At 37.7% G+C, this 71,302-nt stretch overlaps 2 protein-coding genes and 1 long non-coding RNA gene across 4 annotated transcripts in view; 2 read left to right on the top strand and 1 right to left on the bottom strand.

Annotated features, from left to right (window-relative positions):
- Window positions 1–2,896, bottom strand: part of LOC128246006 (uncharacterized) — a 5,073-nt gene extending 2,177 nt beyond the window's left edge. The window contains exons 1-3 of the mRNA XM_052964216.1: window positions 2,839–2,896; window positions 1,925–2,050; window positions 1,128–1,215 (exon numbers count right to left, since the gene is read on the bottom strand). Coding sequence (XP_052820176.1) covers window positions 1,128–1,215; window positions 1,925–2,050; window positions 2,839–2,896 — 272 coding nt within the window. The remainder of the gene's footprint in view (window positions 1–1,127; window positions 1,216–1,924; window positions 2,051–2,838) is intronic.
- Window positions 2,897–11,754: 8,858 nt separating this feature from the next.
- On the top strand, window positions 11,755–39,652 carry LOC128203028 (uncharacterized). Of its 2 annotated transcripts, none has more exons than XM_052904269.1 (5): window positions 11,755–11,950; window positions 27,027–27,612; window positions 28,201–28,359; window positions 32,834–32,891; window positions 36,338–39,652. In XM_052904269.1, exons 2-5 carry the CDS (start codon window positions 27,055–27,057, stop codon window positions 38,611–38,613), a joined length of 3,051 nt encoding a protein of 1,016 aa, XP_052760229.1. In that variant the 5' UTR covers window positions 11,755–11,950; window positions 27,027–27,054; the 3' UTR covers window positions 38,614–39,652. The 2 variants fall into 2 exon arrangements, with proteins under 2 accessions (XP_052760229.1, XP_052760230.1); XM_052904270.1 differs by lacking the exon at window positions 11,755–11,950 and adding an exon at window positions 20,822–20,911.
- Window positions 39,653–71,243: 31,591 nt separating this feature from the next.
- Window positions 71,244–71,302, top strand: part of LOC128245614 (uncharacterized) — a 1,951-nt gene continuing 1,892 nt past the window's right edge. The window contains exon 1 of the long non-coding RNA XR_008263193.1: window positions 71,244–71,302. This exon is cut by the window's right edge and continues 199 nt beyond it. This is a non-coding gene — a long non-coding RNA (uncharacterized LOC128245614).

The following is a 71,302-nucleotide window of genomic DNA, read 5'->3' as shown; positions in this document are numbered from 1 at the left end:
GTAGATGCTTTTTCTCCCACCTCAGTTAAACAAAATTGTGTAAAAATGTAATTTTTGCTGGAACCCTTTTGTGCGTAGTGAAAATAAATGCGTATGGATATTTGATAATTCGTGGTTGTCATGGATATGCTCGCAGTGATTCAGGTTATGTTACTAGTCAAATCGGTCTTTAAATAGTTCGGAGGAAAGTGAAGCATTATTTCTTAAAATATGCGTGAAAACTTTTTATGGTGACATTTGAAGCGAGAAATAGTAAATTAGCATTCTAAATATCGCCACAAGACAAGGTTTCTATGATGCTACAGACGACTGTCTTCAACAAGGGAGGTAATTATAATGTGGCGACAATTAAAAAGGAGTTCCATACGGGCATTTTATCTTCGCCCGTGGGCAAGATAAGAATTTCTAGCATGGTTAAATTATTGGATCTACTTATCTGAAGTGGGAGAACAAGATTGTCAGTCTCATGCGAATGAAAATGGCTGAATTGTCAATTGCAATAAACCATGACAGATTACTTTTCATACTGACCTCTGAATGTAATGTAAATCAACGATTTCTTAATTCAATTACCCCCAAAACTTTACACCATCTTAATTTAATATGGTGTTGAATGAACCAGTACAGGTAAAAGTCATTTATAAGTCCAGAATAAAAAGCTCCTCACTACCAAAGTATGGACAGTTATTCGGTAAAAGAAACAACATTTATTGTAGCCAAATACAATCGAACCTCGATGGCTCGAACTCGCTTGGCTCGAATTCTCCCTTGCTCGAACCAGATGTAAAGTAACGATTTATATAATTTATAATGAAGGTAAGCATTTTCGCTTTTTCCGACCCTCGAGGTATTATCGACGGTCCCTGAGAGTTCGAGCCGACGGGGTTCGACTGAGACATGTAACTATAAAAGAAGATGTATATATTTAAAAAAATGTCATTAGACAATATGAATTCTCGAATTCATTGGTTATATTTCCATCCACAAATATTTGTGGATAGAATTATGAACAATGACCCTGAACATGGTCACAACACATTTATTGTCAATAATAACATTTAATTTCCAATAAGCAAGCCGCCTTGGTGAATATAAGTGTTTACAATATATCATAAAAGACAACTTACTAGCAAACAGCATTCTTGATAAAGCATGTTGCATTTTCGCATGGTTCCAACTCGCACTGAATCACTTGGTCGTCCACCATATCACATTCTGAAATAAAACGACATGATGGCAATTAATTCAAGGGTCGTTCCTGAAGTTCTAGGATTTAGTGTACCAGAAAATAATGTTATAACATACATGCACTTGAAATCATGAGTCTGAGAACATTTTAACTTTATGAGGGGTGATCAGATCTACGTGGATTGGCAATTAAAGTTCATGAATATACTTCGAAATATTGTGAAGCTTTATGAGCAAGAAATCATTGACGTCATTGGAATGCTCCGATCGGGTCAACCGCATGTCGTTTATGGAATAAAATACAGCGAAATATGTATGTGTTGCTCTGAAATTTTCAGTAAGTATATCAGAAATGATATACGTATTGTATGTGAATGTTCTATGTGCAATAATAATTAAATAATTATAAAAGTCCACGTACTTCTGGATCTACCCTCGTTCATCCTTTGAGAAACGTTTTAACAATATTTTTTCAATTAACTGCTTCGTAGAGATTGACATTTAAGCAGTATAATAATGTGTTTTAACCAGAGTAGAGCGTATGTTATAAACAAGTTTCAAATCATGTAATGGAAATCCTAGTTTACAAAACATATTTCAATGCAATAGCCAATACAGTCTTTTAAACTAAATTCAGGAGTGCATTTTATAAAAAAAAGTGGTTAACTTGATTCAAAAATAAATAAATAACTCTCAATCAAACAGTATTCTCCTTTATAATAATAAAGATTCATACCGGGAACCAGGCACATTCCCATGCAGCATTTATCCGTTTCAAGACAATTAAAATCTGATTTGCATCCGGGAACTAGTGGAACGACACGACCCTGTGACGTCACATCCGGACATTCTCCAGGCTTATCTGCAAAGAAAAATGTATTCGTAATCAAAATTAAAATGGGCTGATACATAAATCATAAGTTAAAAGTTAATAAAGTTTAAAGATGTAATTGAATATATTTACTAGAATAACAAGACGGTAAAAGGACCCTTTTAAATACTGGAAATATATATATTCTTATAGCACGTGCATTTTTACAATAAGCATTTTCTTCATTAATTCAACCATTTTATTGGATACTAAGATTCAATTGCATACAAATACAACTTTGGCAGTTACAAAATACGATTACTTATGACAAAGACCAAATGTGTTTTGCATTCAAAGAAACTATGTAAATTATGCACAAAACAATAGTTGAGGTTGGAAATGATACATATCTTATCTTTATTTAAATTGCAGAAATTGAGAAATGACAAAATATTGCCGCTTTGCTCTTTGGCGATCGAAGAAATTGAATGCCAAAAACGGACAAACTTTTTATGGTGAAAAACACATCACTTCAAACTCGTAAATCAGGGCAAGGAATAAGTATAAGCCAATAATTGATAGTTTTCCAATCCACTAGCGGGCCCGGGGCGCATCCGGCGACCCCCACCCACATAAACTACATATGTGCAGATTGATTCAAATCTTTTTAAAGATCCGTAGCTAAAGAACACGCCTGTTCGCGTCCTACATCATCAAAATGCCGTTGCTTGCCAGAATATTGGCCACTGCGGTCCCAGATCCTACTCTGGTGATCGGAGATGAACATAGTTACAAATATACTATAACAATTAATATAAAGGGATAGTTTAAAGTCTTACCAAACAAAATTCCGACTGACAGCGCTACAAGAGCACAAAGCACAAAAACAACATTCATCATCGCGCATCCAAGTCTTAATGAGCAATCTGGCTGACCAAGTCTTTGTTTTGGGAGCATCATAAACAGGTGCGTTACACTCTTTGACCTTCGTGCCTAATCGACGATTGGTCAAGCCGTCGTTATCAAGAACAGTTTATCTTGGGGTGAAGTTTCGGGGAAAACAAAAACAAAATCTGGTTCGCTGCTGTTTGTCAGAATCGAGCATGTGCTCATTTGCCTTAGACTGGTTCCGCATGCTTTGGTCATGACTTTAATGTTAAATCATTAATAAGGTTTCTTTGTTCACTTAGCTCAACCTAGCATAACGTTGCTCGTGTTAATATCTTGCTCACAAAGTAGCATCATTTTGCTCATGTTGATATCTTACTCACAAGCTAGCATAATGTTACTCATGTCGACATCTTACTCACAAACAAACATAACTTTGCTCATGTTGATATCTTACTCACAAACTAGTATAACGTTGCTCATGTTGATATCTTACTCACAAACTAGCATAACGTTGCTCATGTTGATATCTTACTCACAAACTAGTATAACGTTGTTCATGTTGATATCTTACTCACAAACTAGTATAACGTTGCTCATGCTGACATCTTACTCACAAACTAGTATAACGTTGCTCATGTTGATATCTTACTCACAAACTAGCATAACGTTGCTCATGTTGATATCTTACTCACAAACTAGCATAACTTTGATCGTGTTGATATCTTACTCACAAACTAGCATAAGGTTGCTCATGCTGACATCTTACTCACAAACTAGTTTAACGTTGCTCATGTTGATATCTTACTCACAAACAAGCATAACGTTGCTCATGTTGATATCTTACTCACAAACTAGTATAACGTTGCTCATGTTGATATCTTACTCACAAACTAGCATAACGTTGCTCATGTTGATATCTTACTCACAAACTAGCGTAAGGTTGCTCATGTTGATATCTTACTCACAAACAAGCATAACTTTGATCGTGTTGATATCTTACTCACAAACAAGCATAACGTTGCTCATGTTGATATCTTACTCACAAACTAGCATAACGTTGCTCATGTTGATATCGTACTCATGAACAAGCATAATGTTGCTCATGTTGATATCTTACTCACGAACTAGCGTAACGTTGCTCATGTTGATATCTTACTCACACACAAACTAGCATAAGGGTGCTCATGTTGATATCTTTCTCACAAACTAGTATAACTTTAATCATGTTGATATATTACTCACAAACAAGTATAGCATTGCTCATGTTGATATCTTACTCACGAACTAGCATAACGTTGCTCATGTTGATATCTTACTCACAAACTAGCGTAACGTTGCTCATGTTGATATCGTACTCATGAACAAGCATAATGTTGCTCATGTTGATATCTTACTCACGAACTAGCGTAACGTTGCTCATGTTGATATCTTACTCACACACAAACTAGCATAAGGGTGCTCATGTTGATATCTTTCTCACAAACTAGTATAACTTTAATCATGTTGATATATTACTCACAAACAAGTATAGCATTGCTCATGTTGATATCTTACTCACGAACTAGCATAACGTTGCTCATGTTGATATCTTACTCACAAACTAGCGTAACGTTGCTCATGTTGATATCTTACTCACAAACTAGCATAACGTTGCTCATGTTGATATCTTACTCACGAACTAGCGTAACGTTGCTCATGTTGATATCTTACTCACAAACTAGCGTAACGTTGCTCATGTTGATATCGTACTCATGAACAAGCATAATGTTGCTCATGTTGATATCTTACTCACGAACTAGCGTAACGTTGCTCATGTTGATATCTTACTCACACACAAACTAGCATAAGGGTGCTCATGTTGATATCTTTCTCACAAACTAGTATAACTTTGATCATGTTGATATATTACTCACAAACAAGTATAGCGTTGCTCATGTTGATATCTTACTCACGAACTAGTGTAACGCTGCTCATGTTGACATATTTCTCACAAACTAGTATAACGTTGCTCATGTTGATATCTTACTCACAAAGAAGCGTAACGTTGCTCATGTTGATGTCTTACTCACAAACTAGTATAACGTTGCTCATGCTGACATCTTACTCACAAACTAGCATAACATTGCTCATGCTGACATCTTACTCACAAACTAGTATAACGTTGCTCATGCTGACATCTTACTCACAGACTAGCATAACATTGCTCATGCTGACATCTTACTCACAAACTAGTATAACGTTGCTCATGCTGACATCTTACTCACAGACTAGCATGACATTGCTCATGTTGACATCTTACTCACAGACTAGCATGACATTGCTCATGTTGACATCTTACTCACAAACTAGTATAACGTTGCTCATGCTGACATCTTACTCACAGACTAGCATAACATTGCTCATGCTGACATCTTACTCACAAACTAGTATAACGTTGCTCATGCTGACATCTTACTCACAGACTAGCATGACATTGCTCATGTTGACATCTTACTCACAAACTAGTATAACATTGCTCATGCTGACATCTTACTCACAAACTAGCATAACGTTGCTCATGCTGACATCTTACTCACAAACTAGTATAACGTTGCTCATGCTGACATCTTACTCACAGACTAGCATGACATTGCTCATGTTGACATCTTACTCACAAACTAGCATGACATTGCTCATGCTGACATCATTCTCACAACTAGCATAACGTTGCTCATGCTGACATCATTCTCACAAACTAGTATAACGTTGCTCATGCTGACATCATTCTCACAACTAGCATAACGTTGCTCATGCTGACATCATTCTCACAACTAGCATAACGTTGCTCATGCTGACATCATTCTCACAAACTAGTATAACGTTGCTCATGCTGACATCATTCTCACAACTAGCATAACGTTGCTTATGCTGACATCATTCTCACAAACTAGTATAACGTTGCTCATGCTGACATCATTCTAACAAACTAGTATAACGTTGCTCATGCTGACATCTTACTCACAACGTTGCTCATGATGACATCTTACTCACAAACTAGTATAACGTTGCTCATGCTGACATCTTACTCACAGACTAGCATGATATTGCTCATGCTGACATCTTACTCACAAACTAGTATAACGTTGCTCATGCTGACATCATTCTCACAACTAGCATAACGTTGCTCATGCTGACATCATTCTCACAAACTAGTATAACGTTGCTCATGCTGACATCATTCTCACAACTAGCATAACGTTGCTCATGCTGACATCATTCTCACAACTAGCATAACGTTGCTCATGCTGACATCATTCTCACAAACTAGTATAATGTTGCTCATGCTGACATCTTACTCACAAACTAGTATAACGTTGCTCATGCTGATATCTTACTCACAACGTTGCTCATGCTGACATCTTACTCACAAACTAGTATAACGTTGCTCATGCTGACATCTTACTCACAGACTAGCATAACATTGCTCATGCTGACATCTTACTCACAAACTAGTATAACGTTGCTCATGCTGACATCTTACTCACAGACTAGCATAACATTGCTCATGTTGACATCTTACTCACAAACTAGCATGACATTGCTCATGCTGACATCATTCTCACAAACTAGCATAACGTTGCTCATGCTGACATCATTCTCACAACTAGCATAACGTTGCTCATGCTGACATCATTCTCACAAACTAGTATAACGTTGCTAATGCTGACATCATTCTAACAAACTAGTATAACTTTGCTCATGTTGACATCTTACTCACAGACTAGCATAACGTTGCTCATGCTGACATCATTCTCACAAACTAGTATAACGTTGCTCATGCTGACATCTTACTCACAGACTAGCATGACATTGCTCATGTTGACATCTTACTCACAAACTAGTATAACGTTGCTCATGCTGATATCTTACTCACAAACTAGTATAACGTTGCTCATGCTGACATCTTACTCACAGACTAGCATGACATTGCTCATGCTGACATCATTCTCACAAACTAGCATGACATTGCTCATGCTGACATCTTACTCACAAACTAGCATGACATTGCTCATGCTGACATCATTCTCACAAACTAGTATAACGTTGCTCATGCTGACATCATTCTCACAACTAGCATAACGTTGCTCATGCTGACATCATTCTCACAAACTAGTATAACGTTGCTCATGCTGACATCATTCTCACAACTAGCATAACGTTGCTCATGCTGACATCATTCTCACAACTAGCATAACGTTGCTCATGCTGACATCATTCTCACAAACTAGTATAACGTTGCTCATGCTGACATCATTCTAACAAACTAGTATAACGTTGCTCATGCTGACATCTTACTCACAACGTTGCTCATGATGACATCTTACTCACAAACTAGTATAACGTTGCTCATGCTGACATCATTCTCACAACTAGCATAACGTTGCTCATGCTGACATCATTCTCACAAACTAGTATAACGTTGCTAATGCTGACATCATTCTAACAAACTAGTATAACTTTGCTCATGTTGACATCTTACTCACAGACTAGCATGACATTGCTCATGCTGACATCATTCTCACAAACTAGTATAACGTTGCTCATGCTGACATCTTACTCACAGAATAGCATGACATTGCTCATGCTGACATCATTCTCACAAACTAGTATAACTTTGCTCATGCTGACATCTTTCTCACAAACTAGTATAACGTTGCTCATGCTGACATCTTACTCACAGACTAGCATGACATTGCTCATGCTGACATCATTCTCACAAACTAGCATGACATTGCTCATGCTGACATCTTACTCACAAACTAGCATGACATTGCTCATGCTGACATCATTCTCACAAACTAGTATAACGTTGCTCATGCTGACATCATTCTCACAACTAGCATAACGTTGCTCATGCTGACATCATTCTCACAAACTAGTATAACGTTGCTCATGCTGACATCATTCTCACAACTAGCATAACGTTGCTCATGCTGACATCATTCTCACAACTAGCATAACGTTGCTCATGCTGACATCATTCTCACAAACTAGTATAACGTTGCTCATGCTGACATCATTCTAACAAACTAGTATAACGTTGCTCATGCTGACATCTTACTCACAACGTTGCTCATGATGACATCTTACTCACAAACTAGTATAACGTTGCTCATGCTGACATCTTACTCACAGACTAGCATGATATTGCTCATGCTGACATCTTACTCACAAACTAGTATAACGTTGCTCATGCTGACATCATTCTCACAAACTAGTATAACGTTGCTCATGCTGACATCATTCTCACAAACTAGTATAACGTTGCTCATGCTGACATCATTCTCACAACTAGCATAACGTTGCTCATGCTGACATCATTCTCACAACTAGCATAACGTTGCTCATGCTGACATCATTCTCACAAACTAGTATAACGTTGCTCATGCTGACATCATTCTAACAAACTAGTATAACGTTGCTCATGCTGACATCTTACTCACAACGTTGCTCATGATGACATCTTACTCACAAACTAGTATAACGTTGCTCATGCTGACATCTTACTCACAGACTAGCATGATATTGCTCATGCTGACATCTTACTCACAAACTAGTATAACGTTGCTCATGCTGACATCATTCTCACAAACTAGCTCTAGTGCACAGCTCTGGGTTAACAAATCGAATCTTAAAATCAATGTGTTCAGACTCAACTTTTACATACATATGTATTTTATTTATTTTTTTGTTTTTATTTAAAATGTAGAAATTCTATCTTACAGTTCATACAATAGTTGAACATCAAGTTGTTCAAAACTACATGCATATTTCAATTGAAAACCTGATTTTTGTATAAGTTAATGAATTAATCATTATTAAACTACATTCTTTATCAAAATAAAACCCAGAAAAAAGATTATATTAATCATGCAGTTTAGTTTCTAAATAAAGGTAAATCATTGTGTTTCAGTATATTCAGTACTTGTACTCTCATTATGTATAAAATATGGCCTGGCCTGGCCTGGCCTGGCCTGGCCTGACACAAAATGCTGAGTCAGCAGGCCAGGCCAGGCCAGGCCAGGTTTTAGAACATGCCGCCTTGAAGGCGTACAAAAGAGCCTGTTCTAAAACCTGGCCTGGCCTGCTGACTCAGCATTTTGTGTCAGGCCAGGCCAGGCCTGGCCAGGCCATATTTTATACACATTGAGAGTATAAACACTGAATAAACTGGCAAACAATGAGATTATTTAGGAATAAAGCTGCATGTTAATGTTATGAATTTTTTCTGAGTTTTATTTAGATAAAAAATTAGTTTAATTGACTGCATGGGAATACACTGTATTTAAAACACTAAGCGGATTAAAAATAAGTGCATAGATATTGGTTTACAAATTGAATCTTAAAATACATGTGTTCAAATTCAAGTTTTCCATACACATATATAATATATACCCATTTCATATGGCAAGAAAAATAACAAACCGTGAGTGATGGAAACGAAATAATAAAAAGAAGCCACTTTTGCATAGGATAAAAGATATACATCGAAAGGTTTTTTTCTTTAAATTGAAGTGATCAAATGAAGTTTGTCACTAAGTCTTTATAGTTTAATCACGGACCTGTTTTATAGGTTCGTGATATTTTCGAGCATCTAGTACCATAAGGCTTCAGAAAAGGATAAATAATTCGCAAATCTGACGCAGTTGTATATAAAATCACTGTTTTACTGTGCACACAACGTCACAAGTGAAAACACCGATGTAATACTCGAAATCAGGTAACATCTTGAATTGTTATTTTCTTGAATAATCTACAATATTAAATTAATGAGCAATAATATCATGACATGTATATATCCCAACTTTATTTCTCCCCAGCAGATGTTATACAGTGGAAATCTCCAACTGGTGATTCCTCCAACTTCTGTGATCACCAACTTCTGTGATCTCCAATTGATGGCTTTTATCAATAGAAATTGACTGTGGAATTCTCCCCAATTGGAGAGCTGTTTTTACAAGATCAAAAATTTGGATAATTCATTAGATTTTAATTATGTTTATTAATCTAGTACTACAAACATAAATAGAAATGTAATTTTCTGTTCCAAATTGTTATAATTGATTTTTTTTCCAATTGCTGATTATTTCCCCCGTTTCGGCTCATATGGAAAATTCTCCAATTGGAGTTTGCCCGCGGGGGACCTAAAATCCAATTGGTGGCCAACGGGAGAAATCAATTTTGGAATTAAAATTTTCATACTTCTTAAAACTTTTTTTTGGATTTTACTTAAAATATTTCTTATTTAATGCCCAATCTTTCTATGTGTCAATTTTGAAGTTGATATCTATAAAGATAATAAAAAAACTAAGTTTGCAAGTAAACCGGATTTGCAAACTTATACCGGATGCTGTCAATTCTGATGAAGTTAATCATTAATAGTCATCTGGGCGAAGTTAAGTTCCATCACTTATAAGTAATTTATGTGATAATATAACAATAAGTGTCAAGTGACATTTCAAGTGGATTTCAAAGTTCATAGAAACTGAGTGTAAATATATATCATGGGATCATGTTTGATGCTTTTAACTTCCCTTAATATTTTTATATTTGTGTTGCATCTTTTATAGCACACGGAGTATTTGGTGTTCAGATAATAACATAGAAGATATCTACATTCAATAATTTCTCATGACTTCGAATTATTTTGGATTTTTTGGTTCAAAATTAAATGGTTAAGTACAACTTTTCACTCCACTGAAATGTTTATGTAGAATATTCCGCCCAAAAGGATGCATAGAAAAACAGAAGAACGAAATTCCGTGTCACACATATATTTACGTATTTAAATGCGCCCGTTATTTGTTTACACCTGGAAATTTCAATAATGTTAAGACCTGAAACTTCAAGAAAGATGTATAAATTTCGGGCGGAATAATAATTCCGTCCATGCATCAGGCGGAATTCACTGAATCCGTGCCAACTTTGCCTCAATTCATCCCTCTCAATCCGCCCCTTTATTTCGTACGGGTGGGTCCATACATGCCGATCTATCATAGAACTCTTTCGTACTTGTGCTCAGTTTCTGTGTGACACAGCTACTCCTGGTACTGTTTCATCACGAGTTTATTGCACACATGATTTCATGTTGTGGCCTTATCAGAATGTCTGTCCATTCAATAATGGTATTATTGTCGCCTTGAGTTATTCTTTATGGCCGGAGGTTTTCTATAATTGCACGAACTATGCGGGATACGTCTTGTTCTGAATGCCAATGAAGGGTAAATCATGATGATGGAAACAAATGGTTGAGCTTTGTATGTTGGTCGACTGTAAAGAACTGGCTAGCATCGGGATTTTTTTATGTATATAGCATAGGTGATTCATTCCTTTAATCATTATTCGGAACAATTTATAACGTTCATATCGCAAACCGAGACGTTGGCGTTTGATCAATGTAAAGAGGTTGTCGATGTAATATATACGTTACGGGGTTAATTGGTGATATGGAATTTACGGGGCGCCGGCCACCATATTCGGGTTTGAGCTCTACAAACCTTGTAGCTTTAAGTGTTGACCAATGTCCATTAAATTGACCAAATATCACGAACAAGCATAATTTTCTTCATTTGGCCTAGCGACAATGCCGGTTTATGAATCATCCAAATTAATCAGAAAAGTAGTCCCATATAAACAATTTGTTCTCAATACTAGATTTCATGAACATGGTAGATATAGTCAATAAAGATATTTGGTGCAAGTGTAAATCAGCAAAGTATGTTGTTTTTCTATTTGAATTTATTTCCTTTATTTACGTTTAAATATCACTGTTATTTGTTACGCGGAGAGTTATTAGTATCCTGTATTCATGCGCGTTAAGTGTATTTAACGGATATCTGAATCATTTCATGAAACTCGGGTAAAACTCCCCCTTTGGGTTCAAAATTCTGTTTAAGTCACACTTTGGGATGTGACGGGGTCAAGCCATAATGCAGCCATTATAGGGCGCGGGCAGACCTTTATAAACTCAACATTTCATGAAACTCTCGATAAGGACGAACAGGAGGTCATTAGAAAGCTGTAAGTAATTATGAGTTTATTACTATTTAAACAAAAACTGTGTTATTCATTTCGTGTTTTATTTCGTGTTATTCTTAGTGATATTTTCTGATAACTATTCTACGACAATGACAAGACAAATGTACAATGTAGAAGCAAAGCATCAAAGACGCGGCTAAATTGGTTTTATTGAATTCGCATTATTATTTTTCATTTCCGGAAATATCCGAACTATGACGGAATCATCCTATTATTGATTAGTTCGGAGAATATTTTTCACAAATTTGTCAGTCGTAGTAACTCCATCCCACGGAAACGATTATTTTCATCACGACTAATACCTTGCGTTATCACTGAAAAAAATAAGTGTTGTCGGGTCAACTCCGCCTAGTTATCATTTCGGGATAGATTATCATCATGTATACTTCTTTTAGTGAATTAAGCATTGAACTTTCTTTTGATATCAGTAGAATTTAAATTTAGTCAACTTTTTTCGTGTTTGGCACTTATATTTCTTGTTGTATATTTTAAATCATGTGGCTTTGAACTTTGAACTTCCGTTTTATTTCACTTCAAATGAAATCAGTCAATTAATTTCGTAATTAATAACTTTTTTTTAGCAAATACAAAATATATTATCCTTACCAGCACAACAAGTTTATAAATCGTTATCATAGGCAGTGAATATTTCTAACTATGCGAACTTATATGACCGGCGACAAGCCAAAATAAAAACACAGTCAATAACTTTTTAAATTCTCTTTTTAATCGTTAAATTATTCATATATTTATATGACGTTTTAGTTGATGTTGAATGAGAATTGTTATTTTCATTGGGAAATCATTGTTCTTATATTGCCAAAATGTTTTCCATAGACACTTCCTCATTGAAAATTGCAAACATGACTCATTCAGTCCGCGTCTTACAAACTCTAGTTTATATATTATATAAAATAGAGTAATGTATGCATCGATACTTATGGTATGTTTTCTATCAGTGTAAATATAATTATGTTGTATAAAATGGTGCACGGGTCTGTTTTATTCAAGATCTTAGTCGTGAAGTGGAATTATTGTGTCATTTTTTATTATTTTGCAAAATTTAAGTGCGCAATGAATTTCAATCGTGATTTAAGATGAAAACACAGCCGAAAGGAATATATTATTTAATGCCATCTATGACGTGGCAATGGATTAAAGATTTTCGAATTGACAACTACAATCCATTATCGAAATAAGTTCCTGGGTTTTGCGGTTTTAGAGAATAATGTTTTCAAAGATTTTACTATATAGGCATTTAGAAAAACTTCAGACCCGTGGGTGGGACCACTTTTGACCCCAGTGACATAACTATACAGTAAAGTGTTGCTTTGTAAGTATTTGTCATTGCATGGCGAGTGTGTTGTATTTGCAAGTATCGATACCAAAAGGTCTAGAGAGTCATTGTCTGTCTCTTATCCGTTTGCTAGTGGCTCTTTATAAGAAGTGAAAAAAACATAATGTAAACCACTAATCTACTTGAAGTTCTTCCAGGACGAGATGTCCACATTTGTATTGTGAATGTTGTGTTTTATAGGAAAAATATTCGCATGTGGCCGGTATGTACGGTGGCATAGAGGTGTGGGTTCCTTTATCTCGTGAACACGTGTACTTATATTGTTCCCACGACTAAATTATATCTTACTCGTGGTTACGACATAAATAAGCATTTGCCTCAAGATTTTAAGGATCTTCCATGACCGAGAGTGTAAGACGAACCCGAGCGTAGGGTCGGAAACGAGGTTTACTGAGTTTCCGCAGAACACCCTGCGCTAGAGTTGGGATGAAACAATCTTACAGGAGCCGTTATTGAAGATGCTTTTTCTCCCGCCTCAGTTAAACGAAATAACGTAAAAATGAATGTTTTCCGCTAGAACTCGTTTGTGTGTAGTGAAAATAATGTGCGTATAGATATGTCATAATTCGTGGTTGTCATGGACATGCGTGCAGTGATTCAGATTATGTAAATAGTTAAATCGTTCTTTAAATAGAATAGAAGAGTGTGCAGCATTATGTCTTGGATGGAGCGTAAAGTTTTTATTAATGGTGCCATTCGAAGCGATAAATAATTAATTTGGATTTTAAATGTTGCCACAAGACAAGGTTTCCATGATGCTACAGACGACGTACCTCAACAAGGGAGGTTATTGTGTGATTTAAAAAAAAGGAGTTCCATATGGGTTCTTTTTTATTTTTGCCCTTGGGCAAGCTACGAATTACCAGCATTGCCATTTTTTTTATTTACTTTATTATCTGAGGTGGGAAAAATAATTCCCAGCATGGCCAAATTTGTATATCTACTTATCTGAGGTGGGAGAAAACTAAGCCTTGGGAATTAACGAGATAGTTTGTGGCCTGAGATAAAACGAATACGTACACCTAGTTGCTAGCGCAAATATATGACTCTGACTTGTTAGTGTTGTTATATATTGCTGATTGCGTTGTATTCATATATGTACGGCGAGATTGAACTAACATCAATATTTCAAACTTACATATTCTGAAAATTTAAGCCAGTCGAAAATTCTGCAGACGATTCGAATTCAAGAAATTCCGCCAAGCGATATATGGTCATATGATAAGGTTTCATGTAGGCTCCGAGAACTACATGAACTTATGGCGCACAATAAAGAATGATGTTTAATTATTAATCTTAATGCATTATTATACTTAACTCATTTGACTTTACTGATAAAAAAACAACATATGATGTAAGTTCAGAAAGAAATAGCCTTTATAAAAAATAATTAATATCTACGTGGCCACATAATTCAAGGTTAAAAAGCACTAAAACATATAGTTCAATCATTTTGAAGAGGGCAAATACGAGAAGGAAGAAGGAAGTATAAGCTGAGTGAAGTTTCAAGACCAATCATTTGACTACATTCTATTGTCTAGTTCACGTGACTATGGGAACTATATCATGACCTCACAACACGGGCTTCAGTACTGATTTCTACTCAGAAACAGATCTAGGCTCGAGTGTGATTCAATAAGGTATCAACTTACGTCACAGTCTAGCGAAATTAAATAAAGATACACCCTACCATGCAGATTTAGATGCGGTCTCGCAAATAGACATAAAAAGGGCGTTTATTCTCAATACAGTTTGAAAAAAAAACATAACACAAATTAACTGACATAACTGCAGTTGTTTTAAAGTTAGGACATCAAGATGGTTTGCACAATATATACATAATACAATGGCAAACCGGGAATTTATATCTCTTCCGCACTCATTCATTCTGAAAGTGGCTTTATCCGGCTTGTTTAAGGATGATAAGTTACATAAACAAACAACAGTCTTATTCAGCAGTTTATCTCAGTTGGCATGTATACATTAATTCGGCATTTTGCCAGGAATGTCATGGGCCGGTCGTTGCAGCATTTTTAAGTTGGCCATTTGTTTGTAAAGGCCCGCATGCACGCACGCACGCGATTACGTTTATACACACACGCGCGCGCGCTTACGTATTGGGTAAAATCAGTCTTGACCCTGTAAATAATAATAAAAAACAACAACATTTTATGGGCTGCTTATCACGTCATGGGACACACTACATAGGGGTTATTATGATAGGACGTTTTTCTGGTGACCTGTTTCACGTCAAGTTCGGTGTGTAAACACGTATCCGTCAAGACCCCAGGTCTCGACGGATACATGTTTACACACCGAAAGAGACGTTATGCCGGTCACCAGAAAAGCGTTTTAATATCTTGTATGCAAGGAAGAGAGGGGGTTACACAAAATGTCTGGAATGCATGGAAGAGAGGGGGTTACACATAGTGTTTGGTATGCAAGGCAGGGAGGGGGTTATACGAAATGTCTGGTATGCAATGGAGGGCGGGATTACACGAAATGTCTGGAATGCGGGAGGGGGGTACACAAAATGTCTGGTATGCAAAGAAGGGAGGGGGTTACACAAAATGTCTGGAATGCAAGGAAGGGAGGGGGGTACACAAAATGTCTGGTATGCAAAGAAGGGAGGGGGTACACAAAATGTCTGGTATGCAAGTAGGGAGGGGGTTACACAAAATGTCTGGTATGCAAGAAAGGGAGGGGGTACACAAAATGTCTGGAATGCGGCAGGGGGGTACACAAAATGTCTGGAATGCAAGGAAGGGAGGGGGTTACACAAAATGGCTGGAATGCAAGGAAGGGAGGGGGGTACACAAAATGTCTGGTATGCAAGGAAGGGAGGGGGTTACACGAAATGTCTGGTATGCAAGGATGGGAGGGGGTTACACAAAATGTCTGGTATGCAAGGAAGGGAGGGGGTACACAAAATGTCTGGAATGCCAGGAAGGGAGGGGGGTACACAAAATGTCTGGTATGCAAGGAAGGGAGGGGGTTACACGAAATGTCTGGTATTCAAGGAAGGGACGGGGTTACACGAAATGTCTGGTATGCAAGTAGGGAGGGTGTTACATAAAATGTCTAGTATGCAAGGAAGGGAGGGGGTAAAACAAAATGTCTGGTATGCAAGGAAGGGAGGGGGTTACACGAAATGTCTGGTATGTAAATGCAAGGAAGGGAGGGGGTTACACAAAATGTCTGGTATGCAAGGAAGGGAGGGGGGTACACAAAATGTCTGGAATGCACGGCAGGGAGGGGGTACACAAAGTGTTTGGTATGCACGGCAGGGAGGGGAGTACACATAGAGTTTGGTATGCACGGCAGGGAGGGGGTTACACAAAGTGTTTGGTATGCACGGCAGGGAGGGGGTACACATATAGTTTGGTATGCACGGCAGGGAGGGGTTACACAAAGTGTTTGGAATGCACGGCAGGGAGGGGGTACTCATATAGTTTGGTATGCACGACAGGGATGGGGGTACACGAAGTGTTTGGTATGCACGGCAGGGAGGGTGTACACATATAGTTTTGTATGCACGGCAGGGAGGGGGTTACACATAGAGTTTGGTATGCACGGCAGGGAGGGGGTTACACATATAATTTGGTATGCACGGCAGAATGGGGGCCACACATAGAGTTTGGTATGCACGGCAGGGATGGGGTTCCACGTTGTTTCGGTATGGAATGCGGAGAGGGGGTTACACGAAGTGTTTGGTATACAAGGTGAGGGGTGGGTTACACGAAGTGTTTGGTATACGAGGTGAGGGGTGGGTTACACGAAGTGTTTGGTATACGAGGTGAGGGGTGGGTTACACGAAGTGTTTGGTATACAAGGTGAGGGGTGGGTTACACGAAGTGTTTGGTATGCAAGGTGAGGGGTGGGTTACACGAAGTGTTTGGTATGCAAGGTGAGGGGTGGGTTACACGAAGTGTTTGGTATGCAAGGTGAGGGTTGGGTTACACGAAGTGTTTGGTATGCAAGGTGAGGGGTGGGTTACACGAAGTGTTTGGTATGCAAGGTGAGGGGTGGGTTACACGAAGTGTTTGGTATGCAAGGTAAGGGGTGGGTTACACGAAGTGTTTGGCATGCGAGGTGAGGGGTGGGTTACACGAAGTGTTTGGCATGCGAGGTGAGGGGTGGGTTACACGAAGTGTTTGGTATGCGAGGTGAGGGGAGGGTTACACAAAGTGTTTGGTATGCAAGGTGAGGGGAGGGTTACACGAAGTGTTTGGTATGCAAGGTGAGGGGTGGGTTACACGAAGTGTTTGGTATGCAAGGTGAGGGGTGGGTTACACGAAGTGTTTGGTATGCAAGGTGAGAGGTGGGTTACACGAAGTGTTTGGTATGCAAGGTGAGGGGTGGGTTACACGAAGTGTTTGGTATGCAAGGTGAGGGGTGGGTTACACGAAGTGTTTGGTATGCGAGGTGAGGGGTGGGTTACACGAAGTGTTTGGTATGCGAGGTGAGGGGTGGGTTACACGAAGTGTGTGGTATGCGAGGTGAGGGGTGGGTTACACAAAGTGTTTGGTATACGAGGTGAGGGGTGGGTTACACGAAGTGTTTGGTATACGAGGTGAGGGGTGGGTTATACGAAGTGTGTGGTATACGAGGTGAGGGGTGGGTTACACGAAGTGTTTGGTATACGAGGTGAGGGGTGGGTTACACGAAGTGTTTGGTATACGAGGTGAGGGGGGGGGGGGTAAACGAAGTGTTTGGTATACGAGGTGAGTGGTGGGTTACACGAAGTGTTTGGTATACGAGGTGAGGGGTGGGTTACACGAAGTGTTTGGTATACGAGGTGAGAGGAGGGTTACACGAAGTGTTTGGTGTACGAGGTGAGGGGAGGGTTACACGAAGTGTTTGGTATACGAGGTGAGGGGTGGGTTACACGAAGTGTTTGGTATACGAGGTGAGGGGAGGGTTACACGAAGTGTTTGGTATACGAGGTGAGGGGAGGGTTACACGAAGTGTTTGGTATACGAGGTGAGGGGTGGGTTAAACGAAGTGTTTGGTATACGAGGTGAGGGGTGGGTTAAACGAAGTGTTTGGTATACGAGGTGAGGGGTGGGTTACACGAAGTGTTTGGTATACGAGGTGAGGGGAGGGTTACACGAAGTGTTTGGTATACGAGGTGAGGGGTGGGTTACACGAAGTGTTTGGTATACGAGGTGAGGGGTGGGTTACACGAGGTGTTCGGTATACGAGGTGAGGGGTGGGTTACACGAAGTGTTCGGTATACGAGGTGAGGGGTGGGTTACACGAAGTGTGTGGTATACGAGGTGAGGGGTGGGTTACACGAAGTGTTTGGTATACGAGGTGAGGGGTGGGTTACACGAGGTGTTTGGTATGCAAGCTGAGGTGTGGGTTACACGAAGTGTTTGGTATACGAGGTGAGGGGTGGGTTACACGAGGTGTTTGGTATACGAGGTGAGGTGTGGGTTACACGAAGTGTGTGGTATACGAGGTGAGTGGTGGGTTACACGAGGTGTTCGGTATACGAGGTGAGGGGTGGGTTACACGAGGTGTTTGGTATACGAGGTGAGGGGTGGGTTACACGAAGTGTTTGGTATACGAGGTGAGGGGTGGGTTATACGAAGTGTGTGGTATACGAGGTGAGGTGTGGGTTACACGAAGTGTTTGGTATGCAAGGTGAGGGGTGGGTTACACGAAGTGTTTGGTATGCAAGGTGAGGGGAGGGTTACACGAAGTGTTTGGTATGCAAGGTGAGAGGTGGGTTATACCAGCCAGTACAAGAGGCATTAGTTTACATAATTACAAACTAAATGCCTTATTACTTGATAGGATTTGCAATGGATTGCCTTGTGTTTCTCGCTACATTGGCCAATCTATATTATTTCTGACAACAGGTTGTTTCCGCACTAGTTCGAGAAATTAATTTTGCAAATTTCTGTTAAGTCAAACTTGCTTTTGCCGATGCATGTTTGCGGACTTATGGGAAAGCGGCCTAAATATGTATAGTGCTGATATAATAGTTGAATACGTATATTATTGTATTCAAATGCACATGCAATTGTACATATCAAAATTGTGATTGATCTAAGAAATTGTCGACATCAAACAATATATATTTGTCATTGCTTCTCAGAGTTCCCTAGATTAAAGGTTCGAGGTTTCCAGAGCTTCGGAATTCATAATATATTTCTGTCTCGTATTTCAATGGTTATTGCCGCCTGAAATGACTTCCTTTATGTTACATGATAACTTTATCATCTAAGGGTTATCTGCCCTAGTGAGTTAAATACCTAGGCACAGCCACATGCTTATCAGTTCACGTTTAGATATCGTACAATACATGTCGCAATAAATTGTTAGAGCACATTAAGTGTCGTTCTTATATTTATATGAATTCCTCCATAACATAACACTTTACGGTCGAAAAAGTTCTGGAAAAATAATCTGGAATCATTTCAAAATGATATACGACGCTCAAAATCGATCTTGTAAGCAAACGAATACATTTTTTCAGTAATTTCTGGCATATTTTAGTTGGAATATTTGTTTAAAATAATATATAATACAAGCTAAACACAACGAGAAGAAGGCTTTAAATATAAAAGCAAATTCGGAATTGATCTGGCTGACCGATAGTTACTGGTCAAGGTCACACTACGTGGTATGGGATCTGGTCATTTTCCCCACCATTTATGTCAACTGCATGCTCGCATTGTTGCTACAGTTATAATGATTTTTTCATTAAAACTGAGATTGAGTTTCAAAGAGACAATGCATAAAAACATTTCAACAATACACTAAATGATGGCATTGTGCATGATGAGATTCTAGCACACACCGATATTGCATGGAGCATTTGCCCATATATTGTCATGTGTACACACATTTCACACGAGTACATTGCGTAAAATTCTCTAAATATATTTCGGTGTAAACATATCACATGTAGTATGAAACAGCATTATAACTTAATACAAGATCAGGGGCGTAGCGAGCGTTACGCACTTACGCATGTGTGTAACATCAATAAAAAAAAAAATGGCATCAAAGTCGAGGGCTAAGCTAAAGATTGATATCAGTGATATCAGAATAAAGGAAGATCAGCTAAAGTAAGCATTGCTTCTCCTTGCTAGATAGCTTACTGAGCCTAAATCAATCACTTGGTAACTACGAAGTCGGCGGCCTCGAACTTATAAATCCCTCCAAATACATCTCAGAGCTCAACATGTTAGTTCCATTTTCCCCAGGTGAGGCCCCCGAGCCCCCCCCCCCCCCCCCCCCACCGGCTACAGGCATATTCCCCCTCCACACCCTCCCCCTTTCGTGCGTAAATTCAGTTAAGCCTGGCTACGCCTCTTTGTACACATCGATGGCAAGTTTATGTCAGTTTTCGACAAATTTCTTTTTTTTCTCGCTATTTTAACATATGTGAGACAGCCCCTTTAAAGTATTCCTAGAATAACGGTTGTTGACATTTTTCTGACTTCCGGATATTTGACCTTGTCATTGATTGGCTAGTTTTGGAAACAACCAGGCTTGTTCACGAAACAGATATTGTTATGTTCAAAACGAAAACTTATTTTGAGCACATTTGGATCGTTACCAAGTTAAAGGTTAGTCATGCATTTATTAATCTACGTGCATATGTTTCTTTTTTGCAAAATGGTGTTTGTGTATCACTTAGTTCTGGCTTCCATAACTTTAATGTTGATATTTTTTTTTTTGATGTTTACAACACATTAAACACGTCCCAAAAGGTAATATATAACGTGTTCGCTGAAGTTCTTTAGCTATGTATCACTTTGTTTTTAAACACAGGGGCAGGTTGCGTTATTTTGACACACCAAGCCCCCGTCCGTTTTTGTTTTTTTTATCAAATATGATGTGGTAACTGTAACTTGTGAAAATTGGCAAAACAAATATTATTTTTTTTAATTTAATTATATTTATTATCTTTGTAAAGGGTGACGACTTGACCCTGAATTTCCATATATTTGCCGATATGACTCTGTTTAAGAAGCCATAACTTTATCAAATCTTAACCAAACTCTACATGTTTGGACTTTCCTTGTAGAGTCAGTGTCAATATGTAATGAAGTGTACAGTTTTAACGAAAACAAATGCAATTTCAAACCCGAATATCCTAAAACATGTTACTTGACGAACCAACTACCCGCTAATTTCACCAAAATTTTCCAGACGAAAATGCATTATCCCGCTATTGCATCATCATTTCAACACGTTAGTCTAAAATAATAGACGTGTTATACGCGATTCTTCCAATCCCTAACGTTTAAACGGGAATGTGCAAAAAACAGGGGTGTTTTAAAAATATTGAAATTGTTTAAAGTGAAGTATTTTATGGTTGAAATTGATCATAAAAAGTTATATTCATATTTTACCATGTAAGTGAAATGTTATTTTGCACTAAACAAGCATTTAATGCATTAAAACAAGTTACCTTTCCAATAAAACGAAAGTTGACTGACACAGAAAACAATTATTGTGCGAAGGGGAACAACTCAATATAATTGTAATAACTCGGCCTCCTCTGACAAAGCTTCGAGATAGACCTCGTTATACAATTGTAACAACTTTATGTTCCGAGCGATTTAAAACTGTGCCCTGAAGCCTTGCAGGTGCCCTTCATCAATATATCGTTATGTTTTGACAGAATGAAATGAAGAAAAGCCATCAAACTCATAATTATAAGTTGGATATTTATTTTTTGTGTACGGAACTAATATAAAACAAGAGATGTTTGTCAAACATTATGCCCCCTGAGCGCCAAGTTGCCAGAAATATTTGGACAATTGAATGAAATATGCATGGACTGAAATGACAGCTGATTTGTCATTGGATGCATATGAGGCAGGTCATCTACTGGTCATACCTAATCTTCATGTCAAGTTTGATGACCATAGGTCCGGGAATTGTTGAGTTATCACTCGGACAAGCTTTGGTCTTCCAACATTCCGACCGACCGACAGACAGACAGACAGACAGACAGACCGACCGACATGTGCAAAACAATATACCCCACTTTTTTCAAAAGGGGGCATAAAAAACCCCAGCCAAGCTTAACCCTTTTTTTCAACTTTGACGTAATAAAATTTAAAGTGTTTCCAAGTTCATAAATGGCTTGAACAGCTTCAACAGTTGGGCTAAGTACAATCTTGGATTAACTGCCTTACTATAATAATGGGAACACTCTCAATGGAAAAAACACTTTATTTTATGCCAGCATTAAACAATACCATAATTACAATATAAGCAACCATATCAATACTTGCAACAAAACTTCTAAACCATTCTACACGTCTTACATGAATGTTTGTGCAAATGTTTAACATTTTGGGCTAATGATCACTTTCAAACTTTTGAAAACCCCTTCTTACATGTATATTCAATACATAACATGCTTGTTAATGTTTTAAACATGAAGCATATTAAAAAATAAAATATGGACAATCAGAAAACCTTTTTTCAGCTTACAGTCACACTGACCTTGACCTTTGACCCACTGACCTCAAAATCAATAGGGTTCATCTGCTGGTGATGACCAATAAGCCTACCTAGTATGAGGTCCCTGGGTCAAAGCGTTCTCAAGTTATTGATCGGAAACCGTTTTTCATGTTAAGGTCACACTGACCTTGACCTTTGACCCACTGACCTCAAAATCAATAGGGTTCATCTGCTGGTCATGACCAATACACCTACCAAGTATGAGGTTCCTGGGTCAAAGCGTTCTCAAGTTATTGATCGGAAACCGTTTTTCATGTAAAGGTCACACTGACCTTGACCTTTGACCCACTGACCTCAAAATCAATAGGGTTCATCTGCTGGTGATGACCAATAAGCCTACCTAGTATGAGGTCCCTGGGTCAAAGCGTTCTCAAGTTATTGATCGGAAACCGTTTTTCATGTTAAGGTCACACTGACCTTGACCTTTGACCCACTGACCTCAAAATCAATAGGGTTCATCTGCTGGTCATGACCAATACACCTACCAAGTATGAGGTTCCTGGGTCAAAGCGTTCTCAAGTTATTGATCGGAAACCGTTTTTCATGTAAAGGTCACACTGACCTTGACCTTTGACCCACTGACCTCAAAATCAATAGGGTTCATCTGCTGGTGATGACCAATAAGCCTACCTAGTATGAGGTCCCTGGGTCAAAGCGTTCTCAAGTTATTGATCGGAAACCGTTTTTCATGTTAAGGTCACACTGACCTTGACCTTTGACCCACTGACCTCAAAATCAATAGGGTTCATCTGCTGGTCATGACCAATACACCTACCAAGTATGAGGTTCCTGGGTCAAAGCGTTCTCAAGTTATTGATCGGAAACCGTTTTTCATGTAAAGGTCACACTGACCTTGACCTTTGACCCACTGACCTCAAAATCAATAGGGTTCATCTGCTGGTGATGACCAATACACATACCAAGTATGAGGTCCCTCGGTCAAAGCGTTCTCAAGTTATTGATCGGAAACCATTTGGTATTCCGACCGACCGACAGACAGACCGACCGACCGACCGACCGACCGACATGTGCAAAACAATATACCCCACTTTTTTCAAAAGGGGGCATAATAACATTATCTGGTAATATTTCTTGTTTTTATGATATTTTATAGATGCTATATGCTTTAACCCGGAATCCTGATCGGAACAACTACCCACTTTTGATACTAAACAATTTGTACGTGAAGGATTTGCCATATCAAAAATGTAAAAAAAATCCGTCAACGTACAATTATTATTTTGACTATTCAACACGTGTGCCCAGGAGAAACAATATATCTATCACGATACTGTACAGGTGAAATGGTTGTCAAATATCATCCCAAAGAGCCGTGTGACACGGTGAGGGGGGTATTACACTGGCACAAAGAGGGTGGTTAACACACTGGCACGGTGAGGGGGGTATTACACTGGCACAGCGAGGGGGGTTATTACACTGGCACAATGAGGGTGGTTAACACACTGGCACAGTGAGGGGGGTTATTACACTGGCATAATGAGGGTGGTTAACACACTGGCACGGTAAGGGGGGTTATTACACTGGCACAATGAGGGTGGTTAACACACTGGATGGTGAGGGGGGTATTACACTGGCACGGTGAGAGGGGTTATTACACTGGCACAATGAGGGTGGTTAACACACTGGCACAGTGAGGGGGGTTATTACACTGGCACGGTGAGGGGGGTATTACACTGGCACGGTGAGGGGGGTTATTACACTGGCACAATGAGGGTGGTTAACACACTGGCACAGTGAGGGGGGTTATTACACTGGCACGGTGAGGTGGGTATTACACTGGCACGGTGATGGGGGTTATTACACTGGCACAATGAGGGTGGTTAACACACTGGATGGTGAGGGGGGTATTACACTGGCACGGTGAGAGGGGTTATTACACTGGCACAATGAGGGTGGTTAACACACTGGCACAGTGAGGGGGGTTATTACACTGGCACGGTGAGGGTGGTTAACACACTGGCACGGTGAGGGGGGTATTACACTGGCACGGTGATGGGGGTTATTACACTGGCACAATGAGGGTGGTTAACACACTCGCACAGTGAGGGGGGTTATTACACTGGCATGGTGAGGGGGGTTATTACACTGGCACACAGGGCTTCCGTTAAAGGAAGTTTGGAAGTATATTACTCCCTAGAAATGGGTTAAAACTTCCAAAAATGATTCCTTGGAAGTACAAAAACTTCCATAATTTTGAAGAAAACTTCCAAAGTTGAAAGCTTGGAAGTTCAAAATATCAAAACCTTTTGTCAATATTACTTTTATAGTCATAATTTCAATCAGTTTAAGTGTTTTTAAGTAATGAATTATAATAATATAACTTGTGCAAATAATTTGATTTTTAATATATTTGTTGAAAAATAGTTGAAAAAGATATTGTATTATGGAGACTTAAACTTTCATTATTAGTGTAAAACTTCCAAAAGTGATAGACAGGAAGTTTATACTTCAAGTTTCAATTTCTTAATGGAAGCCCTGGGCACAATGAGGGTGGTTATTACACTGGCACGGTGAGGGGGGTATAACACTGGCACAATGAGGGTGGTTAACACACTGGCACGGTGAGGGGGGTATTACACTGGCACGGTGATGGGGGTTATTACACTGGCACAATGAGGGTGGTTAACACACTGGCACCGTGAGGGTGGTTATTACACTGGCACGGTGAGGGGGGTTATTACACTGGCACAATGAGGGTGGTTAACACACTGGCACGGTGAGGGGTGTTATTACACTGGCACAATGAGGGTGGTTAACACACTGGCACGGTGATGGGGGTTATTACACTGGCACAATGAGGGTGGTTAACACACTGGCACAGTGAGGGGGGTTATTACACTGGCACCGTGAGGGGGGTTAACACACTGGCTCGGTGAGGGGGTTATTACACTGGCACAATGAGGGTGGTTAACACACTGGCACGTTGAGGGGGGTTATTACACTGGCATAATGAGGGTGGTTAACACACTGGCACGGTGATGGGGGTTATTAGTCTGGCACAATGAGGGTGGTTAACACACTGGCACGGTGAGGGGGGTATTACACTGGCACAATGAGGGGCTTAAACACACTGGCACGGTGAAGGTTGTTAAACCCACGGGCATGGTGAAGGTTGTTAAATACACTGGGACGGTGAGGGGGTTAAACACACTCGCACAGTGAAGGTTGGTAAAGTACTGGTGTACTTTTTCCATTGCAAAAGGCTGGGTTTACATCTTTATAACGATTAGCTAAGTCATATTTATGAGTAAGTATCTCCTAATTAGGAGATAGTATCTCCTAATTATGACTTACTAAGTCATAATTATGAGTTAATATCTCCTAATTAGGAGATAGAAGGTCGTAATTAGAAGGTGGTTTCTCATAACTAGACATCATTATAATTTAGTATCTCCGAATTAGGAGATAGTAAGTCATAATTAGGAGATAGTATATAAGCGATCGAAATAATTTTAAACAACATCTTAACAAATGCATGTTTTATCAGCAAGTAATCAATGTTTTAATACTTTCATGTTTATAATCAATCTTGATGTTTTAAAGTATATGTTGCCAAATGAGATGACAGTATTTGTCAAATCTGCGGTACATTAATTAGGTAAATCCCTTACCGATTTCACCGGATCGGGATGGGGACTACAGGTAAATCTCGGAATGTCGATCCAAACGTATTGCAAGTCCATTTATTCATTGTTGGACAAAAAATGTGGTTGTCATGGCAACATAAACATTAAAAATGTTACTTTAACTGGATCTAGACATAACTAAAAAGGATTAAAACTAGTTTCAGAAACTTTATTTGTCGAATGCGCCAAAAAAAGTGGTTGATATGGCAACAGAAATAGTAAACTTATTACACTAGAACGGTGTAACAACATAAAGGTTTAACCCAAAGCTGCTCTGAATATCACCTAGGTACATGTAGTTGCTATAGCAGCGAAAATACCACACTCTTATCGAGATCTTTGCTTATTAAAGAACTATTCAAACTTGGTTATTTATGCGGATTCAGGGCAATGGATAGATTATGCACGTCAATTTTCTTTCTATACGTCGAGCAAAAATGTGGCGATATTATATGATAGAAATTTCAGATTGTCATCAAATTGCATTAGAACCGGATGGAGAATATGTGTTGTTTTGTATTATAAGCGATACTCAGTGACTTGTTTCTTTTTCCAGGTATTGACTACGATCTCATAGCGAAACAATGGCCTCTTATCGAGATTCGTTAAGGGATAAAGAAGCACAGAACTGGGTCAAGGCCGCCCTCGCCCTCAACATAACTAAGGAGGGTCTTCATGGTCTTGTGGAGGATGTGCTGACATGCGTACATCAGGACATCTACAGCACCGTAAGAACATCTAAGGGTCTTCCACCAGGGGCAGCATGTGCACAATGTTTCACCGAGAACGTGTTGAAGTGTTCCACTCCTAAGATATGCACAAGTAAAAAAAACTGCAAATTTCATAACGGCCCTTCAAAACAGTATGTTCTTTGTCTAGTCGGGATTTGTGAAGGTGTCCGCGATGAAATAGTTCAACATCACAGGTTTTCGGGACCATCATGGAAGAATACGAATGCCAACAAATGGAGCACCATTCCCTGGGAGATAGGCAAGTGTTTCCTACCTCCTGATGGCTACAAGACCGTGTCCTCCATCAACGACAGTGACTTCAACGGAGTGATCAGCGTCATGATGAATTGCGAGGATTTCAAAACCAAGCTGTCGTTTAACGTTGCGACACAGCAAAATTTATTAACAGAGGTAAACATATTAATCACACTATGATCATATACAATTCCATTGCCTTTTTAAAGCTGCACTCTCACAGATTGGCAGTTTTGACTTTTATTATATTTTATCTCTTTTTTATTCAGTAAATCAATACATTCAATTCAGTCATATAAGATAACTCACTTAAGAACTGCAGATAAACTCTTTTTTCTTAAAGCGTTACTAACACTTTTTTCCATACAACATCTCACTGTATTATCATTATATGACTGGTTTCCAGACATTAACCCAATCATTGGCTCATTCCCAGACAAAATATAAAACTGTTGTCTAAACTGTCAGTTTGTGAGAGTGCCGCTTTAAAGAATGTCTATTATTAATGCAGATATGTTTAGTATTTATTTGAAGTTCCCCTGTATACTCATTTAAAACCATGGCAACCATTACAAATACACTATATAATTGATAATTTTGTACATTTGCGACTTATGACATAAACCAAGGAGTCTTAACGTGCATGTACACATTTCTTCATATTGAATGCATTTCAATTTGGGCCATGTTCACCACAACTACAAGCTATGTTAGACAATCCTTATTTCAAACATTACATTTAAGGTTCGGGACATTGGTCGAAGCGTACGCCACTCCCATGACCAGAGGGTCAAAGACACGGAACTAGTGGACTTCCTGTTCAAGCTCCTCACCCTGCTGGAGGATAAGACTGAACTAGCAAACAGACCCAAGGCACAACATGCCGTGGAACAGCTTAAGAAGGTACAAACTTACATGCTTTAAGACTAAACTGATGTTGAAAACCGACCTGAAGCACAACACGCTTTGGAACAGCTTAAGAAGGTACGAATTATAATGCAGTTAAAGAGTTAAATGATATGACAAAACTGAACTAGTATACCGACTCAAGGCATAGCACGCCGTGGAACAGATTAAACAGGTATGACTCCATGATAGATGACACAACTGAACTAGCATACCAACCCAAGGCACAACACTCTGTGGAACAGATTAAACAGGTATGACTTTACATGATTGATGACACAACTGAACTAGCATACCGACCCAAGGCACCACCCTCTGTGGAACAGATTAAACAGGTATGACTTTACATGAAAGATGACACAACTGAACTAGCATACCGACCCAAGGCACCACACTCCTATTAGACCTTGGAACAGATTAAACAGGTATGACTTTACATGAAAGATGACACAGCTGAACTAGCATACCGGCCCTAGGCACCACACTCCTTGGAACAGAGTAAACAGGTATGACTTTACATGAAAAATGACACAGCTGAACTAGCATACTGGCCCTAGGCACCACACTCTTTGGAACAGATTAAACAGGTATGACTTTACATGATAGATGACACAACTGAACTAGTATACTGGCCCTAGGCACCACACTCAGTGGAACAGATTAAACAGGTGTGACTTTACATGATAGATGACACAGCTGAACTAGCATACTGGCCCTAGGCACCACACTCCTTGGAACAGATTAAACAGGTATGACTTTACATGAAAGATGCACAGCTGAACTAGCATACCGGCCCAAGGCACCACACTCCTTGGAACAGATTAAACAGGTGCGACTTTACATGATAGATGACACAGCTGAACTAGCATACCTGCCCTGGGCACAACATGCCGTGGAACAGATTAAACAGGTATGACTTTTCATGATAGAGAACACAGCTGAACTAGCATACTGATGTAAGGCACAATTGTTGCAGAACAGGTGTGAGAAAGGGTATGAGGAAAAGTTTACTTTTTGTATCATATTCGTTCGACTCGTGTAGAAAAACATATTAACTTGTTGAAAGGGCACTTTTGAATTATAACGTGTGCACTATTTTTTGTGTAGTTCAGGCATGAATATATTGAAAAAAATGGAATAATTTTATTATGTACGGTGAAACCTCGCAGACGACTTTTGAACTTGACTGCCAACTTCGGGGCATGTGCCCACCCGAGTATGACTTATCATGTTAGTGGACACAATTGAACTAGCATACCCTAAGCTCAAAAAGCCGTTGAAGTGCTTAAACAGGTATGAACTTATATCTTAGAGGACATAACGAAACTAGCATACCGACCTGAGGATCAGCTGATTAAAGGTATGATTGCACGTGTACTTTTTAGCTCGACTATTCGAAGAATAGGTGGGCTATACTACTCGCCCCGGCATCGGCGTCCGGTTAAAGTTTTAGGGCAAGTTGGGATTTTCACTTATAAGTCCAATACCCTTCATTCAATTGACTTAATACTTCACACAGTTGTTCAGGGCCATCACATGATGAGGTTAGATAACTCCATATTATTCTTTACACAGATTATGGCCCCTGATTGACTATGGAACTTAGGTTAAAGTTTTAGGGCAGGTTGGGATTTTTATTAATAACTTCTATACCCTGGGTTCAAATGACTTAATACGTCACACAGTTGTTCAGGACCATCACACAAAAAGGTTACATTACTCCATATTATCCTTAATACAAGTTATGGTACCTGATGGACTTCGGTTAAAGTTTTAGGGCAGGTTAAAGTTTTAGGGCAAGTTGGGATTTTCACTTATAAATCCAATACCCTACATTCAATTGACTTAATACTTCACACAGTTGTTCAGGGCCATCACATGATGAGGTTAGAGAACTCCATATTATTCTTTACACAGATTATGGCCCCTGATTGACTATGGAACTTAGGTTAAAGTTTAAGGGCAGGTTAGGTTTTATTAATAACTTCTATAACCTTTGTTCAATTGACTTAATACTTCACACAGTTGTTCAGGACCATCCCACAATAAGGTTACATAACTCCATATTATTTTTAATACAAGTTATGACCCCTGATTGACTTCGGTTAAAGTTTAAGGGCAGGTTAAAGTTTTAGGGCAAGTTGGGATTTTCACTTAAAACTCCAATACCATTCATTCAATTGACTTAATACTTCACACAGTTGTTCCGAGCCATCACATAATGAGGTTAGATAACTCCATATTATCTTTTATACAAATTATGGCCCCTGATTGACTATGGAACTTAGGTTAAAGTTTTAGGGCAGGTTGGGATATTTATTTAATAACTTCTTGACCCTTCATTCAATTGACTTAATACTTCACACAAGTGTTCAGGACCATCACCCAATGAGGTTACATAATTCCATACCTCCATATCCTTAATACAAGTTATGGCCCCTGATTGACTTAGGTTGAAGTTTTAGGCAAGTAAAAGTTAAGGGCAAGTTGGGATTTGAATAAAAAAACTTCTATACCTTTCATTCAATGCACTTAATAAAATTCAAAATTATTTACGACCATCTTACAACAAGAAACATAACTCCATTTTAACCCTTAATACAAATTATGTCCCTTGAATATATATATATATTTTTTTTTTTAATTTCTTTTGACATTTTTACATTCTTAACCATATTTTTACCAAGGGAAAACTAGGAGAGCTATACTATATGGCCCTTGATTTTTTTGATTTTTTTTTTAATTTTATTTTAATTTCTTTTGAAAGGCATATTTATATACTTAGTATTCTTTACCACATTTTCATAATGGGAAATCAAGTTATTTGAATGACTTGCGTCATTTTTCGGGTGGTGGGAGGGCAGCATCAAAGTCACCTTATGTATTGAATAATTTTAGTTAGGTTTGACATAAATAGACCAAACATGGTAATATTACATTGTTATTGTATTCACTTCTAAGTCAAAGCGGCGAAGTCGAGCGTGATGTCTTACGACAGCTCTTGTTTGTATCAGATTCGATAAACTTGTGCAAAGATAATTGTCTGCGAATTATATCGTGTGGAATACCTTCTATGCGGTTCAGGTATGAGTTTATTGAATACAATTTAGAATATAATGGTTTGACCTCGTACCTAATCAGATCACCGGACTTTAGTATAGGTGGGGGCCCCTATTTGACCTTGCACCTAATTAGATCAACGGACTTTAGTGTAGGTGGGGTTCCCTATTTGACCTTGCACCTAATTAGATCAACGGACTAAAGTGTAGGTGGGGGCCCCTATTCGACCTTGCACCTAATTAGATCAACAGACTTAAGTGTAGGGGGGGGGCCCTATTCGACCTCGCACCTAATCAGATCACCAGTCTTAAGTATAGGTGGGGGCCCCTCTTTGACCTTGCACCTAATTAGATCAACAGACTTTAGTGTAAGTGGGGGCCCCTATTTGACCTTGCACCTAATTAGATCAACGGACTTTAGTGTAGATGGGGTTCCCTATTTGACCTTGCACTTAATTATATCAACAGACTTTACTGTAGGCGAGGGGGGGGGGTCCTATTTGACCTTCCACTTAATCAGATCACCCGACTTTAGTGTAGATAAAGTCCCTATTTGACCGTGCACTTAATAAGATCACCGGACCTTAGTGAAGGTGGGGTCCCTTTTTGACCTTCCACTTAATTAGTTCAACAGACTTTAGTGTAGGTCGGGGCCCTATTTGATCCACCTAATTAGATCAACAGACTTTAGTGTAGGTGGGGGTCCCTATTTGACCTTGCACCTAATTAGATTACCGGACCCTAGTGTAGGTGGGGGTCCCTATTTGACCTTGCACTTAATTAGATCACCTGACCCTAGTGTAGGTGGGGGTGCGTATTTAACGTTGCACCTAATTAGATCACCGGACTTTAGTGTAGGTGGGGGTCCGTATTTGACCATGCACCTAATTAGATTACCGGACTTTAGTGTAGATGGGGGTCCTTTTTTACCTTGCACCTAATTAGATCACCGGACTTAAGTATAGGTGGGAGCCTCTATTTGACCTTGCATCTAATTAGATCAACGGACTTAAGTGTAGGTGGGAGTCCCTATTTGACCTTATTAGAAGCGATGCCAAACCAAGGTTGCGTACCGATGGGTCACGACCCTTGACAGACCCATGACACAAATCGTCAACTGGTCTGAACCCTCCTTCGTCTTAAACAAACGAAGTGGTGGCCTCGAAATAATTAAGTCGTGGCAACAACATGCAAGTCGTGGGAACGAGTAATTTAGTCGTGATCACGACATAAAAAAAATAGTTTTATTTACACATGTCACCTCTATGACAACGTACATACACTTTTTAATGTAGTAAAACTGTTTTCCGTTAACATTTTGTCTCTATAATATAAGTTTATAGTTTATATTATTTTGTAAAATAGCCTTTGAATTATGGATTGCTTAATGTCTTGATCTGTTTTGTTGACAGCTGCAAACAGACGATTTCAAGCTCAGTGCTGAGAACGAAGGGGAGATATTGAAGGAAGGTAAGAGATGCTTTTGATCAAATTGACGTATATGGATATGGATGAAACTGTATGTAGGGTGGCTTATATAAAGAGCTAACTTGGGGTTGCTTATTAGAAGTAGGGTGTAGGTCACTGTTTCTAAGAAAGAAAAATGGTTTCCGCCCACTAACTTTCGTTAAGAAAGATAGGATAGTGTCGAAACTCTGCATTTCTAGCACACCGGATAGGCATTTCCGGTGACGTCAGCCATGCTGGAATATATGTGTTTCCGGTCCTGATAGAAAAATCCGACACGAGGGCACGCGCGTAAGCCGGTAACGAGGCTTTCCAAGTTATCGGACACGCAGCGTGCCCGAGGGTCGGAATTTTCGATCTGGACCGGAAACACATGCTTAAAATGATTTTTTTTGCATATCTTGAATTATCAATTTGTGGAAAAATTGACGTAGAAAACGCACTTTTGTGCATTTCACCAAAAAGCGCGTGCAAAGTTGTTTACTGACGTCATAAAGCGCAGTAATTTTAAATCACTATTGATGTCAAATAGTTCCTCTTAAAATCGCGTTTTTACTATTATTTTTTTGTCAATTTTAATCAAAAGTTTTGAATACTTATATATTTGATTGCGCTTTATTGAAATGGCATAATTTACTTTTCATAATCCATACAAGAAAAGAAATAAGAAGTGGCGCGTTGTTGCGCGTGACTCCTCTTAACATGGGGTGTGTAAGACGGGTTTTTTCAGCACTGGTCACATGACCGGAAACACACGTCCGGTATGCAAGAAAATTCCATCTGGCACCCCTGCCATGCCAGATGAGTCACGCACTGTGACGTAATACTTTCTATTTCTTTTATTATACACTTCATGTAACTATAATTATGAGATTTCAACAGAATAGTGCGATAAACATAAACTTTACTAAAGTATACCTTCAAAACAAAAAGTAACCCTTAAAGACGTGATACTCAGAAACTTCTTGACGTATGCCGTGAATAAAACTTACTGCGCGTCATGACGTGAGTAAACATCATCGCCCTTTTTGGTAAAATGTACAAGCATGCGCTTTTCCATGTATTTTTTTCACAAAATATTGTAATTCAAGGTATGCTAGAAAAATATCAATCATATGTGTCGGTTCCAGATCGAAAAATCCGACCCTCGGGCACGCTGCGCAGCCGGTAATTCGGCAAGCCTCGTGATCTGGCAACGCAGGTGCCATCGGGTCGGGGTTTTTACTATCCGGAACGGAACACATGACAGATATTATTTTCTTGCATACCGGACGTGTGTTTCCGTTCATATGACCGGTGCTGAAAAAACTCGTCTTACATCCCCCATGTAAGATGAGTCACGCGCAACAACGCGCCATTTGTTATTTTTATTATTGTATGGTTTATGAAAAGTATAGTATGCAATTTTAATAAAGCGGAATCAAAAATATAAGTATACAATACTTTTAATTAAAATTGAAAATAAATAATCGTAAAAACGCGATTTTTAAAGGAACTATTTGACGTCGATAGGGATTTAAAATTACTGCGCTTTATGACGTCAGTACACGACTTCGCACTCGCTTTTTGGTGAAATGTACATTTGGTGAAATGTACAAAAGTACGTTTTTACGGCAATTTTCCCACAAATTCATAATTTTAGGTATGCAAGAAAAAAACATCAATCATGTTTTTCCGGGCCGGATCGAAAAATCCGACCCTCGTGCACGCTGCTGTGACCGGTAACTCGGCAAGCCTCGTTACCGGCTGACGCGCGTGCCCTCGGGTCGGATTTTTCTATCCGTACCGGAAACACATGATAGATACTTAAAAGAACTCATACAACTTTTAACTTATACAACCATTACACTATTGCTGCCTTTCTTCTTACCAAGCGTCTTGTGATATTTCTGCTTCTTATCCCCTGTACCAAGCGTCTTATGATATTTCTGCTTCTTATTACCTGTACCAAGCGTCTTGTGATATTTCTGCTTCTTATCACCTGTACCAAGCTTCTTGTGATATTTCTGCTTCTTATCCCCTGTACCAAGCGTCTTATGATATTTTTGCATACCAGAAGTGTGTTTCCGGTTATGTCACCAGTGCTGGAAAACCCCGTCTTACACCCCCTATGTTAGATGAGTCACGCGCATCCACTTTTAATTTATTTTATTGTTTGGTTTATGAAAAGTATATTTAACCATTTCAGTAAAGCGCAATCAAATATATAAGTATGCAAGACTTTTGATTAAAATTGGAAATAAATAATCATAAAAGACGCGTTTTTCAGAGTAACTATTTGACATCAATATTTATTTAAAATAATTGGTTGTCCGGTTAGCGCACTCGCTTCTCACCTAAGCGACCCGGGTTCGATTCCCGGCTTGGGCGCATGTGAGTTTGGTTTGTGGTCACCAAGCCGGACAAGTGGGTTTCCTCCGGGTTCTCCGGTTTACCCCAAAACACAAGACCACACTCTCGCGTAATATCGTGCCAACGAGAGTGATTAATATAATGTTGTAATAACTTGTTTCACAATCGTTGTAAACTAAATATGTTAAAACTAAACTAAAATAATTGCGGTTTATGACGTCAGTAAACGATGTCGCACGCGCTGGTTCGTAAAATGTACATAAGTGGGTTTTTTATATCAACTTGACCACAATTTGATAATTTTAGATGTGCAAGAAAATATATCAATCATGTTTTTCCGGTCCGAATAGGAAAATCCGACCCTCGGGCACGTTGCGTGGCCGGTGACTCGGCAAGCCTCGTTACCAGTTTACGCGCGTGCCCCCGGGTCGGAATTTTCTATCCGTACCGGAAACTCGTGATATATACTTATAATGCTGCTTCTAATCGTCTTATGATAATGCTGCTACGTATATTCTGCAACAAGCGTCTTGTGATATTGCTGCTACTTATCTTCTGTACTAAGCGTCTTGTGATAATGCTACTTCTTATCTGCTGAACTGAGCGTCTTGTGACAATGCTGCTTTTTATTGTCTGTACCAAGCGTCTTGTGATAATGCTGCTTCTTATCTTCTGTAACAAGCGTCTTGTAATAATTCTGCCTCTTATCTTTATGTACCAAGCTTCTTGTAATAATGCTGTTACTTATCTTCTGGACCAAATGTCTTGGTAAAGGCTGCTACTTATCTTCTGTAACAAGCATCGTGTGATAATGCTGCTTCTTATCTTTGGTCCAGGGCCTCTTGTTAAAGGCTGCTACTTATTTATTGCAACAGACGACTTTTGATAATTCTGCTTCTAATCTTCTTTACAAGCGTCTGTTGATATTACTAATCGTCTGCATCAAGGGTCTTGTGATATTGCTTATTTTTATCTTTTGTACCGAGCGTCTTGTCACAAAACTGATTCCTGTTTTCTCACCAAGTGTTTTGTGATAATGCAAACGTATATGTTCTTATTTTTATGTTTTTAATGATATATCTTTACATTTACTTCAGGATTACGACTACGTTTGGCAAACCATTACCGAACCACTTTGGCCGACATGCCGATATCTCCCATTCTCGGAGAAAAGAACGCCAAACTCAGGAAATTCTACGTGGCACCGAAAATTGTGGAGAAAGATCATAGAAAAATCGGCGAAATTGACAAGGGAGAAAGTGGTCAAGAAGTTGCAAAGTTTTCAGATGTTTTCTTTAAAGAAGATCAGTTGCTCAGAAATGTTTTCCTTGTTGGAGAACCGGGCAATGGCAAATCTACATTCTCCGTTATGTGTGCCCTGGATTGGACTCACCAGCATTTACCAGCGGAGGAAAACGTCGGTATTAAAACAAGCTTTGCCGACCCAGAATTCTTCAAAGAGTTTGCATTTTTGTTTCATGTCACCCTACGAGATTCAGGTAAAACGTGTGATCTAGCACAAATGATCAAGGATCAACTTATACGTAAAATCTACCACGAGAAGGATGCCGATGATGGTTACCGGCTATTACAGACGGTGCTGGAAAGTGAAACATGTTTAATCATAGCTGACGGCCTCGACGAATGGACCCATCCGGAAAACGTAAACTGTACCTGCAACACTGAGGAAAAAGTCACCCCTTTCCGAAATTCGGCCAACAAGGCCACACTCCTCACGACAACGCGTCCCTGGCGAATGTCACAGTTTAGAGTGCAGGATTCAAAGATCGACAAATATCTTGAAATAGAAGGAGCTGCTGACACATGGCAACTCGTGGAAAATATCATCAACATTCTTAATGGGGGAAATGAGGATGAACGGACACCAAAGGATTTCATGGACATGGTGTGGGAGAAGGATCTTGAAGAATTATTGTCAGCACCTATCAGTACCACCCAGCTCGTGTGCCTGTGGTTCGAGGGAAAATCGTTAACCGATTCAAAGTGTGACATTTATGCTGGCGTGATAAACATGCTATCATGTAGACTTAGTTGTATGCAAAGCGGGCATAACATTCCGGAAATTGAACTGCCATCTGTATTAAAGGAACATGAATGCTTCGTGCAAAATCCCATGGTTTACCTTGCGCTGGCAAAGTTAGCATACACAACTTTGTATTCAGAGTGCAGAGATTCGTCTGTTGTTTTCAGCAACAAAACAGTCAACGCTTTGTTAAGCAGGGAACAGGTTGAATTTGCATTGAAGTCAGGCTTACTAACGGAGAAGAAATCCAACTCATTGATCAAGAGATCATCTCACTTTTCATTCTTTCATAAAACACTTCAAGAGTTTTTAGCGGCTCTTCATTTATGTTTAAATGAAAACGACTTCAGTCAGCTATCAAACAAGTACGAACAAGATAATAAGGAAAATATCTTGGGAGATGTTTGGGAGACATTTATTTTCATATGTGGAATGAAGCCCGAGCTCGGTGTACAAATGTCTTCATGGATCAATAGTTCTATACCACCATACCAATCATCAATCTACCCTAGAGAGGCTTCTCTACTTCAGCCCCTGATTCTCTCCGGACACCGTGAAGCCAGGGCGAACAACCATGGTGACATACCGCTCTATCTCGCACACTTCTGGATTCATAGTAACGCGGATGTCGTAGTGTTAAAAAAGCTGATGATGATAAACAAGGAACGTATTCAGTCACTATACATCGATGGATACAATGATCAAATTAATGGGGAAGAGCTGCAGGACGTGATCACATCCTCCTCCGACTCCCTCAAAGCAGTGACACTGTGTGACCGTGATGGGCAGTATGACCTGTCCCAGTGTCACAGGCTGGAATATCTGTATATACAGGGAGGCAATACAACACGTGTGCAGGTTGATCCAACACATATTACAACATGTAACTTACGGAGTGTATCATCGAATGTTGAAATGTACATATTTAGATTATTTAAACACGATCAAAGGTGGAGTAAACTACAACATGTTCAGTTATGGGACGTTAAGAATGTCCAGTTACTTGTGGATACACTACCAAGTCTCCCTCCGTTACAAAGCCTTGACATACATTATACAGATCTAGGTGAGCTCCACCTCCTCCCTCCAGCCTCCATCACCGATATTACACTTGCGAGTGTGACAATGACAGCGGGGGCGGTGCGGAGTCTGATAGAGACGATGAAGAACATACCACACACCATTACATGCGACATGGGGGCCTGCGAGGTGGAACCTGCCAGTGAGATGAAAGACATCCGAGAACATATGAACAGTTCGCCGTCATTCGAGGTTCTCGAGTTTGTCGATAGGTGGGGATTGCTTGATTTCAGATTCACCAAAATGTGAACAATAAGTTAAATGTTAGCATCGATTATGGGAATTCATATTTGATGAAAAACAGTGAAACTATCAATGGGGAAGTGTCATTCTATTTATAGAAATATATGTCACTTTTTCCAGGAACTAATTATTATCACCACTTTCTGTGTGTATTTAATTAATTTGATTTATGTTGTGTATTTACATGCATCCTAAAATAGATTTAACTGTACACAGCAATGTCGTTGAGGCTGGTGGTATTAAATATATCGAACGCGGATAAAAACTTTCTTTTTTAATTATAACACAAAAGTCTGTAATCAACACATGCAATAGTCGATTTAACTTGATGGACATTTTTTAAAGTAATCTCTTAATAAATCAACTCATTTTCTAGTTTAATGTGATATCATTTGATAAATGTTACGTATTTACTTCGCTTAGGGATTATTAATTGATGGGGAATATTTAACTTATTTCTTTATTCACAATGTCATTCTTGCTCGGTTGTTTTCATATTCTGTATTAGAGAAATATACCAATAACACGTTGACTTTTTTAATTTTAATGATCTATTACATAACATTATTATAATGCTATCTACAAAACTATGATATCATTTATGCACCAGTCAATTGTAACCACGGCCCCCAGGTCCGGGGATAGCCGGGAAAGTGGGCCGTTATTTTTACCTTCTAGATGGCCCCGCAGGGTCAGGTGAATGCCGTGCTTTTGTCTTCGCGCCAAAAATAGCGGGGAATATACTTAGGGTCCCTGGGGTGCGGGGGCATTTGGCGGGGATTTTACCAGCAGTTTGTGCCCTCCTGGTGGGGTTTCTACCCGGGTTTGGCTGGACCGAAAGTCATAGTCTCCGCTATTCTCCGGACTTTGGGGGAGGGGCGTGGTTACAATTGAGTGGTGCATTATTGACAAATGCTACAAAAGAAATACCTAAACAATGAACAAATTTAGTTACCTAACTGAAAGAATATACAATGGCCTATTATTTAACATGTCACACAATTGGAGTATAATTGAAGAAGATATGATTAAACGTTGAAAATATTGTTTGATTTGTATTTAATATGATGAGGATGAGAATGTGTTAGAATGATGAGTCAAAGTATGATGCTGATGATGGTGGTTGTGGTGACGATGATGATGATGATGATGATGATGATGGTGGTAGTGGTGGTGGTGGTGTTTATGGTGATGATGATGGTGATGGATGGTTGTTGTGGTGGTGGTGGAGATGGTGATGATGATAATAATGATGATGATGATGACGACGACGTCGATGATTATATGATGATAACGCTGATGATGATGATTATAATGATGATGATTTTGATGACGACGGTGGTGGTGGTGGCGATAGTGACTACAACGACGACGATGATGATGATGATGGTGATGATGATTATTATGATGATGATGATTAGCTTATAGTATATGACTGAAAAATCATCTTTTAGGCTGGATAATAAATGTTAACTTGATTGTAAAGCAAGATTATAAGTATCTTCCATGGCCGAGAGTGTAAGATAGGTTCATTCCGACCCGAGGGTAGGGTCGGGATGAAACTATCTTACACGAGCGGCTATGGTAGATGCTTTTTCTCCCACCTCAGTTAAACAAAATTAAGTAAAAATGTATTTTTTGCTAGAACTCATTTGTGCTTAGTGAAAATAATTGCGTATGGATATGTGATAGCACGTGGTTGTCATGGATATGCGCGCAATGATCCAGTTAATGATACTAGTCAAATCGGTCTTTTTAAATAGTTCTAAGGAGAATGAAGCATTATTTCTTGAATGGTGCTTGAAAACTGTTTTATGGTGACATTTGAAGCGAGAAATAATTAATTAGCGTTCTAAATATTACCATAAGACAAGATTTCCTTGATGCTACTGACGACAGTCTTCAACAAGGGAGGTAATTACAATGTTGTGACCATTAAAAAAAGGAGTTCCATACGGGCATTTTATCTTCGCCCGTGGGCAAGATAAGAATATCTAGCACGGTTAAATTATTGGATCTACTTATCAGAGGTGGGAGAAATTGAACATCTCTACTCTGGCATTGTTGCTATTTTAAACCTTGCTACGAACTTGATTATACCTAATGTGAAGATTAAGCCCCATATAAAACCTTATTGGGACGAAAATCTAAAATTAATGCATACCAAGAGGAAAACCACGCGTGCGGCTTGGATAGCCGACGGGAGACCACGTGACGTCATTTCCTGAAGTTTCAGACAAAACAAACATTTGAAGGCAACATTCCGACGAGCACATCGCTATGCTGTAGTCGAATTCATAGAAAAAGAAGAAAAGCTTTTTGATAGCGCCCCTGATTTTGATAACAATGAGTTTTGGAAGTTAGACAACAAGTACAAGCCAAACAAGAACTTTAGACCAGGCTTTGAAAATAATTTTGACGGGAATAAGGCTTCAGATCCCAAAAGTATCAACCAAGGATGGAAAACAAATTTTTCCAAGTTATATTCTGTCAATGAGGATGAAACGTTCGACCGCGAATATAAGATTTTTGTTGAAAACGAATTCAACGTTAGAGTCAATAGTCTGCGTGAAAGGCATTTCCCAACTCCAAAAATCTCGATTGACATGGTTACAGCAGCAATAAAATCCTGTAAAAGAAGGAATGCATGCGGATATGTTAACTGCTTGTTAAACGCATAATGATTAAGTTTGATTACATGTTAGAATTTTCGCACACGCCAACAGACATGAAGAAAATCATAATAAGAGTTTTATTCAAGGAAGGCAATAAAGTCAGATCTGACCCGTCAAGTTATAGAGCTATCTCCCTTTTTTCTACATCGTTAAAACTGTTTGAAAAAGAAATTTTAAAGCCTCGTCGATAGAGACGGTTCCATCCATGGTTGCTTTCAGAAGAAAATTAACTGTACAATGACTGCATTCATGCTACGAGAGTACATTTATTACGCTGCAGAAAATAACTCGAACTTATATACATGTTTTCTTGATGCCAAACAGGCATTTGACCATACTTGGATTTCTCCGCTTCTCCTGAAGTTGTATAGAACCGGAATCAATATTTCACTGTTTAACATATTGAAGTCTTTCTTTGAAAATAGTTATATACGCCGTTTACATGACGAGATATACCCTCGTGGGCAAATTTGACTCCGGGGGCAAATATACCCACTAGGGGTATTTTTGGGGCGCGTTTATATGGCATTATTGAGCCTTATTTTTCACAAACCGTATAAGTCACACGTGTGTAAACTATTCGTACATATATATATATGTCACATTTTTAAAAGTGACATATACGTTTGGTCATTTTGGGTGGTTGGTATATGAAACGCATATGTCACATCAGTTGTTGACAGTTTTGAATGTATTAAGCATACAATTATATAACGATAAATGAAGGTAGTCTACGAGATGTTATAACTAATATTTTGGATATAAATGTATTAGATTACTGTTAAGAGCAAACTGTTACCACCACAAACACAACACAACGCATGCACATCTTCATTTTTGCATCCGCATCCCAAAGAGTTTCAACGATTTTCACCTCACTCATACTGTAATGTTTTTTTTTTCTTTACGAAGCTATAATGTTCGAAATTATTTTGGTATCAATGGCGTTGCAGTATTTTTTCAAATACTTCGACCAATAATTTTCATTATGCTCGATGTCATAATTATGTAACTTAAAGGTTGATTGTTAGATATATTTGTCGAACAATGAATAGTATACATTTAGTGGTTAACCTTATAGTTTGTCCAATGAGACGGCTGTGTCTCGTAGGTGTGGCACAACATTTATTTCAGTATATCCAATGAGACGGCTGTGTCTCGTAGGTGTGGCACAACATTTATTTCAGTATGTCCAATGAGACGGCTGTGTCTCGTAGGTGTGGCACAACATTTATTTCAGTGTGTCCAATGAGACGGCTGTGTCTCGTAGGTGTGGCACAACATTTATTTCAGTATGTCCAATGAGACGGCTGTGTCTCGTAGGTGTGGCACAACATTTATTTCACTATATCCAATGAGACGGCTGTGTCTCGTAGGTGTGGCACAACATTTATTTCACTATATCCAATGAGACGGCTGTGTCTCGTAGGTGTGGCACAACATTTATTTCACTATATCAGCAGTCAGCCGTTATTGATTTTACTCGTTCACAAATTGGCACCAAAATATATGTTTGCCTGGTAGTGCGTCTGAAAACACTTATTGTATCATTTATTTACTTCATTATATCGAAACTATACTAAACAAAACAAAATACGTAAGACTAAGTGTATGCCGATGGTGGGGATCGAACCCAGGCCGGTAGTCAAGAAGACTATTTAAAAAAAAAGTGTTTCGCTCTGCCAACTGAGCTAGCTAGGCACTTACGAGTTTATCTAAAGATTTACCTATATATAGCGTAGCTGGTAGTAACAGCTGTTGGATAAATTATAGAATCATATTTTCGTCTAATCGCGTTCATAACGTTGTATTCAGTATTTAGCGCGTTCAAAGATTATATTTTAACATATGTCAACATTTGTTGAAGGGTTTCAGCTGTCAGTTTCTTAGTTTTAACCCATTTTAACGATTTCCCACACTTTATTTTGGAATATATAACAAAATATCTGAAAAAGTGCAATTTACAAATCGTGAAAGAGCCCCTTTAACAGTGGCACCAAGTCAGTGCGTAGTTACACACAATTAACACTATATAATCATGAAAATGATAAACCAATTGTTAGAGGTCATACAATGTGTTAACAAAAATAAACGGACCGCGCGTTTGGTACGCGCCTACTCCATTTCTTTTCGTAAATACTAAATACATTCTATTGACCTATAGCCATCACTTGGTGGTTGTGATGGTGGTGGTGGTGGTGTTGGCCATAGTGACGGCAGCTGCAGTGGTGTTGGTAGTAGTAGTGTTAGTGGTAGACTTTGTAGCTGTAACAGTAGTAGCAACAGCGTGATGTAGTATGATTGGCTATATATGGCCATTTCTATACAAATGCCTGACTGAATATCAAACGTAGAAAATACAAGAACGAAAACGATTGGCAACATGTAGGTACATGCGCTCCTGTTAATCAATTTTGGATGAATGGACGGACGGGCGAACGATTTAGTAGGAAACTAGCATCGTGAACCTGAGTTGTTCAGCAATTCGTTTAACCAGGTCCTAAACAGTTGTCCTTTATATTAGACAATGCAGGGGAGATACATGACACGTTTTTCTTTTGGTGTGACAAATACGTTTCGACATCATTTCTTTTATACAATTTGCAAACTTTTTTTGGCGTGAGACGAATACGTTTTATACATATAGAAAAACTTAATGCAGCCGTTTACTTCACACATGGTGTGACATCTGCCTTAATTTGTTGTGACATATACGACAGGATATGTCACTCATGTCAAGGATTTTGCCGAATATGTCACACGTGTGACATATGCGGTTTATGAAAAATAAGGCTCAACATGGCATAAGCAGAAAATGAATAACTTTAATAAAATTGCATTAGTTTGTGCTGAAAAACATATATGATACGATAATAGAGATGGAAATCATAACAATATAGTTATAATGCTTTAATGTCAGTGGTGGTTCCAGGATTTGAGCTAAGGGGGGCATGATTCAGGGCGCAACTTTTTAAATGCGCCTTTCGCTTATCCTACCTATATTACGGGTAGAGGGTCCTCCCCCGAAGTAAATTTTAATATTTAAAATTGATTGTAGTCGGATATGGTGCATAATGCGTCTTTTAATAATTTTTTACAGACATTAACATTAAAAAGTAAATTTGGCCGATTTAAGGGGCCGTGTACACCCCGTAACCCGTCAGTGAATGTTCCAGTTATATGTCAAGCGTATTATTCGCTTAAGGTATATTAAGCTATGCTAAATAATTAATATTGCAAAATTGGGGGAGGTATAAAAAAAATAAGATTGTCAGAAAGCATTTAAAATGTACGTGTTAATGTTATTTTATTTATGATAACAACATTATAAATAATAAGTACTTATTATGTTTCACTGCTAAAACGTATACGCTGATATAAGAGTGCACTAGCTTTTAATTTTATGAATTTTTGAACTTAAAAAAAATCGATTCGCATATATGTGTTTTTTTTAAGACGACAAAAAATCAAAACTTAAAACGAATCATATTAAACATCTAGAATACATGCTATTTAAACATTTTTATAATATTTTATAATATTTCAAACAGAAGTTTCTCAAGAAATGAAAAAAATATTAATGGAATTAATAAATATGTAAAACTAACACTTCCCTTTTCTGACAGTTGCCTTCTTTGCTGATATTTTACTTTAAAAACCACTAAAAAGTCGATATACCCCCGGGGAAATTCAGGAATGGCGTTTACGTGACATAACCAGTGCAAATTTACCCCACCTGTAGACTTGGGACAAATTTGCCCCAGGGGGTAAATTTGCCCTGGTGGGTATTTGCGTTTATATGCACATACTTGTCCCTGGGGGCAACTTTGCCCACGAGGGTATATTTCGTCATGTAAACGGGGCTATAGTTGTGTCAAATCCATGGATTCATGTCTGAATAGTTTCCCGTTCTACAAGGTACCCGCCAAGGCCAATGCTGTAGCCCACAGTTCTATATCCTCTTCGTAAATGAATTATTGCAAAAGGTTGACGCATGTTGTAGCAGCTTTAAAATCCATAATATTATCCGCGCATGTCCTTCCTCAGCCGACGACATGGTCAGTATTTCTAATGTTAAAAAGGGCCTATACGAACTTTTAAATGTCTGTTCCAATCACGCTGTTAAAGAAAGATACTTTTATAACACAACAAAATGTAAAGTTATAGTGTTCAATGAAACTAAAGGGAGCAACAGAATATGGAAGATGGGGGAAAGAATAATTAGCGAAACGGATTCATATAACCACCGTGTACTTTGCAACAAATCCATGAATTTCATTTTAAATATTAAAGAAAGCTGTCATAAGTTTCGGGGAACATTTTTTAGTGTAACAAATTGCGGAATCGGCAAAAATGTGCTAAACCCAATTCACTTCAAACGAAAGTGCTTCCGGCTGCATTTTACGGAAGCGAATAATGTAGCGGCATTTTTTTCAAACCAGTTACTACCTCTGGAACAATCCCACCGACATTGTGTCAAATGGATGCAAGGCATTCCGAATGAAACCCGCACTGACTTTGCGCCCAGTTGCCGTAATGAGACAACGTTAAGCTGGTTAAGCATATGTAATTTGTTGTTAATTTACACTTCAAGAAGGTGTCATGTAACGTTATTAACGCGTGAGCCGCCTGTGTGTTACCTTGGTTATATAAACGCATGGTGCACTGGCAATATCGAGTTAATGTATTATAAAGTATCATGACCGTATTACATGAACGTTCCGATTTCATATGATGTGTTTATTTCCTAAATCGAACCACTAATACAAAAGTTATAGCAAAAGTCCACGAATTTCTGAGACATGCTGATTTATCATAAACCTGTGATCCATGTACTATGTTCAATTTTATTACAGAATTCACGTTTGTGGAAATGCTTCCAATGTCGAACATGCATTGGAGTGTGAGTCACTACTAATGTTTGTTTCTAGTGAACGAACAACAGATGTTAGAAGAGTTCTGGCAGCACGTAAAAATTCCTCTAACGGCTCCAAACCAGCCATAGCCATGATGAATGATTTAAATATCAAGATTTCGATTTTTTTAACAAAAGTAAATAGAATATGTTTATATATTTCTAAAAATGAATTATGAGCAGCATTTGTAAGAACCGTACAGATTGGCTAAACATTTGCGCAATGTATCCTGGTTGCGCCGATGCTAAAAATAGAGTTCCTGAAAGTTTTGCACATAAAAAGGTATGCGCATTGCGCGTACGAAAGGGTCTTTATTGTTTTTGAGCATGATGCTCAATTATTATTTTGCCGATGCAGCATGATGCTCTGCCGATGCTGCTTCAGCCTGCCGATGCTGCATGGGCTTATTTTACATAAGCGCGTACGAAGCCGATGCAGCATCGGCTTATTTTACATTAGCATGATGCTGCATCGGCAATACAGACCCTAATCGTACGTCGATACGTGTTTGAAATTATACTTTGTCCAAAGGGATGGTATTATTCCTCAAATCTGCCATAAACTTATTTTGGTAAATCTATAGTCAGCCATTTTTATTTAAAGCAGGTGAATAGGTTTAAACATAGACTGGGCAAAAAGACAAAATATAATATCAATCACTAAGCCGGTTAACCTTTGGACCATTACATAACATTGAACTTACTGGAAACGTGAAATTGCTATTTTTTATAAATGTTACAACATTCAGCAAAGTGTGAATTCAAAGATTTTTAAATAGAACGACCCGACCGTAACCGGAAACAGTTTGTCAAATGACGCCATAACAACGCGGAAGATATTAAACAACTTCATGTTTGATTTTTAACGTAAAATGGAAACGCTAGAGTCAACAGTATTTTAACAAATCATAAAATAACACTTTTCAACATGTTGATTTAAGTTTTTCGTGTCCTGCTGACACAAATGAAAAAAACAACAACAAGATAAACAATTTTAAATGTACATGTATATGTATACGCGATCCGAGCCTATCCTTAGATGTTGCGTTCATCGGATGATAATCGCAATTGCCGAAAGGCCGTTCACTTGAGGATTGGAGATTAAGATGTTAATATACATGTATCGCAATAATTGACTTAAAATTGAGAGGTTGAGAAACACATTGTGTACACGTACGTGCACGTTTAGCTACACGTACATGTAAACGTTGCAGCTGAGCTTAAAGCGGAATTTTGTTTTAAATGTGTAGTGAACTTTGCATACAAAAAGTTAAAAATAACAACAGAATGCATCATTTAAAGGTAAACTAATCCAACATTTTCTTGTTGAGGACCGCATACCAGAGCGAACATCTTTCAGTCCTTCGGTGAGGGAGCACGCCTCCTATAAGTTTCTCTTAAATATTTCTATCTATGGCATTAAAACAAAACAATTTATATAAATAGCATGAGGTTAACATTGTATTTACAATTTAATTTTACCAAATCTGCACAATGGTAAAATGTATTGTGTGTACTAAGAGAGCTGAGAGCAGATATAACAGCTTTAAACATTGGTAGTATTACTAACATTTCTTGCGAGTTGGCAGAATTTTTTTTCCAGAAATATTTACCTTAAAAATAACACAGTACATGAAAATATTTGACCGGGCGACATTTGTCTGGAGTATGCAATTTATCTATGTAACCATTTTAAAAACAATGATTTACATATTTGATTTTAATGTTATTCCGAGATGTGACTGCGGTTTATTTCTCTCTCGCATTCTTTACATAAGTTCTTAAAGTTATACGATTTAAACCTACGAATTTGTGTTTTATATTGTCTGCTTCTTTATATCGCATGGGTGTCGTTGAGCATGTTCTGCTTTTTTTGTAAGTGTTTATGCTAGGTATTTCCAAAGTATGTATACAAAGTCACATATTTACTTAGGATTTATTTAGCAACCAACCCAAAATGGCAACTTTTGATAATCCAAGGGTATCGTAAAAAGAACACACATACAGGAAAAAGTCAGTGTTTGAGCTTTTGGAAATGATTATGAAGTCATCGAAAGTTTACAAAATAAAGGCAACACAGCCTGAAATCTTCGATTTAGCGGCCATAATTTGAAGACCGCCGCAGGCAAGTTTCTTCAGAAAACCATGGAAAGTTAACATCAGCACAGAGTGATTTTAATGCGTCTAACCAATGTATCAATATCTCATAAATGCAACGATCTGTATCTGTATCAGTCATGTATAAGGTGACTCATCCTTATGGAGTGTCTATGTTTATATTTCAAAACTTAAAGCTATGTTCAGAGCCTTTCTTTACATCAGTAGGGTACTTTTTCGAGATGGCTGGCATTAATTTCTTAACGTTGTTTTTGTTGCGGTCACATGACTGCCACTCAATTTGTTGGCACTGTGATCATTTTGGTTGTCACTGCCAATGTTTTGGGTGGCATTGCCATCATTGTTCATGGCAGTAGCGTTACGGTTGCTATGCGAGTACAAAAGCGCCATGATTTCCGACTGACTGCAAACGGAAATCTTGGCGCTTTAAATATTTCTTTTTGTGGCGTAACGAGATTCTGCTCTAAAGAAATGCTGCCCTTCACTTCCGGAAGGCAGCCGAGCGTCAAACGGTCCCATGGTGGTCTGACAAATGCTCAAATGCTGTACAGGGAAGAAAAAAATCATTAATTAATAATGGGTGATTCTAAGGGTCAAAACTCAAATTTGGAAAGACTTCTGTGAATCAGCCAGGTTAAATAAATAAAAGGAAGGGATTTTTGAATAAGGTCCACATAATTCAAGGTCATTCTACCTGCCCTGTATCACTTCTTAAGTATAAAGACAAAATTCCTAAGGATCCCCTTGAAAAGGCTCAATCTTTAATTAAACATTATAAATCAGTATCTAGTGATAGCAATCTTCCGCCTGAAACTTTGGCCTTCCAAAAACGGTTCGAGAATGAACATAAAGGTATTTTAAATGAGTCGGGGGAAAATTCAATACCTTTAAATTTACCTTTTTCATTAAGTGAATTTAAATTAGCTTGGTAGCAGGAGGATGTCCGCTACTGGGGCTGATGGAGATTTCATATTTGATGTTTGGGCATATGCGGATTCAACCCTCGCAATTTGGTTGCGTCTGTACAGCATGGTCTGGCGGGGCGGGGTGGTTTCGTCCGAATGGAAATCAGCCCATGTTGTGCCTATTCCAAAACCTGGAAAAGATAAAAGCGACCCTAAGTCATATAGGCCCATAAGTTTAACTTTACATGCGGGCAAACGAATTGAAATATAGTCAAGAACAGACTTCAGCTCGTGCTTGAATCTAGGAATTCTTCCGCTTCCAATCCGGATTTCGGAAAGGGCGGGGTAAATTGGATCAGCTTGGTCGTCTACAACATGATGTCACCTGTGCTAAAAATAAGAGTCGCTATGTTTTGGCAATGTTTTTGGACTTACAGGCTGCCTTCGATCAAACTTTGCACTTTGTTGTGCTACATAAATTGCGAAGATATGGCATAACTCGTAACTGTTTTTCACTATCTCAGAGCTTTTCTGGACGTCAGAAAGATTATGGTAAGAGTTGGGGGAGAACTATCAGATCCCGCAGAACTATCAAGGGGGACGCCCCAGGGTTCTGTGATCTACCCGATTCTTTTCTCAATCATTATTAATGAACTCCCTGAAATAGTAAAAATAACTCGGGGATGGTTATAAGCCAGTTTGTCGATGACACGGGCACATGGCGAATGGGGTCCAACTTGAAAGACCTAAAAGGAAAAGCCCAAAAAGGTCTGGACACCATATGGAATTGGTCCATAGATTGGGGCTTTAAAATTTCAAAAACTAAAACTATAGGTATGCTGTTTAGCAACAATCCTAGGCAAACTGTGGACGTATTTTTATGAGGTCAAAAGATCATTTTTGATAAAGTTGTACGGTTTTTAGGCCTTTATCTTGACCCACGTCTCTCATTTGAAAAAAAAAATAAGATCATAAAAGAAAGGTGTGAAAAGGACTGAGAATGATATATGGTACAGACTATGGGTTAGGCAAACACAGTCTACTGGTCATCAATAAGTCCTTATTACGTTCAAAAGTAGACTATGGAGCTCAAGTCTAGGCTAATGCCTCGCCAAACAGAACAAAGCCCTTCGAATAGCTCTGAGGGCCCTGCCCTGCACTCCTGCATGCATGCTGGAGGAGGAGGCGGGGGTACCTTCTTTGCCCCTTTTATCGGGCTAGGGTACAGTCCCGGAAAATAGGCGACCCTGTTAGTGAACTCTTCGGGACCGGTCCTTCATCAAGGCCAAGTATGAAAAGCACAGAGCTATGCCTTTTGGCGCTTACACTCATCGTCGAGGGCACCTTAAAAATACATTAATACATTTGATAGGACCTCTGTGAATCTTCAGCCTCATGTCCAATACTCAGCTTCATTAATAATATGAAATTTCAACCTCAATTGCGTCTTGTGTATACGTTCACGCACATATATAGGATCTGACACGAGTTGTCATTTAATACAAGATTTTATTAAACGAGTTCATGAAATTTGCTAGTAAGCGAGCCTCTGGCGAGCTTACTAACAACTTTCATGGACGAGTTTAATAAAATTCTTGAATTAAATGACAACGAGTGTCAGATCTTTTTTATCACATGCTTAAAACGATGTTTTTATTACCAATTAAGTTCCATTTTCTAAACCGATTGTTTGACAGCCATAGTACTCAGAGTAGAATGTCAACGATGCGCCATATAAATAGTTCCAAATTAAAATGACAAAAGTAACTAGCAGTTATCAAGTTTTAAAATCTGATAAAGCGCTTTACAAGTCACAAATATAAAAATGTGTAGTAAAATATCCAACAATATGAATTATAAACGATTTTAACCAAAAAAAACACCAATAAGCACACAATTTGATGATGTCACACTCAGAGTACATGCATTTACGCGGTTTATGTGACCTACATCGGTCTGTCAAGTTTTACTGTGTGCAAGGATTTAAAAGTTATTCGCTGTCGCTTTCTACGATGATTTTGCAGCGTTTTCTTGGTGTACATGGTGTTTCACAACATGCAGATGATAACGACGAAGCCATACTCTGTACTGCATAGATGTTGATGTTGAAAAAGTTAATTTCCACCAGGAATGTTTCCAGAGAACATGATGTTCTAGCCACCATGGGATGTGTAATGAGATGTCTGTGCTGCGGAATTCTTATTTGTGTTTTCGGTAACCGACAGCTGATTAAATTGGCAAGCAAATGGCATTGATTGCATATTGCTTGTGTTGGTCAAGATAGAGATGTAATTGTGGTGTTTGTCACTATTGTGGCTGTATTTGTTGACTGACTGGATATTTCTGTGACTAGTAATCTGCATTATCTGGTTGGCGGAACATTGTTATCAGAAGGTTTTTGTACAAGATGCTTTCTGGCACTATGATTCGTTAGCCATTTCTCTCCCGGAAGTCTTACAGCTTCATTATTACGGTAAGTATTTGTTGGCATTTAAACCATTTTGTTTACAAACAATGCGGAGGGATATCTAGGTTGCGTGTGATAAGTCTGGCCAATAGAAATGTCTGATAGGTTATCTTACACATGTGTAAGATAAAAAATATTCGTAATGGGTATATAACGCGGAAAACAAGGGTAAGCATGTGATAAATATTTTTCTTTCTCTTGTTTTATGTTTTTTATTTAAAAATTCGTCTATAACGTCATTTTTCGCGGGAAAAACGGCGTCGTGTTTCGCTTTTTTAAATTTTGAAAAAAAACAAAAACTGCTCGTTTAATGTTTGATTTTTTTAAATAATTGTATTCAATGTTTTATTGCAAATCGCCTGTTATCAAGAAAAGTGTACCTTACCGACTTCGTTTTTGCGCAGTATCAAATAATCTAACCCCTTAGTATACCTGTTTCTTTTTCAATACGTATTGTATTAAAGCGTTTAGCATGACGTAAATCGAACTTATGTTTTTGTTAATTAATTGAAAAGATTAGAACTCTTAGAGTGTCTGATCAGTTTTATGTTATTGTTGTTGTACAAAATATCTAATTCCACACAAGACGGGCTTTGAATTACAAGCTTTATACATCAACGGATGACTTAAATCTGGCGGCTATTTTAATAAGAGGCTTTCTAAATTATTACGCAATCTCATTTGCTGTATTATTATATTTTGATAATTCACATCAATTATAATCGTTCAAGTCATGAGACTATGCTGATTAGTGTCTTTTATATATATTCATCTACAGTTATAACACAATAAACAGTTCTACTACTTTATTTGTTACCATTTTTTTTTATAAGTATCAGTAGAGATCTGCGGTTATAAGGCTCTAAACTAAGCAAAAGCATAGTAAATCCAGTGTGTGACACTCATTTCATATGCAATATATAACTTACAAACCAAACAAATGATAATCGACAGAAATCTGCATTGTAATATGCACGAACGGATCCAGGCAATAGAGGGGGTGCAATCGCCCCCGCCCCCGCCCCATTAAAATCATCCAAGATTACTTCTGTATGTCACTATCGGAGAAAAATGTAATAATATACAGATCTATACGCGACTATAGAGTTCAGTGTTTTGAATCTAAGTTTGATGTAGCCAATCGCTTATCGTTGAATAAAAACATATGCAATTAATAAATTCCACTAATAGGGGTAAACACATTATTGACTAAGTTTGGTAGTGAATACAACTCTTGAACAAGTTTCAACGAGTCCATTTGTAACGCAACGGAATGGGGGGGGGGTCAGTTCTTGACGTTAAAAAATGATCGGTCATTCTTTGAACAGAGAGAGAATGACTCATGCGGTCAATATATAACGGGGTGAAAAACGAATGTTACATCGGCGTTTATTTAAAACCCCTAAAATTTTAAAGTGAAACTCTTACTCAAAATCAATATATCACATGTGTAACAAACACCAATATTGACTGATAAAACCCTCAAGTTGCTTCTTTCTTAATAATAAGTTCATGCAAAATATTATTCACTGATTACAAGATTGTAACTGGGGTTTTTTTAATAGTAGAAAGCGCAAAAATGATTCATTTTTTGGTGAATGCTAAAGGATTAACTATGGTCTCATAAGGTAGAAATACCATGTTTTATGCACATTTCTTTAAAATTAAACTCGGTATCCTTCATAAGAACTATTGTTTTCGATATTTATTTAAAGGTATATTAAAACAATATTATTAGTTGTGGTAAATCGTATTTGTTTTTAAAACTTGCGTTTGCACCGATAATAAATGATCACATTAATTTTTTTTATTTTCTCATCTTATTAAGGGTTGTTATAGTTCACACATATGCACTCACATGCACGCACGTATACGCCCACATACTCGTACACGCACGCACGCCCATACACACGCACACGTACGCGCGCACACACATACACGCACGCACGCACACACGCACACACACACACACACACTTCGATAAAATATATGTTCCAAATGGCTCAAATGATAATCTTAAAGTTAACGTTTTGAGGGCAGTAAAATGTTTAATTTTGTTAATCAACGCATTGTTTGTTTTAATCCATAACGAGTTATTTTGTTTTTCTGACTTTACCACGCAATCAAAGCTTCTTGTGCGTACAAGCAACTTCATGAAACGACTTTCGGCGATGCATTCAATGCCAATGATACAGAAGCCAACATAACTACCTCAATGTCTCTGCCGTGCGTACTATGGCTGTGCACGCGTGCGTGCGTGTGCGTGTGTGTTCCACGCGCGAGCGTGTGTGCATACATGCCTGAGTGCATGAGTGTGAAAGCGTGTACGTTCATGTGTGTGTGCGTGTGCGTGCGTGTGTGAATACATGCCTGCGTGCGAGAGCGTGCATGAGTGTGAGAGCGTGTGCTTGCGTGCGCGCATGCGTATTAGTGTGTGTATGTGTGTGTGTGTGTCCTCTATGATAGAAAGGTCGTATGTGATCCGCCCCTTTGAGAAATCTTGTCGAAAACAATGGTTTTTATGAAAATACCGAGTTGATTTGAAAGAAATGAGCTTAAAACATGGTATTTTTACGTTATGAGATAAGAGTGGACCACACTAAATTTTTAAGCATTCACCAATCATTTGATATTTTTGCTCTTTCTGTTATTAAACACACGGTTTAAATCTTGTAATCAGTAATTAATATTTTCCATAATGCATAATTTAGTAAGAAGTTAAAGTTTTATAAGACAAAATTGATCTTGTTATACATGTTTATGTATTGATTTTGAATTAGTGTGTCACTTTAACTATAGTTTATTTATAATCAGTGCTTTATTGATTTATTTATGTTTACCATTCGGAATTCAAGAGGAGAAAACAATGTTGAATTATTAATTTATTTTCTAAATGTGCTTGAAATTGGTCAGCATAAAGTGCTAAGATTCCTTTAATCATTTATGCGAAATAAAATACCTTTCCGATGAAGGTTAGTGCAAAAACCGGCTATCTTATATGGCACCGTAATTTCTTTAATTTCATGGTAAATTGCGTCATCAAATATTTAAATCTCATCGAAAAAACATGTAAATTGCTATAAATATACAATGAAATAAGCATAATACGTTTTCATTTTCATATTTTCACACACAAGAAGGATAAATTAGAAATATCAGAAAAAAATGATATTCATTTTAATTTAATTTAAACTTTATTTAATTTTACAACGATTGTGAAACAAGCTATTACAACTTATATTAATCACTCTCGTTGGCACGATGTTGCGCGAGAGTGTGGTCTTGTGTTGTGTTGTTAATATTTTTCGTTTGTTTAACGTACCCTTGCTGTCTTCAACGTCAAAATAAGTGTTTAAGATGACGGCGGTCCCCTTGGCTATTTTTTGATATGTTATAGCCAAATGTTCAAACTTTCAAAATGTAAAATAAAAAATTGGAGATTTTCCGGCTAATTTTTGCAATATTAACCGTCACAATATAAACAACACGTAATTTCAAAGTAAACGACTTTATGTTCCGTTGAACGTCGACGTCATTGGTTATAATGAACTAACTAGCATATTTAATCACGTTAAATGTCTATATACTGACTACTACTACTACTACTACTACTACTACTACTACTACTACTACTACTACTACTACTACTACTACTAATAATAATAATAATAATAATGATAATGATAATAATAATAATAATAATAATAATAATTATAATAAAAATTATAATAAAAATTATAATAATTCTAATAATAATAATAATAATAATAATAATAGAAATAATATTGATAATAATGCTTATAATAATGCTTATAATAATGCTAATGCTAATAATAATAATAATAATAATAATAATAATAATAATAATATATTTTTTAACAAAATTTCACATATATAACTCTGAAAAATAAGATGATAAAGCAGCGATTGGTTTTGCCGATTTAACTTATCTGTTTTTTAGCACTACAGATAGTCGATCGCACCCAGAACGGTGGTACGCTGTTTGGAGTAATTTCCCGTGCAGTCCAGTACCGGCCAATACTTTGCTGCTGTTTTTGTCAATGCCTTTGCAATGATATAAATATCATATGTCCGCAGGTAGTTCTTTTCATTTTTAAGCCTGCTAAGGTTATAATGAGCTTCTTGTAATGGCGTTATCTGCAGCTTCTGTGGTAAGGCGTCAACTGTTTGAACCAGGGCTCCGAGGGCGGCAACATCAGCTTCCGCGTTGTGAGCATTGAAGTCAATTTTCAATACGTTTTGCACGAAAGCAAATAATTTGTAACATGATTGTCCTGGAAAGTTTGCTTTTCACAGCTTTAAACTATCCGCAAAACCATGAATATGCGAATGACTTACACTACAACGCAGGAAGCTATTTATTAATACTCTAGTGTCAAAACCTGCATTGTGGGCTATCAGGACGGGGTTTTTAAATTTCTTCAACCACTCAGAAAACGTAGACAGGCCAAAAAAAGGTATCGTTTCACTCTAGTATTCGTTGACGTGTCGTCGTCCATTGTTAATGCATTCACCTCGAGGCCTTTTCTTTTCAAATCCTGAAGGCATTTCAATGTCAGGAAAGGCTCCATTGCTTTTGAAGAGCCCGTCCAGTTCTTCCCGCATTTGTGCTTCGTTGCTGGAACTAATCTTCTGATTGCATTCTTGCAAAATCTACAAAAATCTTTAGCAACGCCAAAGCTCAAACATTTCTTTAAAGATTTGCCGACAATTGTCACGTGCCCTGATGAAAAGAAAAATATATGCATTAAAGACGTTTACAGAAGTGTATGAATTCAATAATTCGATTCATCAAAATATATTTAAGAATGAATTTGCAAAGTATCAAAATATGGACACTCAAGATAATCTAACTTTTCGGTGTACATATTTATGATCATGGGGGACAAACATGCATGTGCATTACACGACAGGGGCGGTTCCTTGATTCTACGTTAGAGGGGGCGTAAGTTAGGAAGCGTAGACTTTCTAATTGTGTCTCTCCATCAGAAGTGAAAAATGTTTTAAAGATTTAGCTGGAGTGGATACGCCCCTGAAATGTTTTACAATATCTAGTCAGAAATATTGCATTTTGGGCGTACTGTTATTTTGTTCATTCTATATATTCTATATATTGTAATAAAAGTAAACTCGGACGATGGGGGTGTCCTCCTCCCCCCCGGGATATGCTAGTGCAGGGTGTTTTCCTTAACTCATTTTGAAGAGCATACTGCGCTTGTTGCAAGCTTACAAAATGAAATGTAACTGGAATCATATTTACCGGACAAGCTATTGTTACTGTGACCAGTTCCTCGTTCCTGCCAGCCGCCCTCCGCCGAAACCTCCACCCACTGTTCATCTGTTCCCCTACAATTCAATTATTTTCAACATTTAAGTACAATAAGCAAGATAGTTAAATTATATCCGTACAGTTATGTTTTATACCATTACTTTATAATAGCTCATTTGTAATGTATGACTAGTTACTCAGAATTTAGAATTTCTTCTTTCACTGCACGTGGACATGACTGGGCGGCAACTGCCTCAATGCTCTCGCCAATTTCACGCTCCCTGCTATTGAGTGTCTTCTTATTAACAAGGGGGAGGTTCATGTAGGCAAGAATATTATTCATTTGTTGTTCCACAACGCCTGCGTTGATCATGGCTGAAAGAATCGAAGCATTTCAAGACATATATACAACCTGTTTGGCGTTAATTAGGGATTTTTGAGAGGTGACATTCATTAAGATAATAGTAATATTTATGCATACTAAAAACTGCAGCAAACTATTACTCAGCTTTATTTTTGTAATTTTCGAAAGAAATATTTACCTGCAGCTAACTTTGTATTTACATCAAAGCATCGAGTTCCGGTTTTGTGATCACTAGCCTTGTGTCGTTTTGCAGTCGGCACTGTGGTGTCAGCAAGACATGACAGGCATTTTATATGAAGACTACTCCCAAGACCGTAGTTTCTGATGTTATGTTCGTAAGCGACGACTGTCCCGCGCACTTGCAGCATTCTTTCAAGCCGTCTATTAAAATCTTTAACTCAACGACTCGTCTTCCTTCCAAGTTACACTCGCCTATCTTACGAATCTGTACCAGGTTCTGCATCCGTTTCTTGGTGTTTTCTTTAGTAAACTTTCCATTTTTCTTGCGAATAATCATGTCTTCTGCTCAGTTGCATCGATATTCTGCATTTGTATTTTACATGACGTTGTTTCCGGTTTTATTGAGCACGTGCACGGTTTCGACAAAAACGCGCACTTGCTAACACAGATTGCACGTATCTGACTTCAGATCAGAAGGTCCCGGGTTCACTCGGAGCATCATTTATTGAGATTACTGGTTATCATCTAGGAATATTAAATGGTTATGATTTCATGTACATGATATATATCTTAAAAAAGTTATGTAACATTTTTATGTATAGATGATGATCGCAAATTATAATAAATCTTACCTTTACCAAAACGCATGCACGTGAATGTGCATAATCGCAATCATTCATGCAACATATAAAATTAATCAATCATTAATGCAAAAACACATTTTGTTTAAGAAAATCATATTTCCGTTGCATTTGCTAATTTCTTTCTTGGTTATTGGACAACATACCGCCCTTTTTGCATTCAATTTTCAAAATATCAAAATTTAACGCCAGCATTACAACAACGTACATCAAAACAACGTTGACGTCAGCAACGTTAAAGCAAACGTTTCTGAACGCATTGTTTTAAATTGGTTGCTTAATTAGAGCAAAAACACATATATTTTATTACATAACACGAAAGGCTGAATATCAGGCTATAAAATGATAGAAAAAATATAGGAAGTGCCGTGCATTTAAGGAAGTTATTTTCACTTCAAGGCCAGTCGTTGAACGTAAATATACGTGCACAATTATATAATGACACTTAGCTTATCTTCTGCACATTAAATAATTTGCACATTTGTTGAAAATGCATATTGTATTAGTTATATAACTGTATTAAGGCATCTTTACAGCAATTTCCATAAATTTATAAACACAAACGGCTGATCAGTAACGCAAGACGTACCAAAAACGTAAAAAGGGGTATCGTGTTAGATAGCGTCTTTTTGCACTAACCGACAACGCCGACATAAGTCATTTGGCAAAAATGAGGAAAACATGCCTGACACATCATTCTGGCCAAATTTGAAAGAATTTGAAAGATATTTTATTTTGAACGTCAATTTTGACGGAGCAACGTACCCCACCATCTTAATACAATACGTATTGAAAAAGAAAAGGTATAGATGTTAGATTATTTGATACTGCGCAAAAACGAAGTCGGTAAAGTACCCTTTTCTTGATATCAGGCCATTTGTAATAAAACATTGAATACATGTATTTAAAAAATCAAAATTAAACGTGCAATTTTCTAAAAATAAAATAAAGAAAGGCGCACTTTTTTAAGCGAAACACGACGCCGTTTTTCCCGCGAAAAATGACGTTAAAAACGAATTTAGTATAAAAACCGTAAATCAGGAGAAAGAATAATATATGTGCGTGAACGTTTTCATAAGACGTACATGGGGTTGAAATTTCATAGCGGTAAACGAAGAATTGATGAAAATATCGGTTATTGTAGCTGGAACGCAAAAATATGACAGACGTCTCAAAATTGACGTCAGTGGTATATTTTGAAGAGTCGTAGTTTCAAAACTGTTTCGAATATTGAAAATGTAAAAACGGTCCCTAACTTTGCATATGCTCTTCTATTCGTAAACCAATTTTCAGACAGTAACTCGAAAGTTCGTTCATAGTCGCGTTCCACCTTAATCAAAATATTTACAAACTTTGAATTACTAATAAAAAAGATGCTCTGTTGTGTCATCATGGCCGATCATGTATACACTCCTCTGATACATCTAAATATTAATTTTAATATTAATAGTCACTAATATTTGGTTTTCAATAGTTTTACTGGGATACTCAATACCAAATTACTGATTATCAGACTCGCCTCAATAGTTTGATCGTTCGTCTGGAAGCTGTCGGTACTTTTTATATCTTTGATCCCATTATTTGGGGAGGATCTTTTAATTATTATATTTTTATTGTTATAATTTTTAGTTGATTTCTTAAAATGTAATAGAAACAAGTACACTTTCGGTGAAAGTTCATATATTTTAGCCTTTTCCAACCGACAGCTTTACCCTGCCCATGTCAGGTGTCAGGAAGGCTCCGTTCAATTCCCAAACAATAAATAAAACTATAGAGAAGAAAAATATACACAGGGAATTAAGCATATTAAGGTACTAAAGAGTTCACAATGAATTAATATAAAGTACTTTATATACAATATATATACTCATTGCTGTCTGGCATGGCTCAGCATTGTCATAATTTATAAACAGAACATTACCTGTGTGCAATATATAAATTGTATAGTAACTGCATTGTAACCTCCCCTTAGATTGTGTTTACAAACTCAATTGATTCAATAACAATCACCGTGGGAACATTCCAATGGTCACGTGACTTTTATGACCGAATACAGTTGCGGTTTAAATATTATTCATTCAGTAATCTACTTACGTTTTAATACCCGTATAGCACCTTACATACCTGGCTGGTCTAAAAACACTACGGATAACGATAGTTACATTATTGTTCAGCGTGTTATAATAAATACTCGGTATATCTAAGCATATAACTTGAGTAAACCTGTATACATTATACATTTATTCGTATTTTTACAAACGTTCAATTTTGTTATTAAATTAAAATTAATGTATAGCATTTACAAAACACATATGTACTAAAAATAACACGGACAGGTAACTATATTGAGCAAGTAGGGCGACTTCTGTGTTTTATCGCGCTTAGATTGAAAATCCGGTGCCAGTGCGAGGACCTGGTTATTATTGCAATATATTCCAATATTTCATTACACTACGACGAATGTCTAATTGGCGACCTAGTTGCTATCATGTTTTAGGGAAAGTATTCGGGGAAAGATACAAAAAACCAAATAAAAGGATTTATTCCTATTACGTGAAACAAAAATTCATTGAAATTTGATCACGGGAACAAACTTTAAAGAAACAGAGATGATTCACATCGACATCCTTAAAGTTGCACTCTCACAGATTGAACGTTTTGACATTTTTTTTTATTTTTTGTCTTGGAACGAGCCAATTTTTGCGAACATCCACAGAAACCAGTTATATAAGACTGCTGACAAAAGTTCAGATCGCAGGTTTTATAATTAAGTTAAAAAATCATGTTTTATTCATTTTTCTTAAACCCTTAGTAACGGTTTAACCCATAAAAAAAATAATTTTCGAACGGAAATATGCAAATCTGCGTATCTGATCTTTTGTCATCAGTCTTTCATCATTAGTTTGCAGATATTTACGCAAAAAACTGCTGTTTCGAAGACAAAAATAAAACAAATTTTAAAAGCGGTAAATCTGTGAGGGTGCAGCTTCAAAACAAAAAAATGCAAAATCAAATCACGTCGTATTTGATTTTGTTTTAATACTTTGTATGTCCACCTGCTGCAGCAACTTACATCGAGGCACCTTGTCCTCACTGATATAATGTATCTGTGAAGATACTGTTGCGGAATGGCTACCCAAAATTGATAAATAACACGAGTGATCACCCTGGGGTCTGGTTGCAGCGGCTGGGCACGCACCTTGCGCTTCAAAATGTCCTACACGTGCTCGATCGGATTTAAATCCGGACTTTTTGCAGGCCATTGGAGTGTTCGTACGTTGTTTGCTATTCATGCCACGAAATCCTATCCAATTTTCGATTAAGAAGGAAACCCTTGTTTTCAGGGGATATGCCTGCATATACCAGGCAATATGCAGAATTTTCCAGTCAATGGTTTTGTGATTCTCTAGGCAGCTATTATCAGTTATCTGCTTATAGCGAAATCATCGACATTTAATGGCCATTACGCCCAGAATGAATTGCATGGGAGCATTGAATCTGGTCAGTTTTTGGAGTAGTGCATATTTCTGAGGTTTTACGCTTCATCTCAATTTTTATATTTCGATACTTGTCAAACATAACACAAACATTTCAATAACAGTTTATTACTGATTATAGACATGATCTTCTGAAATTGATTAACTAATGCTTAAACTTTGATGTAATCACCTTGACAACGGAGTATAACTCCCAAAACCAAGCATTTGAGTAATGTTTAAATATTGATAACATCAAGTACAGACAGTTGCGTAGCTACATATAGGCCTTGTAGGCCCGGGTCTACAACTTTTTTTGGAACATTTGAATAACTCAAAAATGCAGCAAAAACTACTCAAACACTTTGAACAACTCAAAAGTCTGCTTTATTTTAACGAAATCAATTTTGGTGCTCTTATTTTTAAACTACGTGCAGGGTGTTTTTCTTGGTTTTATTGTAATGTATAATTGAGTGTGTGTAATATGCATATAAAAGTCCAAAAACGCACATAGAATCATCGGGCGTACAAGCTTTTTAGACCTTAGCTACGCCCCTGTCAGATATATCTTACTATATACTATAACTCCACACCCTTCTCAATGTAATAAAATAGCACCTTCAGCTTAGATTGTGTCGATTAATTTATCAACTTCATAACTGTATTGTTGTAAAAGAAACTATTAGGGTTTGGCCTGCGTAAGGATGTATTTAAACCCAAATAGAACTACGACTCAGTCATTATTCTTTAAAAAAATTGCCCATGGGTCACACTTTATCGACTACCGGGTGGTGGTCCAGTTAGCGCTCTGGTAAGCGCCCTCGCTTCTCACCAAGAAGATCCCACGTTTGATTCCCGGCGTGGGCGCATGTGAGTTTGGTATAGGGCCGGACATTTGGTTTATCACTCGTCCTCCGAGTTCCACCACTAAACAAGATCACACTCCCGCGTTAAATCGTGCCAACATGAGCAATTGATATAATGATTTTCAAAATCGTTGTAAAATATAATATTATATGTTGAAACTAATATTTTGACTCATTTGCACGAATTAAAATGATACCAGGGAGTTATTTTTTCGGTGGATGTCGAAAATCTGCGAAAAAAAGGTTGTTTTTATTTTGTGCCTTCATCATTTTAAGTAAATTAATGATATAAAAACGTAGTCCCTTCATCCACAACTACTTATAGTTGATTATCGCGAGATTAACAGCAGTACAAATAGTCATTGGATAGTTAGTAGTTGGAGTCATAGCTGAAGCTGTAGAAGTGGCAACAACAACAGTATCAACAGCAGCGTCAGTTGTTTTAGGGGATGCAAAGTCATCACAATATCGGTGGTGGTGATGGTTGCGGTGGTGGTGGCGTCACTGGTGTTTTTGCGGTGTTGATGACAGTGGCAATAGCAGAAACAGTAGTGGTAGTATGGACAGCAAAAACTAAAGCATTACCAGCTGTATTACTAAGATTTGAAGCACACACAACAAATGACCAAACATGCTCACCTAATATATCTATTTAAACTTCAATAGGACATAGTGGGTTCTGTTCGGGGTTATATACTTTTTTACAGACACGATCGTGGGAAGTCATTTATTATTTTTAGAGGTTGCGGGGAGGGGAGGTGGCAATATAATACAGACAACGAGTCACTCAAGGATAATGATTTTATGTCGGCCAAAATATGTTCTAACACAGATCAAGGTATGAAGAAAATGCAAGATGCATCTGTTATACGAAAATGAATTCACAGTGCCCTAGAATGTGTTCATGATGATGTAAACACAATTGAAGTAGATTTGACATTCGAAGTTCAATTTCACCAATATGGTATATTTTCAAGTTTCGATTGTATTTTTCATGGTGTTTACGTATACAGTACAACTCCGTTGGCTCTAACTCGTTTGGCCCGAATTCCTCGTTGGCCCGAAAATGTTTCATTATACTGAAGGTAACCATTCCCGCTTGGCTCGAATTTTCCGCGGCTCGAGGTATTTTTGCCGGTCCGTATGAGTTCGAGACAATGGGGTTCGACAGTACTAAAGAGTTTTATAAAAAAAACCACAGTGATCAACGGCACAGCTTTAAAAATGAATAATTAAGAGTTTTCGTATCTTTTATAAAATGCGAAATCAATCAAGCTTCCATTGTAAAATTAATATCTATACGCTTAGTAAAACCCCTAAATACATAAGATTGATAAATACAACTAGATTCATATAAGGCAATACAGGTTACATTTACATTCCAAATAAAACGGTTGTCATAAGCGTACCATTTTGATTAACAGTTACCACATGTTTAAACAGTTTTAAGTTACTCATTAAAGCTGCACTCTCACAGATTGAAAGTTTTGACAACCTTTTTAATGGTTTTGTCTTGGAACGAGCTAATTTTTGCGAAAATCCATGGAAACCAGTTACATAAGACTGCTGACAAAAATTAGATCGCAGATTTTTATATCTAAGTTCAAAAGTTGATGTTAGTAACGGTTTAAGCCATAAATCATTAATTTTCCAACGGGAATATGAAAAACTAAAATTTGATCTTTTGTCAGCAATCTTTTATCATTAGTTTGCAGACATTTACGCCAAAATTTTCTCTTTCCAAGACAAAAAATATTCTAGAAATGGTATAACTGTGAGAGTGCAGCTGTTATTAAAGACCAACAGGTTAGTTTATGTATAAGTTTATATTAATTTTAACTTGTCAATAATTATGTATAACACTTAATACTTCTTAATATCTTTCTTGGCTAAATTAAATACATTCTTCCAAATCTTGACCCAAACCGCAGCAATTCCCTTGGCACGATAACATGAGAATTTGACCTTTGATTCTCGGTCAATTAGGTTTTGCTTTATTATTAAATATTCCACATTACACAATACAATTGACCATATACATACGTAATGTATAGCATATGGTGTTTATTATGTAATGCTTATTTAAGAAGTGAGGGTGGTGTCGATACAGAAAAGAATAGACATTTTTATATTGTTAAACAAACTGATAAAAAAAAGAAAATAAAGGACAAAAAAACAGAGATCAATTTTTTAAACTAGAAAATAAAATAAAAATCAACAAGTTAATAAAGAGTTTATAAACTACGAAGAGGTAGAAAGGAAAAACAGACTGTACTAGAGGGTGTTGCTTAAATGTAATGTAATGTAAATTAGGGGTTAATGTGTAGCTGAAGTTGACTCTTGTGTAGAAATGAAAACTGGAAAAAATGGCTGGTATTTCTTGGCATGACAGTGTGTGTATACCACGTGATATATTACGTCATATATGCTACGTCGGAAGGCAACTTTTTGCTTAAAATGAAGTTTTAAATCAAAGATACTTTTCTTTTACATCACCATTTTAAATGAAACAAAGGGCAGTCTATGCCGCTTAAAGAGCCCCGCCTTCGTTTTATTACCGGAGTTTGATAAGGTGATTAGTTTCATCAAACACTTCGACAAACCTGTTTCTAAAATCATGTTTTGACAGTGCTCCGTCAGACGGCCGTATTGTGCAAAGGTTTGTCGAAGTGTTTAAAGAAACTAAACTCTCAATCAAACTCTGCGAAAAGACCGAAGGTAGGGCTCTGTAAGCGGCGTAGACTGCGCTATGTTTCATTTAAAATGGTGAAGAAATAGTGAAGTTATCTTTATTTTTTTTCAAATCAAAATATTGCCTTACGACGTCGTATTTATGACGCAATTTATCACGTGGTATACACACACTGTATTACTGGTGTGCTTCTAGCCGCGTGACATGGTGCGTAATACTGTGCCAACATAATACCGCGATTGGAACATATATGAGGTAGAAGAACCGGCCGAATGACGTCATTTTGATACCTTATCGCGCTCATGTTTTTCATGAATGGGTTCTATTGGAGTTTTCGTGTGCATGGAAACTTCAGCCTACAGCATAATGGACCCACCCCAATTCTACCAGACAGTTCTCATTGTACCGCTCATCCCGACGGCGATATGCGCGAGCACGTCTGTCATTCCCACGTAGTGTGATGCGTTTCTCATCAACAAATAAAACATTGGCCCTGTCCGCCCTTGTAAATCGAATATGTCACCTGGCCCACAATAAGCTTGCCTGTCTGTGCCTTGCGGTAAAAATCAGTACCCGCAGGGGGGCGACGGCACCGCAAGGCGACGGCCATCAGGCGATTGCACACTGTCTGTTGATGGATTGCCCGGTTGTGTCTGCCTACTATATTACGTGCCGTCGTCGCTGACGTGGTAAAGCGATCCTGAAGGTGATCATTGAAAATTTGAATGTCCTGCTGGGGAGTCGCCTTTCTTCTTTTGAGGCGTCGTTGGAAATCTGCAACACTTCCGGTTTGTACGAATTTCGCCCAAAGAGTTTCAATACTGAAATGTCGCCTATTAAAAAGCCGTGCAACATGAACAATAATAAGATCAACTTAAAGTTGATTCAAAGATGAAAGTTAATAAGACACAATGGATTGTATAGTATGATGGGACAGTCCGATATGACACAGGTATTAAATGGTTGACCATTCTTGTAATTGTTTACGAATGTTTTTACGTAAATAAGAATCACCTAAAAATTTATTTAAAAAAATGTTTCTGTCAATATTTTGCACTTAACAACAATTAATAACACATATTTCAACTTTTATAACGAATCATTCCGACGGCTTGAGCGCGTTCTGCAATGCTCGTTCACGCCATATTTAACATTTTTCATAATTTATATATAAAAAGACAATCGACGAAGAATACATTCTTACCATAGACGACAACTACCATCCCGTGCAAGAGGAACTCTGGCACATAGGCTATTTTCGTATCTACCGTTTCGTATGGATGATTTTGTATATGAATACGTGTTTTCTTTGTGTAAATCAATACATTGGTGTGAAGAATACAAAAATTACCAAAATTTAGATTTTTGATTAAATATGTCGCATTGCATAATAGTGTATATGGTGGCCAATTAGAAATTCGTCGAAGTGTATATCTGGATGCGTACGAAATTATTCATTAATGTACTTTTAGTGTTGTTCATTAAAGTAGCTACATACAAGGAGGTAGTGGAAACGATCTCCCAAATCTCTTTTGTCACATAAAGTACAATATCTTTCTTCATAATAAGTATTATTCAAGCGACCTCTTTCAATGGGAAATTTTATGTTCATAGTTCTTAATCTACAAAAGGATATGGCTTTTCTTGAGGGGATCAATTTAAAGTAAGGCTCCAACTGCATACGCTCGACCTTTATGACACGATTCCAAAACAATAACTTTGGTTTTTGCGGTATTAACTTAAATTTTCTATAATGCACACTCACTTTCAAAAAAAGTATTTTTGAAAGTCAGAATGTGTTTTGCCAGTACTTTAGTAAAATCTGCAAAGAGCAGTACCAGTATTTGAACGTTCGCTGGTGTTTCTTTGATTATAAAGTCAATACAGTCAAACCCCTTGGCTCGAACTCGCTTGGCTCGAATTCCTCGTTGGCTCGAACAAGATGTAGAGGGCTGATTTGTTTATACTGAATTTTAACAATCCCGTACTCAACGAAAAAGGTTATCAAATAATTCAACGCAAATACATGATCGGTAGTAGTGAATCTTTGTTATTGATGACTTGGTGCTGAACACTAAACTTTGTGAGTCGCACGTTTAGGACTGCGTTGAATAACTAAAGATAACTTAATATAGTGAATAGGCGGTAGCTTGCGGGATCTAGTAGCCAGTTGTCCAATGTTCGAATACTACTCCAGAATCAAATATCAGGTTGAAAAGTTTAGTATATTTAGGTAAGAGTAAGTGTTGAATGTATTCATTACATATTTCGCTAGATGCTTTACCATCATTGCAATTCATTATCATATTTTATTTTACTTTCGGTAAAAGGGGAGTGTAATATTTCATCATTGTCTGTTAAATCAGGGATTTTTATGTAAATGAACGATTGAGACCAAACTATTTATATCTTGCAGACTGTTTGTATCAATAATAGTTAGGAACTCCAATTGCCTTTTTACTATTTTGCCATTTTGGATGAGATCGGCAGCTAAAATTATCATGCACTGTGTATTAATTTGTCCCCGTCAGAAATAGTCTGTCAACATCACAAATAATCGAACGTATAAAGATATTTTGGCATTTCTCAAGACCAAAGTTACATAGTCTATAACCGAGGTGTCCCGAAATGTGAATTGACCTATGTTTTTGTCGGAAGAATATATTCCATTTAAGATGTGTAAGTCATTATTTTTATGTTTTGAGAGAGACTGAGTCCATTCGATACGTAATAAACTTTGCTTTATTCTATTACAACTGCCAAGATGTTTTGGCAGGGGCGAGGTATCTGATTTTGTGGCAATATTGTCGATAAAAAACCCCGATACCTACAGATTTACGACGATATGTTTTTCATTTCTATGCTAATTATAAAACCTGTGACATCAGAAACATCATATTCATGTATGCTTCTGAGCGTAAAACTTTAGTCAACAAGAACAGGCTTTTGTTAGAAGATGAACTTAATGCGTTTTTCATATGCCCGAGGTTCTCTTCTATAAGAAATCAGATTTTATATACATGTAGTTGGCACACGGGTCGATCTGACCTACATGCTTTTTACAGACTCCTACAGTCAGATAGTAGTTTTGTTAATAGACAAGCGGCAATATTTATTTTTTACTTGTTAAAAATGGCGGATTGATATTGAATTTTGTATACAATTTGTATTAAGCAATGACACCATTGTATTGTAATTAACGATGCATAAATGTATATAATAATATGTAATTTGGGCCGAAGGTCTTCATGTACTGAATAAAGTTGAGTTGGGCTCAGTTGAGACAAGGACCCTGTTTATTCTTCCCAAGAGTAACCTCTGAAATACTTCATTTTCAGAAGAACAAAAAATCCAAAATAAAAAGAAATACTTGTTTTCACAATTCCGAAACAAGATCGAATAATTTCAAATGCACTGCATGTGTTCTTATTTGTAAAGGTTACACACCACCATTGTTATTCCCTATATAATTCAATGTAAAATTATAATTTTCAGACAACATTTAAAGGCATTTCGAGCAAATGCAGGCTATGATAACCACATATATTCTTAAAGTACAAGCTTTAAATTACCTTTTAAGCCAATAAAAAAGGGGGGTCAAGTTATTCCTAAGAAAAATCACTCCACTTGAAAAACAAACTCTAAAAATTGCACCGTCCGCCATGACAGATCTTCCAAAATGAACTTTCAACTATAGGGCAGCGGTTTATGCTTTAATCTCTACTCTAAATGATAAATCAAGCAAGAATAGATACTTAAGGTATAAAAGTTTCAGGAATAATGATAGTTTTGATTTACAGTGTATTGAGCATGTGAAAACATGTCTATCAATCATAAGAACATTTTTTTTTATTGAGAATTTTCCACACAACGGAAGTACATATGACGTAATGGTGACGTCATTCCTAAACAAAGCGAAGACAGATCGACCAATAAACTCAGCCTCGCTCTCATTCGGAATTCCTCGACCATTTTTATCGAACACAACCTCGGATGTATGGCGATACATCAGTTGAAGTAGTTCGTTCTTTTTATTTAATTATATAATTTATTAAAAGTAGTGTTTAAGCTTGTATTTGTTGATCTAAATTTAAACTGGTTGCCAGTGAATATATTATTGCAAACATACTTAACATTCGCAAGAGTTAAGTCATTAAGTTTAACTTTTAAATTGAAAATACTACGCGATCTACTTGCAGCGTAGTTAAAGTGTATCGATTTCTGACATTGTAAACCGTCCATAAACATCCGAGGTTGTTTTCGATAACAACGACCAAGGAGTTTTGAATGATGGTTTGATTGTAAGCGTTTGGTGGAAATACCTGAAAACCGGAAATACTTCAGTGGTTTTGCGGGGTAGGGGGAATACGGAGCTCATATTAAACTCTGTGTGTGTATGCCGTGTGTGAGGCAGTTGATAAAAGGGAAGGGAAGCGGGCTGGGAGGGGGGGGGGGGGGGGGGGGGGGCTGTAAAAACCGTCTCAAATCATACAGCTTACTGGAAAACACTCCAATTTTCCCAATTTCCCTATCATATACATTTTTGTGTGCAAGAGAGGGGTGGGGTGGCTTGGGCGCATACTACAAAGCTACTGTTTGAATGTATTGTAAGGTGCGGTTTGGACAGGAACCAGTTAATATGAGATTTCTGAGATTTCATCATGATGTCAGGTATGCCCACAGTCCGAATTTCATTATAAATAATAAAGAAGCTGACTACTGGCCAAATGTTATTCACCATTTTTAATGCTAATAGTTGGTTACCTTCAGCATACACCTCATACACACCATACACCCCATTTTGCCTTACTGATATTCATTTGTCCCCTCTGCGAGCATAAACGCCGTTTCCACTTTGTAGTTTACATTCGGAACTCCTCGGCCATTTTCCATCGACAACAACATCGGATGTATATGGACGGTTTACAATGTCAAAGTATTTTACAATTAACTACCGGCTGAAAGAAGATCGCGTAGTAATTTCAATTTAGCAGAATGACTTGACTCTTGGGAACCCAAATGATTCGTGCAATAATACACTTCAATTATACACAATACACATTTATAAACTACATTTAATAAATGATATTATTTAAAACGAATTATGATGTACCCGCAAACATCCGTAGTTGTTTTCGAAAGAAAATGGCCGAGGAGTTCCGAAAAATATCAAGGCGGATTTCTGTACACATTGAGCTACACGTTTCATCTGTACTGAAGTTCTTCTTAATGAATGTTATCATGTACAATTTTACGACTGACAATTCCTCTGTTGTACCTGCATACATCCGAGGTTGTTTTCGATGGAAAATGGCCGAGGAGTTCCGAATGTTACTAATACGGATGTTTACAATAGGATCCATGTGTCCTTTTGCGACCTTGAACGCTATTTCGACCATGCGGTTTAATTGCTTTCTCAGCTGAAACTTTCTTAATGCACTGTCCGGCCGCATTCGTTGATTTTTTTTGACAAGTAACTTGCATAATATGCAGATATATTAGAACAACATCTGTGGTTTCTCTGAGACATTATATACATGAATAAATGCTGTATTACACACATATATTTAAGCCAAATATGCGATGTATTTAGTTTTGTTTTATTTTACGAGTATCTGGTGTAGTATGCAAAAATATTTAGGCGACCTCTAGGGTTCCCTTCAGACTGTTTTGAATACACGAGTAGCGGGTGTAGTATGCAAACATATTTAGGCGACCTCTGAGGTTTCCTCCAGACTGTTTTGAATACACGATTTACTGGTGTAATATGCACACAAATTTGAGCAAAATATGTGATCTCCTTCAGAGATATATATAATATAATTTTAAGGAGTTAATAATGAGAATGCAATTTCTCCCACCACAGATAAGTAGATCCAATAATTTAACCATGCTAGATATTCTTATCTTGCCCACGGGCGAAGATAAAATGCCCGTATGGAACTCCTTTTACCACATTGTAATTGACCTTACGACAGCGGCTTCTAAGCCACGCCCCCTGATATCATGGGAGCGAACTCTGTCTATGTCCGTCAAACAAACGAGGAAGTAATGGCGTCTCGCGTCGTTTCGCTTTCCGATATTCCTGACAAATTATCATAAATGT

This window comes from Mya arenaria, chromosome 9, assembly GCF_026914265.1.
Source record: "Mya arenaria isolate MELC-2E11 chromosome 9, ASM2691426v1".
In the NCBI taxonomy this organism is placed as follows: domain Eukaryota; kingdom Metazoa; phylum Mollusca; class Bivalvia; order Myida; family Myidae; genus Mya; species Mya arenaria.
Note: the sequence above shows the minus strand (reverse complement) of the source record. Positions and strands in the feature narration are given on the sequence as shown.

Bases quoted from the DNA above. Each gene is read 5' to 3' on its own strand.
- LOC128203028 (XM_052904269.1), top strand. From the start codon at position 27,055: ATGGCCTCTTATCGAGATTCGTTAAGGGATAAAGAAGCACAGAACTGG. The intron at 27,613-28,200 runs GTAAACATATTA...ATTACATTTAAG, and splicing joins AGCAAAATTTATTAACAGAG to GTTCGGGACATTGGTCGAAG. The intron at 28,360-32,833 runs GTACAAACTTAC...TTTTGTTGACAG, and splicing joins CCGTGGAACAGCTTAAGAAG to CTGCAAACAGACGATTTCAA.